The 63053-nt window shown below is 43.8% G+C and overlaps 1 protein-coding gene across 10 annotated transcripts; it reads left to right on the plus strand.

The window, feature by feature from the left end:
* Positions 1 to 3280: 3280 nt before the first annotated feature.
* Positions 3281 to 44281, plus strand: CCDC138 (coiled-coil domain containing 138). 10 transcript variants are annotated; one of them, XM_084844514.1, is made up of 15 exons: positions 3281 to 3454; positions 4489 to 4549; positions 14050 to 14188; positions 15739 to 15857; positions 18043 to 18221; positions 18324 to 18482; positions 19705 to 19824; positions 21296 to 21373; positions 21460 to 21570; positions 22375 to 22539; positions 26475 to 26591; positions 27352 to 27544; positions 30384 to 30560; positions 40317 to 40455; positions 41826 to 44281. In XM_084844514.1, the coding sequence occupies exons 1-15, from the start codon at positions 3389 to 3391 to the stop codon at positions 41995 to 41997; spliced, it is 1995 nt and encodes a 664-aa protein (XP_084700640.1). In that variant the 5' UTR covers positions 3281 to 3388; the 3' UTR covers positions 41998 to 44281. The 10 variants fall into 10 exon arrangements, with proteins under 10 accessions (XP_084700640.1, XP_084700644.1, XP_084700648.1 ...); XM_084844524.1 differs by having other exon boundaries at positions 3300 to 3454; positions 22375 to 22545; XM_084844515.1 differs by having other exon boundaries at positions 3333 to 3454; positions 15775 to 15857; positions 22375 to 22545.
* The last annotated feature ends 18772 nt before the right edge of the window (positions 44282 to 63053 follow it).

Genomic DNA, 63053 nt, shown 5'->3' on the forward strand with positions numbered 1-63053 from the left:
TTGTTTGAGGGGGAAACAACCCTCAACCCATGGCCTGGTATTGGGTTTTTTGAGGATTGTTTCCCCCTCAACTCATGCCCGCCTGGATTCGGACAACACCAGTTGAGCCAGGGTGGGTAATCAGGCAAGTGATGCTGATGGCTTGTTTACGCTGTGGTGATTGTGTGAATTGGGCCACTCTTGTTTCTTCTGGCCAGCTACATAATTCCTCTGTTGCAACCATGAGGCTGATGTGCATCTTTCAGTTGACTTTCCTAAATGTATAAACTATAAATACTGTGTGTTGACTTTAGGTAGTTAATGCTATAGCATTAACAAGTAATGAAGACTAGCTTTGCCCTCTTTTCATGAAGTGATTTTTTTCTAATTGAAGTTTTGTTGTAACAAATGCCATTAGAATTATGGGTGAGCTAGTATCATCTCACACATATCTGCTTCAGGTGTACTCTATTGTCACTATAAAGGTGGTACTTTCTGTAGAGAGGAAAGTAGCAAACTAGGGCAACTGAACAATGTTCAGAAAAAAGTAAATGTTTGCCATCTGTCTTAGAAAGCACCTTGTGCCGCAATGTTCCACTCAACGAGGTTGATAATTCTATGCTAGTGAGGAGTATAGTCTGATCTGACCAAAGGATAACCCTACGGAAGAGTTCTAGAACCTGTGGGTTGGGGGACTCTTGCTATGCAGAACTTTTGAGGGTAAAATAGTCACTGCCCCCCCCCCATATTATGCATCGAATTAGGCTAAAAGGCCACAGTCCTATGCTTGGGAGCAAGTCCCATTGTACTCAGTGGGATTTAATTGCAAGTAGGCATAAATGGGATTGTTCTATTAGTTGCTGGAGCATTAGGGTATGGTGCTATGGTCTTCCATGTGTGGTTTTATGGTACTGTAGGAGCTACTAGTACAGCTCAATCACATTCTGTGGGGTTTGCTTCTGTGGCTGACTTTCCTTTGATGTACTAAAAGCACAATCGGTGGGTTTGCACAATCATGGAGGGAGAATACGCCACTATGGCTTATTTGCCCTCTGTGATCAGGCAAAACCAGTCAGTGAGCCTCTTTGCTTGTGGTACCATTTCTCTGGGAGCGTAGGAGGCCTGCCAGTTCAGCCATTTGAGGCTCAAACACAACTCTAGAGATTGGTGGCGCTGCCTGCAGTCAGTTTGTATATCCAAGAGAACCAAATGGTCAAACTTGACGAACCTGAGCTGCACAAGTTCATGTTTAGGGTAGAAGTACTGCATGAGGGGAAACTAGCAAGCCAGGCCTCCTGCATGTATTATATCTGCATTGTTTGTGAAAGGGTGTGCACTTAAACATGCAACGTTCTCTCATTCTGCTACACACGCAGCCAGAGTTCAAGCATCATTCCCTGGAACTTACAACATGGCCTACCTTCTACACACACAACATGATCCCAAACCGTACATACAGTCTTATGATTTGTAGTTATAGACAGACGTGGCAATATGGTAGGATGTGTGTACATGAGGTAGTAGGTAGACTTCAGTGTTATGCAATCTACCTTGGGGGGGGGGGTTACTAGAACCCCAAGAACTCCAATCGGAGCCTGGTACAAAGAGAAGCTCAGGCAGTATTAATAAGAATTAAGGAATAGGGTGCTTTTGAGCACATGCTCAGCCCATAAATGTGTGATCCATACTAGAACCCAACTCACAAATACTTAACTTTCACACAAAAATCCACTCTGGATTCTCCCTCCCCCTCCAGTGTTCATTATCAGCAACCTCCCAGTGGGGTGGGGGAGCTTTTTAGGCTGGCTGAGGGATGCTGAGAGTTGTAGGACTTATGTCTAAACATGCATAGGATTGTGCCATTTTTTGCTGTTAAATGAGTCACAACCCCTTGCTGATCAACTGCAAATCACCCAGAGATCTACTAGTAGATCCGAATCCACATTCTTCCCACCCCTGGTGTACACTAGACATTTACTCATATTTTCAGCCTCTAAATCCTACCAGCAACACTGTCCTTGATGGTTTTGGTGCTGGCGCAGAGTGGTAGGCAGAGGTATTTCAACTGAAACTCTCCCCACGACTTGAGTTTGATCCCAGCGGAAGCTGGGTCTCGGGTAGCCGGCTCAAGTCGACTCAGCCCTCCATCCTTCCGAGGTCGGTAAAATAAGTACCCAGCTTGCTGGGGGAAAGGTAGTCACGACTGGGGAAGGCAATGGCAAACCACCCCGCCCATTGAAGTCAAAGGAACTTTTGAGCAGACATAGATAAGATTTCCACCATGAAAACACCAGCATAAGCGGCTTCCCTCTAGAGGTCAGTAATGACCCAGTGCTTCATTCATTCATTCCTGTTATTTCTATACCGCCCAATAGCCGAAGCTATTGCACAGGAGGAACCTTTCCTTTCCCTACCTGCTGTCCCTCCCTCCTGCCTATACTCAACGAATTATGCAGCTGGAAATGAGTGAGAGAACATGATGCACAGGGAAGCACAAATCTCTTGTTTCTCACACATTTCCTAGTTTAACTGCTCAAGCACATTCTGTTCTAGAGAAAGGCCTGAGCCAGCAACACTCTTCAGAATTTGCTTGTTCTACTCCAACGCTCCAGCGAATCTATAAGAGGCGGACAATAGGAACCCAGATACACGGGAGTAGGTTTCCATAAATATCCTCAAGTGTGATCTGCAATTTAGGCTGCAACCCTATACACACTTACCTGGAGGTAAGCCCATTGAAGTCAAAGGAACTTTTGAGCAGACATAGATAAGATTCCACCTTTAGCCTATCCCCACCCCATCCCATTATGGTAAAGGCCCCCATTCTCTCGTCCCCTCCCCATGCAGCCTGAAATGAGAATACAATCAAGGCGAAGCTTTGCCACTTGTGCTCAGAAAGCCAGCGTAGTGCAGTGGTTAAGAGTGCTGAGCTGAGACGGGCGATCTAAGTTCTAGTCCCCACTTGGCCAAGAAGCTCATTGGGTGACTTCGGGTCAGTCACTGACTCAGCCTAGCCTACCTCACAGGGTTGTTGTGAGGATACAATGGAGAGGAGGAGGACTATGTACGCCGCCCGGGGTTCCTTGCGAGAGGAAAAAGGGAGATAAGTGTGTAAAAGTAAATATACATAAAATAGAAATAAACTGCAACTTCAGACAGGTACTGGGATTCCCGCCCCTTCTAGCGGCGCCGCGGCCCCAAAGTGACTCCTCCCTCCTCCCCTGAAGAAAAGGGCGTCCCCGGAGAGGTTGGCCAGGCGGCCCGGACGCAACGCCCAAGACCGCGAATACTCAGCGCCCCGGGCGGGACAGCACCGCGCAGGCGCCGTCTGGCCTGCCCGGCTCGCTCCTCCCCTCGCCTTTCCAGCGGTTGCTGTGAATGGCGGAGCGGGCCGCGGGCAGCTCGGCGGATGGCGGCCTCAGCAGAATTGAGCCGCTCGGTGGAGCGCTGGAGGAGACGCTATCTGACTGGAGAGGTGGTGCCCGCGCGCGCGCGCGCATAGATACGTGTTGGTCCATTCTGACAAGATCCGGGATGGGGCTGAGTGTCATCACCACTCCCGTGTATAGTGCTTTAATGGCGGGTGGTCCTCTATGCGGAGGTGGCGGACCGCGAAACCTTGTACTCTCTCACCCGTTGCCACCCAGCCCGCTGTGGGCAGGGAAGAAGGGACTGCGGCAAGCAACCTGTACGTGCTCAGAGGCATACTTCGGTGACTGTTTTCTAGATGGTAATACACAGCCCTTATGTCGCAAATAGGTGTCGAAGCTCGGCCCAAGCAGACCTCGGCGGGCCCTTCCTGAGTGAGGAGGCCGTGGGCTCCTCGTGGTTCCACTCTAGGGCTGCTAGCAACATTTTTAGAAGCAAAAAAAAAAAAAAAATTCTTGCTCATTTGCCCACCGTACTGCTTCGTCGATGCTGCCATTTATTTGTTTCCCTAGGAGTTGTTTCCAAGGGGTGTTTCCAAGTTAGTCTGACTTAAGCCCCATTCATTTTAATGGGTCTACCCCAAGTAAGATAACACGGGATACAAGCCCAACCTCTTCTTTGCCTTTTAACAGCAGAAATTCAGCAGGTGTTGCTTTCCCCATCCTGGAAGTGTAATAGGAACAAGGTCAGCTGCCGAATTTCTGTCTGCTGTGCAAGTTATACTAGTCTCTCCCAAATGCCAGGGATTGTCTCTATCAGTGTCCTTCCAGAAGTAGAAGAGTTATCTGTCCCTCTGTATTGAGCTCAGTCTCTGAAATGTTTTATCTTTGATCTCTTCCACCACATCCCCCACCCCCAGGGTCTCTTGCTATATATTTCTAACATTGCTGGTATTATTAAGGGGTTCTTATTCTCAAACTTAATGTGAAATATTTTGATTATTTGTAAAGAGTTTCAATGGAAGATTCTTTCCTGTTATAACTAAAATATAACTTCAAAGCAATAATAAAAACACAAGTTCTGTGCATAATAAGCAGCCATGTATATGACATTAGTAACTATAGAACAATGTTCTTTTAGGATTATTCTTTGGATGTAGTGCAAGCCAAAAGTAAAAGTCGAAAGACCCTACTATCTGCAGGTAAGATGTTTAAAATATTAATTTGTTTAAAGAGTTCTTAAATTTAATTTGAAAAAGTTAGGATCATAGGAAGGGAGTATACTAGACTTCAATCATGCAACATTTTAGGACGCATCTTTTTGCTTTGGTCTTTCCTTTCACCTTCTTCCTATCCCTTTTATCTAACCTTCCCCTTTCTCGCTAATATGTCTGGTCTTTAATTAGCTCGCAAGGCTTCAGGCAAACGCTGACTTACTTTTTTAACCTTTGTACAGAACCTAGCCATTTTGAGTGCGTTATAAAATTAATATGCTGCCATGCTGGTTTCTTAATAGGCTCCAAGAGAACCTTTAAGGCAGAAATTCTCAAGTTCTCTTAGAGCAGAGAGCAACTGCTCTATTGTATCCAAATCATAACAAGTACATAACAAACAACATAAAGCCTGGGGCGGATCAGTGTTTCACAACCTTGCACATTGCCACATCTCTCTGTGATAAGAGCTTCTATCCTACCCATCGCAAAAACCCCTCTTCCCAATAATCTGTGAACTGCAGAGAGCTCTGGGTTGGGAAGGGTGGTTTTTCTCCCTCCTCCGGGCTTTTACAGAAACAGCAAGGTAGCATCTGCAAAAGCTCAGTGGGAAGGCAAAAACACACCCCTTTTCCCCCCAAATTCTATACGGTTCATAGAGAACGAGTAGTTCCTCTCCTTATCGCTGAGTTTTTTCCAGGGGGGAAAAAGGCGGCGGGGAGGAGGGGGAGAGTTGGCAGTGATTACAAATGATGGCTGGCTATTAAGCCAAGACAAAATGTGTGGATGCCTGATGTCAGAGGCCAAGCCTTCCTGGGATTCACCCCTTGACCCAGAGTTCCTGCTTCATGATTCATGGAGATTGGCTCTTCTGACTCGGTAATTAGGAAAGAAACCTGGGTACACATTCAATAGGCCGAATAGGTCTCCAGGCACTCATGTCAGGTGCATTAATATCCTGCTTCAGAGATGGCACAAAAAAGCATTTCCAGGTCTGACCCTCGGCCAAGTTTAGGCCATCCTACCCCCAGATATGGCAATGTGTTATCACTATTCAGACCAGAATCAAGTCCTGAGAATACTACTGTCAAGGCCCGAAGCTGTTGCCCCACATAGATGCTACTCTCTGTGGGGCTCAGTAATTAATTTACCCTTTGTAGATGTTGTTGGAAAATTCACTGATAGCATGGCGCTACCTTGGAACTCCAGCCTCTAAAAGGAGTTCAGCTGGATTCCCCACCTTAACATCCAGAAATAATCCCATTGCCTTTTTTTCCTGCTGAGCACAGTCATGTATAGCAGCAGTATAGGAGTGTGGGCCCAAAAGAGAGTATCCTGTATAGACCAACTCCCAAGGCTGTGTGCTGCTCATAGCATTTAGAGCAGGGGAGGCGAACGTTTGGCCCACCAGATGTTGGTGGGCAGCAAGTCCCATCAGCCCCGGGCAGCACAGCCAACGGTGAGGGATGCTGGGAGTTGCAGTCTGCCAACATCTAGAAGACCACATGTCCAGAGCTATATATATATATATATATATATATATATATATATATTTTGCAACCCAAAAGCCAGTAACAAATAATAATTGCCATTCTTTAGTGACGTTGGTATTAGTTGAACACTTCAGAAGTATCAAAGTATCAACAAGATTTGTAGGGACTTCAAAATGGGTCAGAATTTCACCTTTAGCATATGAATAACAAGTATCACAGTTTCACAAATGCAAATTCAGTTTCATGGAATCATAGAATAGTAGGGTTGGAAGGGGCCTATAAGACCATCGAGTCCAACCCCCTGCTCAATGCAGGAATACAAGTCAGAGCATCCCTGACAGATGGCTGTCCAGCCTCATCTTGAATGCCTCCAGCATGGGAGAGCCCACTACCTCCCTAGGGAATTGGTTCCATTGTCGTATTGCTTGAACGGTCAGGAAGTTTTTCCTGATGTTCAGCCAGAATCTGGCTTCCTGTCACTTGAGCCCATTATTCCGTGTCCTGCACTCCGGGATGATCGAGAAGAGATCCTGGCCTTCCTCTCTGTGACAACCTTTCAAGTACTTGAAGAGTGCTGTCATATCTCCCCTCAGTCTTCTCTTCTCAAGGCTAAACATGCCCAGTTCTTTCAGTCTCTCTTCATAGGGCTTTGTTTCCAGTCCCCTGATCATCTTTGTTGCCCTCCTCTGAACTCTCTCCAGCTTGTCTGCATCTTTCTTAAAGTGCAGTGCTCAGAAGTGGACACAGTACTCCAGATGAGGCCTAACCAGTACTGAGTAGAGGGGAACTAGTATTTCATGGGATTTGGAAGCTATGCTTCTATGAATGCAGCCCAAAAGAGCATTTGCCTTTTTTGCAGCTACATTACATTGTTGGCTCATATTCAGCTTGTGATCGACAACAATTCCAAGATCCTTCTCGCTTGTAGTGTTGTTGAGCCACGTATCCCCCATCTTGTAACTGTGCATTTGGCTTCTTTTTCCTAGGTGCAGAGCTTGGCATTTATCCCTATTAAATGTCATTCTGTTGTTTTCTGCCCAGCGCTCCAGCCTATCAAGATCACTTTGACTTTTGTTTCTGTCTTCCAAGGTATTAGCTATCCCTCCCAATTTGGTGTCATCTGCAAATCTGATCAGCATTCCCTGCACCTCCTCCTCCAAGTCATTAATAACAATGTTGGAGAGCACTGGGCCCAGGACTGAGCCCTGCGGGACCCCACTCCTTCCCTCTCCCTAGTTTGAGAAGATCCCATTGATAAGCACTCTTTGAATCTGATTCTGTAGCCAACTGTGGATCCACCGGATCGTTGTTTCACCTAGCCCACTTTGAGCTAATTTGCTCATTAGGATATCATGGAGCACTTTGTCGAAAGCTTTGCTGAAGTCGAGGTATATTATGTCCACAGCATTCGCACAGTCCACAAGGGAGGATACCTGATCAAAAAATGAGATCAGATTTGTCTGGCATGATTTGTTCTTGACAAATCCATGTTGGCTTCGAGTAATCACTGCATTGCTTTCAAGGTGCTTCCAGATGGATTGCTTTATCATCTGCTCCAGAATTTTCCCAGGGACTGATGTCAGACTGACTGGTCTGTAGTTCCCAGGTTTCTCCTTTTTACCCTTTTTGAAGATAGGGACAACATGAGCCCTCCTCCAGTCATCTGACACTTCACCCAACCTCCATGATTTCTCAAAGATAATAGACAGTGGTTCTGAGAGCTCTTCTGCCAGTTCCTTTATTACTCTAGGATGCAGTTGATCTGGCCCTGGAGATTTGAACTCATTCAAAGTAATTAGGTGTTCCTTGACATATGCCTATCAGTCTCGAGCTGCAATCTTGCCCCTTCAGCCTGTACTTTGCCTTTGCCAGGGGGCTCATAGACCCTCTTTTGGGAGAAGACTGAGCCAAGGTAGGAAATGAGCACTTCTGCCTTTTCTTTGACATCTCTTATCATTTTGCCATTGTTATTTAGTAGTTGAACCACCATTTCTTTCCTCTTGTCTTTTACTATGCACATATCTGAAGAAACCCTTTTTGTTGCTTTTAGCATCCCTTGCTAACCTCAGCTCGTTCTCAGCTTTAGCCTTCCTGACGCTATCCCTGCAATTCTGTGCTACTTGCCTGTACTCTTCCTTTGTTGCTTGTCCTTCCTTCCACTTCCTATATGTGTCCTTTTTTGTTTTCAGGTCATCTCTAAGCTTTTTGTGAAACCACATTGGCTTCTTCTGTTGTCTTCCACCTTTTTTTCTTGTTGGAATTGTTTGTAATTGTGCCGTTAGAATTTATTTTTAAAAAAACTCCCATCCATCTTGGACTCCTTTTCTCATTAGAGTCACTTGCCATGGAACCTTACTTATCATTGTTCTGAATTTATTAAAATCGGCTTTCCTAAAATCCAGGGTACATGTTTGGCTGCACTCGGCTTTCGCTTCCTTTAGAACCAAGGACTCAAGTATCTTGCTTTCCCCCAGAGTTCCTGTAAGTGCTAGTTTATCCGCTAAGTCATCTCTGTTGGTTAGGATCAAGTCAAGGATAGCCGATCCTCTAGTTCCTTCCTCTACTTTCTGTAGGAGGAAGTTATCCGCCACACAAGTCAGGAATTTCCTGGGGGAGCCATGTTTTGCAGAATTTGTTTCCCAACAAATATCTGTGAAATTGAAGTCCCCCATTACTACTACATCATGCTTCCTTAAAACATTGGCTATTTGCTTTTCAAAAGTTTCATCCTCATCTTCTCCTTGATTGGGTGGCCGGTAGTAGACTCTGACCACCATGTTCCTTTTATTCTTTGCTCCATTTACAGTCATGTGAAAAAGAAAGTACACCCTCTTTAAGTTCTATGGTTTTACGTATCAGAACTTAATAAAAATCATCTGGTCCTTAGCAGGTCTTAAAATTAGGTAAATACAACCTCAGATGAACAACAACACATGACATATTACACCGTGTCATTATTTATTTTACAGAAATAAAGCCAAAATGGAGAAGCCATGTGTGAAAAACTAAGTACACCCTTACTGCTTCCATAGGTAGAGGCTAAGTAGCAGCCAGGTGCTGCTAATCAAATGCCCTTGATTAATTGATCATCAGCAAGTGTGACCACCTCTATAAAAGCCAAAGTCTCAGGACTTTGCTGGTCTTGAGCATTCAGGTGTGTGTTAACACAATGCCAAAGAGTAAAGACATCAGCAATGATCTTAGAGAAGCAATTGTTGCTGCCCATCAATCTGGGAAGGGTTATAAGGCCATTTCCAAACAATTTAAAGTCCATCCTACAGTGAGGAAGATTATTTACAAGTGGAAAACATTCAAGACAGTTGCCAATCTTCCCAGGAGTGGTTGTTGTTGTTCAGTTGTTAAGTCATGTCCAACTCTTCGTGACCCCATGGACCATAACACGCCAGGCCTTCCTGTCTCCCAGGAGTGGACGTCCCAGTAAATTCACCCCAAGGGCAGACTGTGCAACGCTCAGAGAAATTGCAAAACATCCAAGAGTTACATCTCAGACTCTACGGGCCTCAGTTAGCATGTTAAATGTTAAAGTTCATGACAGTACAATTAGAAAAAGACTGAACAAGTATGGTAGGTTTGGAAGGGTTGCCAGGAGAAAGCCTTTTCTCTCTAAAAAGAACATGGCAGCATGGCTTAGGTTTGCAAAGTTGCATCTGAACAAATCACAAGACTTCTGGCACAATGTCCTTTGGACAGACGAGACCAAAGTGGAGATGTTTGGCCATAATGCACAGCACCGCGTTTGGCAAAAACCAAACAGAGCATATCAGCACAAACATCTCATACCAACTGTCAAGCACAGTGGTGGAGGGGTGATGATTTGGGCTTGTTTTGCAGCCACAGGACCTGGGCACCTTGCAGTCATTGAGTTGACCATGACCTCCTCTGTATACCAAAGTATTCTAGAGTCAAATGTGAGGCCATCTGTCCTACAGCTAAAGCTTGGCCGAAATTGGGTCATGCAACAGGACAATGATCCCAAGCACACCAGCAAATCTACAACAGAATGGCTGAAAAAGAAAAGAATCAAGATGTTGCAATGGCCCAGTCAAAGTCCAGACCTCAACCCAATTGAAATGCTGTGGCAGGACCTTAAGAGAGCTGTTCATAAACAAATGCCCGCAAACCTTAATGAACTGAAGCAATGTTGTAAAGAAGAGTGGGCCAAAATTCCTCAACAACGCTGTGAGAGACTGATAAAGTCATACAGAAAACGATTACTTCAAGTTATTGCTGCTAAAGGTGGTTCTACAAGCTATTGAATCATAAGGTATACTTAGTTTTTCACACATGGCTTCTCCATTTTGGCTTTATTTCTGTAAAATAAATAATGACACGGTGTAATATGTCACGTGTTGTTGTTCATCTGAGGTTGTATTTACCTAATTTTAAGACCTGCTAAGGACCAGATGATTTTTATTACATCCTGATACATAAAACCATAGAACTTAAAGAGGGTGCACTTTTTTTTCACATGACTGTATTTTAACCCAGAAGCTCTCGATGGGGCTACCAAGCTCATCCTCCTGTATTTCTGTGCAGAGATATGTATTTTTCACATATAATGCAACCCCACCTCCCTTTCTGTTCCTCCTGTTCTTTTTGAACAAGTTATATCCTTCAATTCCTGTATTCTAGTCATGACAGTCATCCTACCAAGTCTCAGTTACATCTATCAAGTCATAATTTCCCTCCTGTGTTAAGAGTTCATGTTCATTCTGTTTGTTTCCCATACTCTGGGCATTAGTATATAGACATCGAAGACCATGTGCTTCATGGTCTGGCTTTCTTCCTACATGTCTGTGAAGACTATTATTGAGCGCTATTACTGCTGCTCTCTCCGTTGCGGTGCATGAGCCTTCGTCCATTGTTACCCCCAACATTACATCTCCCTTCCCCGTAGCATTCAGTTTAAAGTCCTCCTGATGAAGTTCTTCATGCTGTGGCCAAACACATTCTTCCCAGCCTTCGTGAGGTGCAACCTGTCCCTTGCCAATAGTCCATCTTCCAGGAAGTATAGCCTGTGGTCCCAGAATCCAAATCTCTCATCGGCACGACCTTCGTAGCCAGTCATTCACCCAGAGTATTTTTCTTTCCCCTTCTATCCCTCTTCTAACTACTGGAAGGATGGATGAGAAAACTATCTGGGCCCCAAACGTGTTGAGTGTCCTTCCCAAAGCTTCAAAGTATGGCATGATTTCTTCGTAGCTCCGCTTGGCGGTATCATTTGTTCCCACGTGGATGAGAAGAAAGGTATACCTGTCAGTGAGCTTTATGAGTGCAGGCAACCCTTCAGTCATGTCTGTAATCCGTCCTCCCAAGAGACAGCATACCTGGCGAGTCCACAGGTCTTCGCAACATACTTGGATTTCGATCCCACGCAGCAAAGTGTCTCCCACTACTACTACTCTTCTCTTCTCATTGTTGTAGGCCTTGGTTTCATCGCCTCTGCTTGAGTGACCTTCAGCCTCTTGCTTGCTCTCATGCAGGTTCCCCTGTGATTCTTCCTCTGCAGGCTGTCCTCCAGTCTCATCCTCAGGTACCTGAAAATGGTTCCATAGTTCCAGTGCTTCCACTGATGCAAAGTGGCGTCTAGTTCTTCTTCTCCTAACTGTCACCCTTTCCCAAGGAGTATCCTCTACTGCATTTTTCCTCACCTCAGCATTTCCCTCTTCTGCCTCAGCTTGCTGTTGCTCTTCAAGCTTCTGCTCTCCACTTTGCTGCTGTAGTTCCACCGTTCTGTCCAAGAACTCTTTGTGTTCTCTTATTCCCTGGAGGGTCCACAGTCACTACCCCAGTCCTCTTACTTTTTCTTCCAGCAGCGTGATCAACTTCCACTTGTTGCAGGTGTAGGCCATGTTGTCTTCAGGCAAGAAAACAGACATGGCACACACCTTGCAGGTCACCACCACTGGAGAGTCTTGTCCTTCCATAGCCCCTTTTCCCTTTTTGTGTCTAGCTTTCTGATTGTTCTAGAGTAGCCTGTGCCTGGTCCTATACTCACTGGAGGTTAAAAACAGAGTCCCACTGGTATGGAAGTGAGTGTTACAAGAAAAAGAAAATTAAAAAAAAAAAATAATGTTAGGGGCCTCCCCCTTGACCTCCCCTTCCAAACTCCCCTGGCCAACTCCTGTCTGCTCTCCCTGTTCACTCGCTCTCTGGGAGCTTGTTTGCTTCTGTAGTCCCTAGACCAGCTGGAGCAGCTTGCTCTGCTCTGCTCTTCTCTGCTCTGCTCTGCTCTGCTCCGCTCAGCGGGAAACAGTTCAGTCAGGTTGTTCAGTTTTCAAGATACTATTCCATTCGAAGACGCTACTCCATCCTGACTCCATATAGTTCAGCAGTAGGACTACAACAACAACAAGGACTACAGCTACAATGCAACATTTAGTATCTTAAAACCAGCAGCAAACATTTAAGTTGTGACTAGGTTTGCTCAGTGAGGAATTAATCCCATGGAAATTAATGGAACTTGCTTCCAAATATATGTATTTTAAAATTTATTACATTTCTAATCCACCCAGTAGCAATTCTAAATATATATTTAATCTAAATATACTCTAAATGTACGTTTTAGCTTAGATCCCAAGATAAGGAAATGTACAGAAGGAAGGTTTCCTGTATACTCCTGCCTTCTGCAGCCTCCTCTCCGGAGGATCAGGGAGACCCTGCTGAATAATGCGGGATATGATATTGCGGGCGGGTTGCTTGGGAAGGAGAGACTTGCCCAATATCAGGCAGAGATCTGCCCAATTTGAGGTGATTCTTCCCTCCCTCAGCAGCCCCCTGTGCCCCATCCCTCATTGTTCAGGAGGGCCCTTGACCCTCCAGAGAGGGGTGGCAGGGGTAGAGGAAGAAGGCAGGGGTGATACGTCTTTTATTGTATCCAGCAGGCATCCCCCACACACACCTCCCCCCCCCCCGCCCAGACAGAACAGCATCTGTATGTGGGATGGATCCCCTTTCCCCCCGCAGCTCCCTGCATCCCCCCAAAATCTGCTGTGGAGGCTTGGGGGGCCTTCTGGGGCAGATGGCCAGGGCTGGGCAGCAGAGAGGAAGAGGAATTTCTATTGCACAAACAAGGAATTGCTTGTGCAATGTTGGATTTAACTCTTTCTTTCTGGGAACTTCTTTTGTATTTTTAAAATTCTGTTGGTATATTACATTATTTGCTTTCTTTATGTGCTTGCATTTCTACACTTAAGAGACCTGTATCATTTCATGGGGGGGGGGGGGGGACCCAGGAGAAAACATTTAAAAAACCCATAAAAATAGCTTTTTTTATTTTAAATTCAACCAATCCATTTTGAGGTACTGCTCTTTTTTATCAAGGTTGTTTTGCCTCACCTTTCATAAGAGACACATCTCATCCCTTGCCCTTTACTATAAGGTCAGAAATAGACAAACGAAGATAACCTATTTTGTAGGAAAGGTGTGGAAAAATACCCTTGATAAAAAGAAATGTCTCAAAAATCATTGGAGGATTTTTTTAAAAAAAATATTTTCCACAGCACCTTTTAGATGTTTCCCTTTGATTTTCTGTTTGTGCACTTCACAGACATTTCAATCCAGTTATGTATCTACCCATCACCTTGATCATTGTGGAGTTTTTCAGAATTTCTATTTAGGCAGTTCCCCTCCAGACTCCTAAATTTGTTTTTTGTTTTTAATTCTAACTTTAAAAAGATGTTTTGAGAGAGATTGGCTGCATGGAAACTTTCCTTTTATGCCTGGGTTATTTTTAAGCTATGTACTTTTTGTACCAAAGCCTCTAACTTCTTTTTAAATTTGGAACAGATTTGTGGTTATAGAGCTCCCCTTAAATGGACGGTTACTGATTAGTATGTTTGCACTTTGGGATTTGTGTTGTCCTGTAGTAGCGCATGGTTTTGTTCTCAAATTGTTCTCGTACAGTACAAAATAGATAATTGTTTGATCATTATCGCTGTTCCTTTAACCAGCATGATTAAATATGTTTCCTTATAGGTAAAATGGACAGCTCACTTGATGATACAATTGCATCTTTACTCATAACTACCTCACAGTCGAAACATAGCTATTGTGGAAAGAAGCACAATAAAAAACGTCTTTTTGACTCTTCAAAGAATTTTAAAAACTTGAGTCGGTAAGAAAGCCCCCTTACCCTTTGAACCAGTCTTATCGTTTCTTACTTTAAAGCCCACAAAAACTGAATTCAATCCTTTTGCTCTGGAGTAATGTTTTACGATCAGAAAGTAGGACTGGGCATCTTTCCCACTGTATATTTTATTTATTTAAAATATTTCTTGGCCACCTTTCAGGGCAGAAACTATCCCAAGGCAACGTACAACAATAAAATTCACATAATAAAAACCAATAGGGTAATAAAAACAGATCAACAATAAAACTCACATAATAAAAACAGTAAAGACAGCAACAGCAGCAAACATCCTAAAAACCAACAGACACCAGCATAAGAACAAAACTTGCCACACACAACTGCAGCTACAATCCAGTACAATAAAACATAATCAGGGGAAGGCCAAAGTAAAGTAATACGTTTTTTAACCCTTCCTGAAAGCCTGCAGTGGTGGGGCCTGGTGGACCCCTGATGGCAATTTATTCCAGAGGTGTGAGGCCACTGCAGAAAAGGCCCTCTCTTGTGTATTCACCCACCTACTGCCCTCAAAGGTGGGCAAGTGAGAAGGGCCTCTGTTGCTGATCTTAAAATGTGGGCAGGAACATATAGATGAAGGTCCCAAACCATTTAAGACTTTAAAGGTCAAAACCAGCACTTTAAATTGGGCTCAGAAATGCACCGGTAACCAGTGCAGCTGGCGCAGTATAGGTGTTATGTGATGGGATTACCTCACACCCACCAACACTTGGGCGGCCACATTCTGCACCAGCTGAAGTTTCTGGACTGTCTTCAAAGGCAGCCCCACATTCAGGACATTATAGTAGTCCAGTTTGGATGTCGCTAGTACATGGATAACCAAGGCAAGGTCCGTCCTCGCCACATTGGGCTGCAGCTGGCCTACCAGCCTAAGCTGGTAAAATGCACTCCTGGACACAGCAGCCACCTGGGTTTCCCCAGTTAGCGCAGAGTCCATGAAGACTCCAGACTGCGCACTTGGTTTTTTAGGGGGGAGCACAGCCCCACCTGAGACCTGTTGTAAACCTCCATCCGAAGTAGTTGGTTTCCCAGCCCACTATACCTCCGTCTTTGTTTAGCCTTGAGAAGAGAAGACTGAGGGGAGATATGATAGCGCTCTTCAAGTACTTGAAAGGTTGTCACAGAGAGGAAGGCCCGGATCTCTTCTCGATCATCCCAGAGTTCAGGACACGGAATAATGGGCTCAAGCTACAGGAAGCTAAATTCCGGCTGAACATTAGGAGAAACCTCCTGACTGTAAGAGCAATACGACAATGGAACCAGTTACCTAGGGAGGTAGTGGGCTCTCCCACACTGGAGGCATTCAAGACACAGCTGGACAGCCATCTGTCAGGGATGCTCTGACTTGTATTCCTGCATTGAGCAGGGGGTTGGACTCGATGGCCTTGTAGGCCCCTTCCAGTCTTACTATTCTATGATTTATCTTCATCACCATAAGGAAGGTGAAGGGGAAACTGCTGGTAATTCCAGCATTATTTTATATTCTGTGTGACCGAATGTAATCATTTTGTGTTTGTCAGGCCAGATGATGAGTTGGATTCTCTATATGTTTCAAGGCAGCTTGACATACAGTCAGAATTCACTGGAGATTTTCTTAGAAGTAACGAAATAGAAAGTGGAGGCACATATTCAGAAACAGGTAATCAAATGCTTGCTATTCCTAACACCACTCGAATGCAATCTCATTTAATAACATAGTCACAATTTAAAACTGCATAGAATTGATAACTCTTACTGGTTCAGCTGACCTGGTGCTTGATCTTTCCTAGCCCTTTTAAAGCAGATTGAGGCTAACATTCTGTGCAAGACAGTTGATGGAAAGTTGGCTAGTTCTGCCCTACTTGCATCCTAAGCCCCCCTCCTATACCCCCTCTCTTAATTCGTATTTTCACTGGCACAGCTTTGCGTTAGCACTGGCTGAAAGCACTGTGGGTCACTTACCCTTACACAGTATGTTGAGGTTCCCTGGATGGAACAGTGGCAACTGGTGCTGTGCCATTGGAGGGGGCAACATCTGTTCCCAGTTAAGGGGGGGGGGGTGAGTATCCACCTGCTCTGCTACTGGCAGCTTCTCACCTGAGCCTGTGTTCTGTTGCATATGTGCAGCAGCACCTAGCACTGGGTTTCTAGTTGCGTAACTGTTCTGTATATATAAACAGAACAATGTATTTTTAAGGGTGCAATCCTATGCATGTTTAGACAGAAAAAGCTCCTACAGCGTGCTGGCTGAGGAATGCTGGGAGTTGTAGGACTTTTTTTCTGCCTAAACATGCTTAGGGATGCGCCCTAGAAGACCTAAACTGGAAGCATTTTTAGCCACTGCATTTGTTAATGTCCAGAACTTTCAGCTTTAAGCATTGTTCTCAGATTAAAGAGAAGTGGTTTCTTAACTTGGAGGGTAAATTCAGGGAGTTGGTGCTGGGGGGCTACTGCTTGGTTCTGCAGGGTTCCATCTTGTCCCCCCATGCTTTTCGTCATCTGCATGAAGCCACTAAGCGATCATCTGGAGATCTGAAGTGTGGCGTCATCAATATGTTGAATGGAATCCAACTCTCTTTTCACTTTACATGTGATTCAAGTGAGGCACTGGAGGTGCCAAATCAGTGTCTGGGGTTAGTAATAGACTAGGTGAGGGCCAGTAAGCAGAAGCTCAATCCAGACAAGATGAGAGGTTTTGTTGGTGGGTGCTTAATCTGCCCAGGAGCTGATGGTCAACATGTTCTAGTTAGTGTTGCACTCCCCTCAAAGGAGCAAGTTCACGGTTTTGTGGATGCTCCTACATCCAGCTACCTCTAGGGCACTGAGCATTCTTCCACCAGCTAAAGCTATAGCCCCTCCTGGACAGGAACCGCCTGGCCACCATTGTCATACTCAGGGAGGTACCATGGGTCAGTGCCTTGCATGCAGAAGGTTCCAGGTTCACCACCTGCCATCTCCAGTTCAAAGGATCAGTTAGCAAGTGAAGCGAAAGACCTCTGCCGGAGAGCCATTGCCAGTCAGAGCGAACAGTACTGGGATAGATGCTCAGATACCAAACGCTCTGGCTCCCATTGGCTGTGCTGCTCTGTTGTCATAGAGCCTGGGATGCCATAGCGATCTATTGATGCCACAGCAGCTTTGGGGCAATGGGAAAAAACTTTGAATATAAGTTTGGAAGTCCGTGGGAAGATCTGCCAAGCTTTCTTTCTCTTTACACTTTTAAATGCACACTGAACACATTTTTTATTCAAGAAGGCCTTTTATGATTAATTTTTTACTTACTTGTATTAACTTGCTTTTATCACTTTTCTAAGCTCTGCTGTTTTTATTTGTATGCTATTGTTCTTTTATTGTTGATATTTTTCTCCAAACCACAATAAGCAACCAGCAATTGTGCATCCAGTTTATAAATGTATAATTTTTTTAAAAAGAGAAAAATGTACAAACATACTTTTTTTTCTAACATTGTAAGCCAGCTTGTGAGAAGATTTGCTAAAAGGCAGAATATAAATCCATAAAATAAATAAATGGGCAACCCTTTGTTTCACCTTCGTTCATGCCATAGACTTTCAAATTACACCTTGCTGGGGCAATTCAGTTGAGGAGTCTCTGAGATTGGACTTCCTTACCTGCTTATAAAGTCAGGTAATAATATTCCTAGTGCATGACAGTTTGACAGGATATCAGTCTGCATACCAACAATCTCAGTTGCTATGATAGTTAGTCACACAGGGCTATGGCAACATATAATCTTTGCAATAATACAGATCTCTCCCCCATAATTGGCCTTTTGAAAATTGGGGAATAATTTGCTGAGTGTGTCTGCTTCTGTTTTCATCTATTAGATATTACTCTGCCATCCAGTTTGACAGTGGCCACACGTTGTGATTATGGCAGAGGTGGTGATGCAGTAAGAGAGAGTGCTGGCATTGCTGAAACTCAAGAGGTGAATGGGGAAAACCTGATACCATCTCACTTCAGTCAAATTTATCATGAATTATCCATCATACATCAAAAGCTGCAGGTAAAAATTGAGTGATTCGAATATCAGTAGAATTATTATGATTAATTTTAGTTATTAGTAGATCAGTGCAGTATTTTGTTTATCCTGTCTTTTATGATGCAGCAAGAAAAACTAAATCAACAAGAATACGCCTTGAAACTTGAAAAACGAGAGCACTTCTTAGGTGAACGAGAAGCCCTGCTATGTCAACATGAAGCTGCTTTGACCAAGATAAGAGGTGTTGAGGAGGAAGTTCATACAAAACTTCAAATTATGAAGGAGGTATTGTTACTCCTCAGTTTCTTCTTTACGTTTAAATAATGTTTCTACCTAAAATACAGTTAACCTCATTAGTACTCATCTCTACGATTGGGATTATCCTCACTTACCTGTTAAGTTCCTTTACTCATGTGAATTTGTCTTCTGTGGGGGGAAAGTTCCCTAACGCATGAGCATTGTGTGTGTAGATGGGGATGGAATGTGGCTGAGAGATCAGTCCTTGCCGTAACGTATTAATTCTCCACTTGTTGGCTTCCTAAAACCAAACTTTATTCACGCTCCTGCATCACCTACGAGTGGCACTAATTATGAGAGGGCATAAGGGAGGCATTAGGAAAAACATAAAGAGCATTTTGATGGTCAAGGGTTACTGGAGAAGGATAGTCTGAGGAGGGCAAATGCTGCATTGGCAAAAGAGGGACTGGGTGGCAGAAGCTCAGACCCGTGGTAGTTGTGCGGTGAATACATTACACAGAGTATCAAGCAGGAGATAGCTAAGATGCTTCTCTGACCTGGTTCATATGTAACGAGAAGCCACCGGGTGAATTTCCCCGTGGGGGTTCTTGTGGTGGTGGTGGCTGCCTTCTTGAATATTCAGGGCGCACCGTAGCTTCTCATTACATGCGAACCCAGCGAGAATGGGTTGTTGGGATGGTTGACAAGCTACCCAGAACCCATTGGGCTGTTTTAGGGTTGCGGGTGGCTAGTCAACCACTCCAACAAACCACCCTCTCTGGGTTTGCACATAACAAGAAGCCAAACGCACCCCTGCCACACCCCAAATATTCATAATGGCGGCCGCTGTGCAATAAGAACCCCCACAGGGAAATTCACGCATGGTGGCTTCTTGTTACGTGCAAACCAGGACTCTGAGAGTTTAACCTCGTTGTTGGTTTACACCTCTACGATTGTAAATCTATTTCTTTCTGCTTCATTTGGCCCCCTATTAAGTCTGAGCCAGTTCAGGTGGCCGATACAAGTGAGCAGTGTATTCACCTGACAGATGAGCTTTCTCATGGAAGTTCCGGTTCTAACTTCCTTTAGACAAGAAAAGAAAAATTCACCTCACGCATCTTAAGGGTCTTGGATTATCACAATATAAAGATTGTCACAGGGTGACCCGTAACATACATCCAGGCATAGAAGCTGGCTTTAAAATGCTTTTTGAAAACAGCTTGTCCTGTTGTCAATCCTGTTTTTAAATATTCTTTGTTTCTTTTTGCAGCAACATGAAGCTGAAATTCAGCAGTTGTCTGAAGCCTTGAAAGAAAAAATAAAGGAAAACAAAAGGCTTAAGACATCATTTGAAACTTTAAAGGAACTAAATGACACCTTAAAAAAACAGGCAAGCACAATTTTAACATGAATCAGACGCTGTAAAGGCTATAAATAAGTCGTTTTTGGAAGATTCTGTAGCAATTATGTGGTGTAAGAAATATAGTTGCCAGAAGTTTTAAATTCAGTGATAACTCACACTTACCCTAACACATACAGGTAACCTTTAAAAATGTTGCCCTCTTCAAGAGGACTTGGAATTCCTTTAGAAACATCACTTTGGAGTGTCTTAATGGTTTTTGTTGTTTTGATTTTGATCCCAAGTACTTCTGTCCTAAGTACTTGTCTCAGGTGCCCTGCTTTCAGGTGATCACAGGCATCCCTATAGTTGTGCAAATTGGCCACATCTGTTCTGAAGTGTGTAAAGGGGTAGTGTGTGTCTGTAAACACACTCCTGTAGAGCCTTAGTGGCTCTTGAAAGCATTTACTGCATGTTTTCAGACAAGCAAGTTCCCTTCAACCTGGACGAAAGAAAAGATGTGGTCAACCTGAAGTGGGTAATGCATAAAAATGTGATGAGTGAAATGGCACCTAGTCTTTCAAGTCAGTGCTAAAGAAATCACTTGAAAATACGTTCCTTGTTTTTTCAGTAAAATTGCTACATAAACGCATTGAGAATTGTAGCTGTAATTCTTGATAATTTGTTCAGCTCTCTATGCTGATGATGATTCAAATGATGATTCTACATCTCTTCACTTTACAGCATTAGTCATACTAGGGTTAGAGAAACCAATAAATATTCAATTGTGGGGGGCAAAAGAATAATTATTTTTGAACAGATTTCCACATAATGCAAGGGTACAGAAGTGTTTTTGAGTGAGGGGCCGGATTGCTCCTCACCAGGCCCCTGCCGTGTAAGATGACATCGTGGCACTCCCCCCTGACATCACCCCCACCTTCTTCATGCTGGAAGGAGGCATGGAGAGAGGGGCTCAGACAGTGCCAGGAGGAGTAGCCGCTCCACCCAGCACCAGCGGAGTCCCTGGCTTCACATGGTTCCCAGCACCCCTGCACACTGGGTACCACACGAAGCTACTGGACCCGTGATGGAGAGAACAGCTGCCCCACATCCCCCTGAGATTGGAGGTAGCAGTGGGCATGAGAGGCACCTGGACACACCCATGCCAGGAAGAGTCCTACAGTTCTGTATCCCCTGTGTTATCTCTGATCTGAGTTCAGAGATAACAGTGGGGCTCTTATTGACAGCATGTGCCAGCAGGGGATTATGCTGCTGGTGCACGCCAGCTGGGGAATCCCCACCCAGACTGGTGGTAACAGTGAGGGATGCCCCCCAAAGGGATTCCTCCAGGGGGACAGGGCTTGGAACTGAAGGCCCACCCTCTGGAGCAATCCCAAATGGCTCCACAGGCCAGATTTGGGTTCCCCTTGGGCCAGATCAGCATGTAGGCTGGAGGTTCTACACCCCTGACATAATGGGAAAGTGTATAAGGTTTGGCTCAGCATGTTCTGCTTCTTTTTAGTTAAGTGACATAAGCGAGCAAAATAAGAAGTTAGAAGTCCAGTCTCGAAAAGTACAAGCTCGTTTAGAGAATTTGCAGGTAAGGTTTCATTTTATTTCTTCTCCTCTGTCACCTTTGCAAGAAAAAAGTTGACTGCAATTTCTTGTCATTCTATCCTGTTCCAGAGGAAGCATGAATTTCTGTCAGTACAGAAGTCTAAAGAAGCTTCCCACTCAGCCCAGGAACATAAACCTGTTAAGCCAGAAAAGGTGGTAGCGCCATCAAAAGCACACAAGGTAAGGCACAGGCTATGCAAGAGCTGTGATCCCAACCCAGGATTTCAAAAGGCATCAAAGCATTATGTTGTGCACGTGGCAGGTCAGTGGAAGAGCCAACTACTCGTGTAAAGGGAAAAGGGTGTCCTTGTACATTGGGAGCTCCATGTGCATGCTGGAGTGCTTGTATGTACAAGGAGAGGTATTGAATGTGCAAGGAGAGATCTGGCCCTATTATGTTTTATTGGGGTGGGGAGGCAGGTTGTAAAATAAACATGGGTAGTTTTAATATTCTCACCAAATACTTTTTTCCTATTTTAATTAGCTTGTGATACCTTTAGTGTATGATGTTAATGTCCATTGTATATGGATTGTCCATATATGCTGAAGGAATTGGAGAAACAGTCAAGCCCTAAAGAAACGTGGAATTAAAAACTTTGGGCTTGTCCAGAGAAGACACTGACTGTGTTGGCTGCAGTAGAAACAAAAGATTAAGTTTCTAAAAAGAGGGAATCTGTAACAAGGGTGGGGTAGAAATGAAAGTAGTGACAATTCTCAGCGGAGGACGGGTCAACTGTATTTCCAGTGACAGTTTTGCAGGACTTTTCGTCCATGTGCCAGGTTGGAGAAATGTTTCTCCCCCCTTCAAGCCAGCATAGCAACACCATCCACAGGCAGATTTCCATCTGGTATCAGTGCAACTGATGCAAGCCAGATGTGTGTTGCAGTGCAGACTGCACAAGTCAGTGCACGCTATAGATACCATCTTGTAGTTAAAAAACAGTCTTCAAACACACCCTGAGAGATTTGCTTTCATGTTTGCAGATACCTCTTAATTCACACGTCTATGACCTTTTAACGGTATTAATGGACTGGATCTCAGATCACCACCTCAGCAAATTGATACTAGAGGAAGAGAGAGAAGACATTCACAGGCTAACAGGCACACTTGCTTCCAACAGAAACGACACACAAGAGAAGTGTATCAGGGTAGAGGTCTTTTTCCTCTTGTTTTATCATGAGGCTGTTTGTATCATGTATCGGTTTGTGTATCCAACTAGTCAGCTGAGTAAATTGAATAATTTGATGCTGTAGGTCCTGGTTATTTTAATATTACTGGGCTACCTGTTATCCAAGCCCAGGCTACCCAGGTTCACTGGGTGTAATTGCTGGTATAGCCCCAGGTACGTTTAATGATATACAATTAGCATTTCCATTTATACCAACTTGGCTTATCCTGATTTGGATGTGTTCCAGGCCACTCAGAGAAATGAATTCATATTGTTGTGTAATATATGAATTTTTTAAAACTAGAGGGTGATCATTACTTAAGATAAAACATTACAAAAACTGAGCTTTCGTATGTGTCCCTAAGCTGCAACTCTAAACACGCTTACCTGGGAGTAAGCCCCACTGGACACAGCAGGATTACTTCTTTTTAAACTTGCATAGGATTTCACGGTTATTTCAGCACACATGCAGAGATGTGGCTCAGAAATGTGAGCTGTGCTCCTGCTCTCAGAATGCTCTATTTTTGTGATCTCGGTTCTCCCATGCGGTCCAGTAGAGTACAAAGGTAGTGGTGCAGGAATTGCTGCCAGTCAGGACATGATTATTTAAAACCCATTGGGGCAGCCCACTCGGTAGCCTGCCTACTTTTCTCTGCTGCCCAGCTGGGGACAGGAAACACATCATGGTTTCCTGCTGCTAACACTAGCGAGAAAATAGCCATTTGGATCAGTATTGTTTTAACTTCCCCACCTCCCTAGCAATCCCATCTCCTGATCTTGGAAGGCAGATTCGGGAGGCTTAAACTGAGGTGTGTGCGCACGCGCGAGCGCATACATATGTGTGCAGCCCTCAGGGCCAAAAGGTTGCTCACCCCTGATTTAAACCCAAGAAAGAAAAGAAAAACTCCTTGTACATAAAAGCTAGGTGTATTCAAAAAAATGTTTAAAAGGTATTAAAGCGAGCGCCGTATCAAGTATACATTCCAAGAGTTTGTCAGCATGTGAAATGTTGGCTTAACCCTTCCATTTCAGCTGGAAAATCCCAATTGCGATAAAGAGGTCATTAACAATCCTTTGCTGCTCTAAAGGGTTTACGTTATAAACATTCACATCCTGCTCCAGCCGTCTACTCCAGGCGTAGGACTTCCAATGCACAAATAGAGATTCCCCACCCAAGATAGCACCTCCACTCCTTACGTTGGTGTCATTGCGTCAGCAGCCTTCTGTGATCCCAGAATATCCCATCCGTGGGCCATTCACAAGTAATCCAGATGCGAGTGGCACTACTTATGGCAAAATAGTGATTAGACAGAAATCTAGCACACATGCACCCACAATACAGTATGTGCCCCCAGGATGCTGTCCGGTTTAGCTCTTTGTGAGCTTGCCGCTACTTGTTTCAGGTAGCCGCCTACAGAAGTAAGCAGGGCTGATATGCCAGCAACAGCTGTTGCTGGCATGTTACTCCTCATTCACACCTTGGTTGCAGAGAAGACACCTGGAGTCAACAGCACCCACTCTCTGGGACTGTGAGTGCCTCTCCTTCCCTAGTTGTGGTTTGAAGACGTCACCTAAGATAATACAGTCACAGGTGTCGCTTGTGCTGGTGATACATAAGAGCTGGCCATGAGCCCCTTGTTCAAAGGAACACTACCTTTTTGTGCTTCTGCTTAGATCCTGGGACGCATAGTAGCGTCTTTCATAAGTGTTCCATCGTTCCTCTGCTGCTTTTGCTGATTGTTGCTCCCTGCACACACGTGCACATGTACCCAGACGCTTTCTCTTAGTTTCATGAAGGGGGATGTTGTGTGTTTGTGTTACAATCTATATTGCAGTGATCTGTGTTTTCATTTGGCCTCCAGTAGAACAGAAAGTAGTGCTACAGGATCTGCTCCCAGTGGAATCCACCTGTTTTAAATTTGAGTTGGTGATGAATAGCCCTGTCCAACACATACATGTTGTCAGTTGACCACACTGTCTCCTTCAACCTGTGCAGCTTTTCCTTATATTGCTAACATGGTCAAAGCCATCAAAGATCATACAAATGATAGGTAGTTGGTACCTCTGTGGTTGCAGGCATGCAAGCGTCTATCTTCATACGCATGTGCTCTTCCTGGATCAGAGATGTGAAGACCTTGGGATAAGGCTCGTTTTATTTTCAGTGTGGAAAATGGGATGGACACACTCACACACACACAATATTCAATCTTCCAGAATTATGAATGAAATGCTTAATGTAATGTGATGTTATGTCTTACATAACATTATTCCAGCCACTTAAATTGCAAAGCTCCAAGACCTAAGATTTAATGGCAGTGCCGTCATTGGTGATGATAGCGTGGCTGTTGTGTTTATCTGGATTACTGAACAAACCACACTCTTGGGAGTACACAAACAACACTCTTGCTAGTGTGCCCAGCATATTGCTCCAGAAAGTGAAATAAACTGGTGAATCTTTGAAAATACACACACATGATCAAGGAACAAATTAACATGTAAAAGGATTGAAAAGCTTCTTTTAATTTATGCAAATTTTTTTCCAAATTTCATGGAAGTTCAAAGTGAAAGTATAGAAAGCGGAAACCCTGGATTTTTCAGACACTCATTAGAGAGACAACCTGGGTCAACAGGTTACTTCTGTTTTCGCATTACAGTGCTGAGATTTACAGACCATCTCTATAATAAAACTTTCTTTACTACAATGTTGATGGTTTTAACATTTAACTATCATATTATTTCTTTTTGTATTTTTCCAACTGGCAAAAATTAAGATACTTTTAAGCACCTTAGGATGCAGCAGTTTGATATTTCATTTCCATCTATATTAGTAATTATTCCTTGAATAAAACTAAAGCATTTATATTCCTAAATTTCATAAATATACCCAGTACTTTAGTTGCTAAGGGTGCAATCCTGTGCATCTTTAGACAGAAAAAAGTCTTACAGCCATGCTGACGGGGGCATGCTGGGAATTTAGGACATTTTTCTGTCTAAAGATGCATAGGATTGCACCCTAACCACGTTAGAGCACAATCCTAATCCCCAGATCTGCTGTCTGGAGCAGTTAGGATTGTATGGTGGTGACTCTCCACCAGCAATGGAAGGTGATCCACGCCGGAGGCTGCAGTTATGCCCACAGAAAGATCTGCAGGCATAAAACTACAGCCAGTGGTAGGCCCCAAAATGGTATCCTCAGGCTCCCATGGAAATGAAAGAATTTAAAATGAGCTGCTTGGAGAAAGACTGGCAGCCTGCACCCACCCACCTCTTCTCTCCCTCCCCCCCTCTTTCTCATATATATATATATATATATATATATACACACACACACACACACACACACACACACACACTCTCTCTCCTCACCCAAGCCACTTAGGTTCCAGTAGGACCCAGATGCTGAAGCGGCTCCATAGATGACACCCCCTTTGTGCCCCACTTAGGTTCGCTATGTTATCCATGGTACATTTCATGTTCTTAATGTAGTAAAGTTTGATACGGAAGCAAGTATTGCATATTTCATTTTCCCTCCAAACCTGTATGGGTTTTTTCTGTCTTCCTCAGCCCTCCTTCCAGGAATGCTACATCTCTGTTCTGGTGATATCTAACTGGCCACTGTTAGAAAGAGAATGCCAGCCTAGATGGCCTCTTGCTCTGATCCTGCAGGATTCAAATGAGAATGAGACATTACTAGTAGGATTTAAATTCATAAAAACAATTTAGGTCACATTTTATTATATTTTTTATTATAATTATTGTTTTGGTATTTATTATTCATGTTACTTATTTTTCATGTGAGAGTATGATCATAACGTGGTTGATATCCACAAGAACTAACTTGCATATTGAATCTATTGTTAGAACCCAAATCTTGAAGAAAAAAATTACAGTTGCAATGTTCTTGTGTTTTTACAGTTTTTGCCTCTAGTTGCTGAACAACTTCAATGGATGCCCTTTGTGAATCCTAACTTACACATGCACGTAGTTAAATTTATTTACTGGACTATAAGGCAGTTAGGTGGAGGGATGCAGGTGAGAAATATTCACACAAAGTAGATCATTTGCATTTTGATGAAACTGTTTCTTTATGGGAGGTTTTAGTATATGGTATAAGCTTGATCTGAATTTAACCTACAGGTTTTATTCATTTTCCTTTGCATATTGGGTAAAGCACTTCTAGTATTAATGCACTTACGTTCATAATACTTTCTGTTAGATAGAAGATTGTTATTCTGCAGTGAATAGCCAAGATCAAGATGGCTAGAATTGTAACTTCAGAGACATTGCTTTGAAGGAATGTCCGTTGGTTTTACTGTAACTTACGTGACACTGCCTCTTGTCACAAACCATCATTTAACCTATGTCACCTTTAACCTTTTATTTTTCTGCTTTGATGGAGGCTTGCTCAACTTGTAGACATCTTACAGTTGGTAAATACAAAACAAAACAGTTTGCGAATGTTCAGGGCAAATATGTTCAGGGCAGTAATCTGGCCTAAACATCTACCTGCAGCACTGGCATAACATCTTCAGGCTTGGCTCAGACTTACAGTTTGTAACGTGGTGCTGGCATATTGATTGGTATATTTCCTTAAGCCTATATCCATTGGGACTATAAGTCTTAAACTAGATAGTTTGTAATTAAATAGTTAAAACATGTGGTAATGTTGATGGTCTTTGTGTACAGTATACTAGATGACTTTTATATTTATTTGGAATAAATATATTCTATTAAAAATACATAACATAGAATACTTTGTTCACTTCATATGGCTTTGTCGCTTGTATAACAGCATGCAACAATGACTTCAACAATGAGAAGACTGGGTGAAGACCTATTTAAAGGTGTTGTACCAAAGGAAAGTCAATATCTTTCTTCTGAACATGCTCCTGATCCCAAACCAAAGTCAGCAACTTTCTTTAAAAGCTGCAGTTTACCTTTAAGAGTCGTATCAACTTTAATTGTAATCAAAACAGTGACGCAAGGTATGTTCCATGCATATATTTGAGGTCAGTACACCCTGTACGGTATCTCCAAATGTAATTAACAAGTTTATAAACAGTTATAAGGTCCTCATCTCCACTGAAGATAGCTGAAGTAAGGAAAAGGGGTATGGTATTCCAATATATATTTTAAACTAAAGGCTAGTTCCATTTGCAGAGCGTAATTTTCCGACTTTTGCACGTTTGGCAGTCCAAGAGGGCCACAAACTGAAATATCCACTATAAACATACAGTGGCGAGAAAAAGTTTGAAAACCCTCATGATAATTACGGAAATTCCATAGTTTTACCATGAAAGCCTTCGTGAATCAAGACCAGTCTTCTTCTAAATATCCAATAGGGTTCATATTAACCAATTCCATGTCTTGTGAAATAAAACAATGTATGAATTAGGCAAACAAGGAGTACTTAAGAGTCAGGGTATGTGCAAAAGTAAGTGAACCCCTGGTTGCACCCACTCAATTAAAGCGAATAATTAGCATCGGGTGTTTTAAGTAATTAGGTACTTCAGGGGTGAGTTTAGGAGGCCCCACCCTATAAAAGGATCAGACGCTTTGTGAGTCTGGTCTTCACTGTACAGTTGTGTGAAACACGTCACCAATCCACTGTCCGACCGATAGTCTACAAGTGGAGAAGGTTCAAGACCACAGTCACTCTACTCATGAACTCCCTACCACCTATTATTTTATGTATACATATAATGTAAGAAATGAACACGCAGTGTAAAAATACTAGCTCTGACTGATACATAGTTCAAGATGGTTTGTAAGAAATCTTTTGCTTTAAAGTCACAGTGCAGTAGGGGGCATTCTAACTAAGGTTTTGCAAGTATAATAATCCTGTAACAGCAATATTACATTATTTACCTAGCCTAGCAGATGAAATATGTCCAAAATAAGTATTACTCAGGTTAAGACGTCTATTTATTATTTTACCCCAAATCTCATTCATATATATATATATATATATATAGAATACAGTATTTGACTATACAAAAATAAGGAAGGAAACATTTTCCTAATCAAATAATTTGGAAATTAATTGTAAATAGAAATGTTATAAATATGCCATTTTAGGCTGCCATCCTAAACCACTTACTAGCTCCAGTGAACACAGTGATATTTATTTCTGAATAATCAGAAATAGGATTATGCTGCATGTGTTCTTTGTAGCTGAACAAAGTAACTGATTCCTATCAAAGATTTGTGATTAAAATTGATAACGTTAGCTAACTAGTAGGTGCACCTTATTTCACAGCCATCCAGCACAAAACAGTACTGTTCCTTGAACTATTTAAAGATGGGGCAAGAGACGCTTCACAGCAAGAGGGTATTCAGAGTAAATGAACATTAGCACCTAATTCAGAATGAAAAGCTACTTAAGTTAGCATTTAACCTTTAAATTCAGAAGAAACATTTCTTAGGCTGGTTTTACATTTCAAGCATAGTGAGAGGTTTTTAGTTTTTGTCTCAGCGAAAACGCCTGGCTAGTTCTAGGTCAGGGCCGCAGAACCTCTGCCCCACAGAACAGATATAACAGCAGTGATGCGGGTAGCTAGTGGCTGGCACTGGGAGGAGCAGCTGCTCCTCCCAGCACCGGCTGAGTCCTCTCACATGGTGCACACCACCCCTGTGGGGATGACATGCACTGTGTGAAGCCAGGGACTCAGCGGCTGCTCCTCCCAGCGCCGGCCAAGTCCCTTCCTCAGGGCTGAGAGAGGCACGACATTCCATGGCACTCTCAGCACAGAGAAAGGCAAAGTGGGTGGGGAGTTGTGGCGATGATGTCAGTAGGAATGGCCACACCCACTATCATCATCTGGCCTGCAGAGGGCCTGATGGGGGGTAGTTCAGCCGCCTACCCAAAAATGGTTTGGCACCCCCAGCCTAGGTGTTATGAACTTTGGCTTTTTATAAAATTTACTGCTTCTCTTATGTAATTCTGAATATGTATCTTGTGTTTCAAATGCATTTTGGCAAGAACTTAATTGCAAAATAACGCTCGAAACATCTTAATATATTGATCTCTTTCAAGCTGATCGTATATCCATTCCAGAGAAGTAGCCATGTCAGTCTATAGAAGAAAAAACAACAGAGTCCTGAGGCACATTTAAAGTCTAACGGATTTATTACAGTTTTATAGGCTGCAGTGTACATTGTTAGAGGCATGAGTGGGGTGAGGGGAAATTTTAGATACTGGAGTCAGAAGGCTACTACAGGACTGCCATGTCTTGTTCTTTTGACTCCACTGTCTACAGTTTTGTTCTGTATGTGTTGTGTTTCTGTTTGTGTGGATAAAAATGGATGGTTTTTGTGTGTGTTTAAATTGGATTCTTACAAATATTGCTTCTCTTTTAAAAATAGCCTGGATTAAATTTGAATACAAACATATTACAGCTACATATATAATCTCTTAAAACTAAAATAGTAGCCCTCTGTAAACAAATTGGGTTGAATTCAGACTTAGTCATATTTAGAGTAGACCCTAGTCCTAAAAGTTTTAAGGACAGCCTAGGGAACACAAGGGAGGGTTGTAAATGTGCACTGTTCATGTACTGTTTTGAGCTTATTTGATATAATGAAATAAAAAATGAGTTGTTTTGTGAGTGTGATTTGCTTCTATTCAGATATCCTGATACACTGCTGCCACACATAATAAGCAAATGTAACCATTAAATAAGCAGTGCACCATAAAGACTTTGTTGTTTTTATATCCATTATATCAGTGTTATGTAGGACTTACTTAATGTATAGTTGGTTTAATTAAGTGAGTAGAACTAGTAATGTACAGTTTTAATATTTAAATTCTAATGCATCTTCTAGCTGATTACCTAGCTCAAGCTTTTGATTCACTTTGCATTGATCTGAAGACAGATGAAGGAAAAGCCTTGTTTTTGGACTACCAAGCTGTGCCCATTATATTGAGTCATATAAGAATATCAAGTAAAGGCCTACTTTCCAATGCCATTGACAGTTTACTTCAGATGACAATGGAATCCAGTAAGTATGTTAAATTATAATCAACATTATTTTAATACTGTTTTGCTCCTCTGATGCAACTTACAGGTTTACGGCCACAAAAATATAGCTGGAAATTGCCCTTTGCTTGATCGCTTATTGCAAGTAAGAATTGCTTCTGGACAAACAGGGCAGGAAGCTTTACAAAAACGGTCTTCATTCATTAATATCTTGGACAGGGAACCTAGTAAAAAAATGTTTTACTGGACTTAATGTCCTTTAGCTTTGTACTTTTCACACTGAAAGGGAAAGCTTGGTAGCCCCATCGAGAGCATCTGGGTTGAAATAAATGGAGCAAAGAATAAAAGGAACCTGGTGGTCGGAGTCTACTACCGGCCACCCAATCAAGGAGAAGACAAGGATGAAACTTTTGAAAAGCAAATAGCCAATGTTTTAAGGAAGCATGATGTAGTAGTAATGGGGGACTTCAATTTCCCCGATATTTGTTGGGAGACAAATTCTGCAAAACATGGCCCCTCCAGGAAATTCCTGACTTGTGTGGCGGATAACTTCCTCCTACAGAAAGTAGAGGAAGGAACTAGAGGATGAGCTGTCCTTGACTTGATCCTAACCAACAGAGATGACTTAGTGGATAAAGTAGCAGTTACAGGAACTCTGGGGGAAAGCGACCATGTTGTACTTGAGTTCTTGGTTCTAATGGAAGCAAAAGCCGAGTGTAGTCAAACGCGTACCCTGGATTTTAGGAAAGCTGATTTTCATAAACTCAGAACAATGATCAGTAAGGTCCCGTGGCAAGCGATGCTAACGAGAAAAGGAGTCCAAGATGGGTGGGAGCTTTTAAAAAAGGAAATTCTCGAGGCACAATCACAAGCAATTCCAACAAGAAGAAAAGGTGGAAGACAACAGAAGAAGCCAATGTGGCTTCACAAAAAGCTTAGGGATGACCTGAAAACAAAAAAGGACACATATAGGAAGTAGAAAGAAGGCCAAGTAACAAAGGAAGAGTACAGGCAGATAGCACAGAATTGCAGGGATGGCGTCAGGAAGGCTAAAGCTGAGAATGAGCTGAGGTTAGCAAGGGATGTTAAAAACAACAAAAAGGCTTTCTTCAGCTACGTGCATAGTAAAAGGCAGAGGAAAGAAATGGTGGTTCAGCTATTAAATAAGGATGGAAAAATGATAACAGATGACAAAGAAAAGACAGAGGTGCTCAATTCCTACTTTGGCTCAGTCTTCTCCCAAAAGAGGGTCTATGACCCCCCTGGCAAAGGCGAAGTACAGGCTGAAGGGGCAGGATTGCAGCTTGAGATCGACAGGCATATGGTCAAGGAACACCTCATTACTTTGAATGAGTTCAAATCTCCAGGGCCAGATGAACTGCATCCTAGAGACATAAAGAAACTGGCAGAAGAACTCTCAGAACCGCTGTCTATTATCTTTGAGAAATCATGGAGAACGGGGGAAGTGCCAGATGACTGGAGGAGGGCTAACGTTGTCCCTATCTTCGAAAAGGGTAAAAAGGAGGAACCTGGGAACTACAGACCAGTCAGTCTGACATCAATCCCTGGGAAAATTCTGGAGCAGATCATAAAGCAATCCATCTGGAAGCACCTTGACAACAATGCCGTGATTACGCGAAGCCAACATGGATTTGTCAAAAACAAGTCCTGCCAGACAAATCTGATTTTTTGATCAAGTAACCTCCCTTGTACACCGTGGGAATGCTGTAGACATCATATACCTCAACTTCAGCAAAGCTTTCGACAAAGTGCCCCATGATATCCTGATGAGCAAACTAGCTCAAAGTGGGCTAGATGAAACAACGATCCGGTGGATCCACAGTTGGCTACAGAATCGGACTCAAAGAGTGCTTATCAATGGGACCTTCTCAAGCTGGGGAGAGGTAACGAGTGGGGTACCACAGGGCTCAGTCCTGGGCCCAGTGCTCTTCAACATTTTTATGAATGACTTGGAGGAGGAGGTGCAGGGAATGCTGATCAAATTTGCAGATGACACAAAATTGGGAGGGATAGCTAATACTTTGGAAGACAGAAACAAAATTCAAAGTGATCTGGATAGACTGGAGTGCTGGGCAGAAAACAACAGAATGGCATTTAATAGGGACAGATGCCAAGTTCTGCACCTAGGAAAAAGAAACCAAATGCACAGTTACAAGATGGGGGATACGTGGCTCAACCACACTACAAGCGAGAAGGATCTTGGAATTGTTGTCGATCACACGCTGAATATGAGCCAACAATGTGATGTGGCTGCAAAAAAGGCAAATGCTATTTTGGGCTGCATTCATAGAAGCATCGCTTCCAAATCCTGGGAAGTACTAGTTCCCCTCTACTCAGCACTGGTTAGGCCTCATCTGGAGTACTATGTCCAGTTCTGGGCAACACACTTTAAGAAGGATGCAGACAAACTGGAGAGGGTTCAGAGGAGGGCAACAAAGATGATCAGGGGACTGGAAACAAAGCCCTATGAAGATAGACTGAAAGAACTGGGCATGTTTAGCCTTGAGAAGAGAAGACTGAGGGGAGATATGATAGCACTCTTCAAGTACTTGAAAGGGTGTCACAGAGAAGAAGGCCAGGATCTCTTCTCGATTATCCCAGAGTGCAGGACACGGAATAATGGGCTCAAGTTACAGGAAGCCAGATTCCGGCTGAACATCAGGAAAAACTTCCTGACTGTAAGAGCAATACGACAATGGAACCAGTTACCTGGGGAGGTGGTGGGCTCTCCCACACTGGAGGCCTTCAAGACGAGGCTGGACAGCCATTTGTCAGGGATGCTCTGACTTGGATTCCTGCATTGAGCAGGGGGTTGGACTCGATGGCCTTGTAGGCCCCTTCCAACCCTACTATACTACTATTCTATGATTCTATGAAATTAAAGTTTGCGGAAGAAACAAGCATATAGACTCCTCTTTAAAGTATAATACTCTGATTTTTGCCTAGATTGTTGGTAAACATGACACAAGTAGGACAAGGACAGCGTACCACTGTCCAGAGTTCATGGTGACTCAGTGTAGGAAATCACCAAGAAGAATAACTGTGAGAGATTCACTCATGACTTCGGTGACTCTGATGTTCCTGGGTTGGGTGGAAGGGTACAACTTTATGTACTCTTAGACTGCAATCCTGTACACACTTAGTTAGGAGCAAGTCCCACTGAACTCAGTGGGTATTGCTTCTGAGTAAATATGTATAGGATTGCACTGTTCCTATTGAAAAATATGTGAACGGGGTGTGTGTGTGTGTGTGTGTGTGTGTGTCTAAAAGGAGAGTGTTTTGTTTACAAGATTGCTTTGTGTAACATGTCTCCCATACTTACATTGTTATCTGAAAGAATGGGCTATATTATCCTTCAGTTTAAGCAACACCTTACTGCTACATTTGGCTCCAGTCTATTAGAATGCAATAATTTTTGTCTCCGAGTTACTTACTTCTGGTTGTAGTCTTGTACAGAACTTAATAAGATCTCCAGATATGCCTGCAGCCAAATAGAATAATCATTCTGCATTAAAGAGTCACAGTTAGTTGAACTAAAAGACTGAGAACTCTGTGCATTCCTATGCAAACCCGCCTGCTTGATCTTCCACTGAGATAAATCACTGCTAAGGACTCATCCCACGCTTTCTGCCTAGGGTGATTATGCTGTTTTATCTTAACCAGGAAGTATTACTCCTTTTTATCTGTAGCCCTCAATACGCTAATATCAGGATAGCAGTTTGGTGCACTTTATATGTTGTTGGGAGTACTTTCGTTTTATGTCAATCGCACAAAATGTCCAGAAGACATGACAGTCAGGCTCTTTAGTGAAATGCAGCTCATAAACAAAATCTTCTCCCAGGTAACCACACATTACTAGCCTCCTTTGTCACACATTACCTGGTTTTGCTGCTGAGTGTGCTGAAGCCAACCTCTCTACTCTTTAACGAATGTACCCCCATGGTGCACGTTTAGATGCACATGTAAAAACCTTTTGGCCATTCACCTAAGCCATTAGAAACATGCATGAAATGATGTGTGCAATTCGTCCTATAGTTTGTAGTGAAGAACAAGTGTACGCATGCGTAGCAAAGTTTACTGGAGTATTTACTGTTTTCTGTGGCTGGAAAACAGCCCAGAATTGCATAAGAATAGAGTCATACAGGATGAACTTCAGAGGTTGAGAGTCAGTGGGACTGAATTGACCTGACAGGATCTGAGAAACAATAAGGTTAACCCTACCACCATAGCTTTCAGGGCAAGGAACATGGGAGGTGGAGATGAAAGGAGATGGTAATAGTAATAGAGTAATGATAATTTATGGTAAGTGGGGGGGGAGAGCCATGACCTTGGGCTCCAAAAAGCTAAAGATGGTGGATGTCTGTGATCTGTGTGAGAAAGTGGCAGATGGAGTGTCCAGGGGTGGGGAGACAGATGAGGATGAGATTGGGAGAAGTGGGAGCAGCGGAGAGAGGTGCCATAGTGCTAAAGACAACCAACAGGATGCTGAGGACACTACAAGGGTGACTTGGACTGAAATCCTCAGGGAAAAGCCTCTGACAAAGAGAGGGAATTTGATCTTTGCTTGGCGGCGGGAGGCCTAAGGTGCTATATAGCCATCGCTGCTGGCTTGCGGCCCCCTAGCAGAGTCAGCTCTGGTCAGAAAGAGATTCCTACCCCTGCTGTTAACCTTAAATTGTACCTTACCCATACAATTGAAACAGACTGTTTAGAAGAGGAGTATTCTACTTGTCTCAAAAGTTCTCCAAGCGGGCATGCACTTGTTTTTAAGTGACTCAAAACAGGAGGTGCCAACTGTGTGGCTTTTGTCTTTTAAGATCTGTGCCACGTATTGACTTTCCATTCTAAATTCTAGTAAAAACTGTTCTCAGTGAGGTGAAGCCTTGCAGGAAATTAGGTGGCAATGATCTGCCACAGGCTTTTAACGTACTGTCCCCTGCCTGAGGAAAGATCATGGCAGTGCCAGTCTAATGCATCACATTCTTTTAAAATACACACCGATTGAGGGCTTCCAGATGCCACGGCCACATGTGCAAATAAGTGAGCAGATTACAGGAATGTTGCCGCCACTTTTTGTTCAGGATGACTTTGCAGCAGCCACTTGTTAAGAAGTTTAAGAGGGCTGTGAGCTGTGTAATTGTCTAGAACTAGCTGCCTTGAGTGCCATTTTTGGTAGAAAGGCGGAGCACAGATCAAATGAATAAATAAACAAAAAGTCAGTTTCCCTGCTACTGCTTCATTGAGCACAACACGTTTGCTCATAAAGTTGTTCTTGAGTATTGAGCATCTGGGATTTATCCGTCTTAATCACTTCTGTGTAACTGGGAATGTGCATGTTCTTAATCAGATATTTCTTCAAAGACTTGGGTTTTGGTCTTGACTTTGCGAGGGTTTAGAGCAGCCTTCCTCAACCTGGTGGCATCTGACATGGTGGACTACATCTTCCGTCATCTCCATCCAGCATGCTTATTGGGCATGCTGGCTGGGTGTGATGGGAGTTGCCATCCAAACACATCTGGAGGGCGCCAGGTTGGGGATGGCTGTTTAGGGCATGGTTTCTACTTAGATCCACTTCTGCATAGTATTTACTTTGCAGCGGCAGTAAGGGCAGTGCCACAAAAGTTAATCCATCACATCCTTTATTCTTCTAAAGGAGTGTTGTGAAGCTATCTTGAAGAGAGGCATTTGAAGTTAAGAGAAGAAGAAATAATTTATAGCTTATGCAGGATAAGCCGTGAAATATCTCTTTAAAGGAAACCCAGCCCCTCCTTTCTCATCCTGTCTGCCTTTGTAGTGTTCTTTCCAATTACATAGGATTCTCTTTCTCTTCTAGCTTTAAAGGGTTAGGAGAAGGAGAAGCAGAGCTCAGTATACGACCAATACAGTGCTGCTCTGTGTAACACGAGGCAGGACTGAGCTGTCTGAACACATGCCTCGGCTTTTCATCCCTCTGGGAGCTTTCAAGGGCTATTATATTTGAATAAAGTCTCTGAATTTGGGCCCACATTCAATGATGACTGGATAAAGGTGAATAAACATAAGCTCAGTCCAAAAAAAGATGGTCGGTGGTAGTAGGCTGGTGGAGCTTGGTAGACTGGTTGGCTATGAATATGCCTTCTGGACAGGATCATACTCCCCTGTAATGATTAGGTTTCTAGTCTGGAAATAGTCGGGAGGGGGGGGGACATCTACATGGGGCTTTTACTTCAGTTCTACTCCACCCCGAAATGGATCATGTTAGATAACGCACACCACTCAAGCTAGCCCGGAGTTTCTTGCTCTAAATCCATTTTTTTTCCAAACTCATTTTGTGTCGGATTTTCCCATCACAGCGGCTTCACTGCAATGTGGGAGTCCGTGTGACCTCAGCTGGCTTTGGCACTGATTAGCTGAAGGGGAAGTTAAGTGGGGCGGGGGCGTGGGGAGAGCAGAGGGGTACGCATGTCTACCCGGAAGTAACTCATTGCCTGCAATTCCGTTGAGTAGGAGCAGCCCTGCTGCTTGGAAACTGCATTGTTGCAAATGTGGGCTCAGTCTCTGCCTCTCACTTTAGATATTATGTGTGGGAGTGGGGAAGGCAGCCAGCCCTGCTGCCTTGAAACTGTCCAGCTACGAAGGACCACAGCTCAGAAACAGTGGACTCCAGTTGATTCAAAGCTGTATAGCTAAGAACGGGTGGATGCCAGGGCGGATGATTGTCATGAACGTGCACTCAGAAGCACTTCATTGAGCCCGGGGGGGCGGCGGAAGCCTGTTAATTGGGCAGTTAGTCTACATCAAGGGCAACATGCTCGTCTCTCTCCCTCCTTGCCGGCTCCGCACTCTCTGCTCTCAGCAGCTCTTGCGCTCCCGCTCATTCTGCTCAGTCTCTGGGCGGTGGCGTCACCTGCATGCCTGCCTGCCTGCCTCATAAATGTGCCTGTGTGTATGTGGGGTTTGTCACGAACATCTACTCCTAAGCAAGTCCTCCATTGTGCTTGGTTGAACATGGGGCGGAGGGGAAGCAAAGCTGCACTCGTTGGCTGCCCCGCACCTACGCAATTGATGACGTTCAAACTGGGGAGAGGGAACAAGCGGGGTACCACAGGGCTCAGTCCTGGGCCCAGTGCTCTCCAACATTGTTATTAATGACTTGGAGGAGGAGGTGCAGGGAATGCTGATCACATTTGCAGATGACACAAAATTGGGCGGGATAGCTAATACTTTGGAAGACAGAAACAAAATTCAAAGTGATCTGGATAGACTGGAGCACCGGGCAGAAAACAACAGAATGACATTTAATAGGGATAAATGCCAAGTTCTGCACCTAGGAAAAAGAAACCAAATGCACGGTTACAAGATGGGGGATACGTGGCTTAACAACACCACAAGCGAGAAGGATCTCAGAATTGCTGTAGATCCCAAGCTGAATACGAGCAGCGATGTGATGTGGCTGCAAAAAAAGGCAAATGCTCTTTTGGGCTGCATTCATAGAAGCATAGCTTCCAAATCCCGGGAAGTACTAGTTCCCCTCTACTCAGCACTGGTTAGACCTCATCTGGAGTACTGTGTCCAGTTCTGGACACTGCACTGTAAGAAGGATGCAGACAAGCTGGAGAGAGTTCAGAGGAGGGCAACGAAGATGATCAGGGGACTGGAAACAAAGCCCTATGAAGAGAGACTGAAAGATCTGGGCATGTTTAGCCTTGAGAAATGAAGACCAAGGGGAGATAAGATAGCACTCTTCAAGTACTTAGAATCATAGAATAGTAAGGATGGAAGGGGCCTACAAGACCATCGAGTCCAACCCCCTGCTCAATGCAGGAATCCAAGTCAGAGCATCCCTGGCAGATGGCTGTCCAGCCTCATCTTGAATGCCTAACTTGAAAGGTTGTCACAGAGAGGAAGGCCAGGATCGCTTCTCGATCATCCCAGAATGCAGGACACAGAATAATGGGCTCAAGTGACAGGAAGCCAGATTCCAGCTGAACATCAGGAGAAACTTCGTGACTGTTAGAGCAATACGACAGTGAAACCAATTCCCTAGGGAGGTGGTGGGCTCTCCCACACTGGAGGCATTCAAGATGAGGCTGGACAGCCATCTGCCAGGGATGCTCTGACTTGGATTCCTGCACTGAGCAGCAGGTTGGACTCGATGGCCTTGTAGGCCCCTACCAACCCTACTGTTCTATGATTCTATGACTAATTTCTGCACCCCCACTCCAGCTACTGCAGCTTCAGTTCCCGTTTGCTCTGCAAAAGCAGAGGAATACAGCACTGCATGTGCCGTGGAGAAAGCTAATTAGTTTCTGTGAAAATGCAGATTTTTTGTGCAAATCACTACATAAAGCATTTTTGTTTAGGGTTGGCCCTGGATTCCCTGTTGGTAGCTGTGTCTCAGAGAACTTTGGTTATACCTGCTGCCGAAAGACTGAGACAGGCCTCTATCGTTTGAGCTTTGGTGACTTCCAGTTTGGACTATTGTAACGTGCTCTACGTGGGACTGTCTTTAGAAAGTTGTGAAACTGCAGAATTAACACTGCTTTCCACTTCAACTGATGTGCTTCAGGATTCTGTAGTCAAAATAAACATCCTAAAGATTTAGATCATTCTTATGTTTTTGTTTTCTGGCAGGGAGAGGCAGGCATTGGAATCGTTAAGGCAAACGACCACCCATTAACACAGCATTATGTTGAAAAATACAGCCACATCTTCCGCCATTAGGAAAACCAGGTTGTTGAAAGTGCACAAATTTGTATATAAAATTTACACACACACAAATCTGATTTGAGACCTGAGTGAAGTGCACCGAAGTTGCATTTGATACTGATGGAGTGAGATGTGTGCCTGGTGAGCACCTGCTCAAACCAGCCGATCCATAGTCTAACCCTTGCCCCAGCAGTATGAGGCACGCACATGGGAAGTCGTTTGTGGCTTCCTTGGCCTTTGCCGTTTGAGCATCCAATTCCAGATAGGCAAGTGGATGGTGGTGGAACATGCTCCAGCGGCAAGCGCCAAGGCAGATCATCCCTCTAATGAAGAAGAGGGCTTGATCCTGACACTAGTACAAACTATGGCCAAAGATATAACTGGTATTAAAACAGTTGTTGGCAGTCAAGATAACAATGGAACTGGTTCCTGCCGGGATTACTAAATAGGGTTTCTGTAGTAGGGGAGCCTGCCACAGCTTTCACATCTAGATTGTCAGTTCTGCAGGAGGAAAATAAAGACTTTGGGCCAGAATAGCTGGCACAAAAGTGGAGTCTTCCCTAAAGTAGGCACCTTGGCACATTTAGGAGACTGGCCAAGAGTGTTCATAATCCAGTTCTTACACTTCCGTAGTACGGATTTCCTTTGCTGGACTAGAAGGAAAATTTGCATAGGGACACGACCAGACTCGGATCATGTTTCCTGATTATGCCAAGCAAATAATCAGAGGTGTACCTTCAACAACCATATGACACTGGCCAGAAACCAGAATATTCCTTTCCACAGCTATTACCAAGCTGTCTTTGTGGCTAGGTATCAGGGAATCGTCTGAACCTTTGGAGAACCTCGTGAGGGAGCACATCCACCCCCTCCAATAGGTTAGCTTGTATTTCTGTGTTTTGTTTTATAGCTATAAGCACACATGGTTGCTGATGGAACATTTGTGCTAAAATCTGAATTTAGGGTGTTAGTTTGATAGTTTGTTGAACACCAAATTGGAAGTTGTTCTATTAACTTGCATAAAAGCATTTTGTTTTTGTTTTTTACTCATTCTTTTTATTGATCACAGGGGTTTTGCATCGATTTCTGGAAGCTTGTAGCAACGAGGCCTTTTTCCGTACTTGTTCAGTGCTGCTTCGAAACCCTAAATTAGATATTCAGATACTGGAAAAACTCAGCATTCTGCTGCAGAAGCTCTCAAAAATTAAGTAAGTACTTTATCATTTCAAAGAATTTTCTAGGATGATGAGGATGAGGATGATTCCCTGTTTATCTTCTTTTCCAGCCCATTGTCAGTGGGCAAGTTAGCATAGCTATGTTGGTAGCATAGGAGAATCAGAGGGAAAGCTAATAGGAAGCAGGCATGGAGGCTGCAAACGGACTAGGCATCAGCCCAGGTAAGACAGGGCAGAGCCAAGCGAAGACAGCACAGACCGATCTGAGGTACATTCAAGGATGCCAAATTGGAATTGTTGCCAGCCTACCAGCAAGTATCTTCCTGCTTTTATAAGGGATAGGAGGTCAAGAACTGTTCAAACTAAGGCAGGAATGGAAAACCCATGGTCCTCCAGAGGTTGTTGGACTGCAATGCCCATTATCCCTCACCACTGGCTCGAGTGGATGGGAATTGCAGTCCAACCATCTGGAGGGCCTCACATTCCCCCTCCCTGAACCAAGGCTTTCCAGGCCCCCTCCCCACTACAGCCCCATATCTTTCCCCTCAAAAATCCTCTCCTGAGGTCTAGGAACCCTCTGTAGCCATGTGCAGTACAACATGTTGGGGTGGGTGGAGGCAGTGTCACACTGCTTCACTTTCTTCTCACGCACAACGGTCTTTGGATACTGGCCAAAGAAAGCAGCAAAGCTCAGGCATCTCTAGGTGACCTTGTATTCCAAGGCTGAGTGTGGATGAGGATGTGATTTCTGACATCCACTCAGCAAATATTAGTTCCTTAATATCTTAACACTTATTTGTAACATTTATTTATTTATTACATTATATCCCACCTTTTTTTCCTCTTTGAGGAACCCAAGGTGGTGTACATAACCCTCCTATGTGTTAAGATCTGTCTTCTGTCAATTTCCTTAAACTAAAATGTTTTAAATATTTGTGGGGATATGTTCCTCAACTGAATTAAAGTTCAGTTTATCAAGTCTATCCACACTGTTTTGGGTGTTGGTGTAAACTTGAATGGCTCCCTAAATAATCTCACTTCTAGTCTATCAACACTTCCATTGCTCCCATTCATGAATATTATTTGCTACAAAATTTCCCTGACATCCTGTTAAAGCTTGGTTCAATAAATTGACAGCAAAAGATGTTCTCACTGGCCAAAAAGCACATCAGAACTTCTTATTTTCTCATATCAAGTTTATCTTCCAAAGCTGCAAAGCATACAAAAAGCACCATAAAATATTTGTTAACAACAATAAATATGGTGCATACTCTTGATGCATACAATTGTACGGGCTCATCAGAATTTGAGGATTTCAAATGTAATTGAAATGGTTAGACTCCTATAGAGTAATCAAACTGATGTTTTGTCGTTGTATAACATTCTTGGAAAATATTTTGCAGGAGTAATAAGAAGATGTTTGAGCTGTTTACTATTCACCTGATGATTCAAGAACTACAGAGGACAATGCATCCAGATCATGCGTTTTTATGCATTAACCTCAACTCAATTCTGTTTAATTTGGGTCTGACAAAAAGCAACTCACTAGCAAATGGTCTAAGTGCAAGCCAGTAACTGGTTGCATTTTATTAAGGTTTGTTTCTTGTAGCTTGTTCATGCTAGATGAATAAATAAGGTGGATGTGGGGGAGAATTATCACAATGGGTGTCCTCTCTTACACTGATAAACTTTACAAGATACAACAACTTTACAACATCTAGCCAATAGTCTGTTCAAGGAGAGTTTGTCATTTTTATTAAACCAGAATACTGGATCCCCCCCGCCACCCTTCTGTAAATATCTGATCAATTTTACAACAGTCTTCTACAGTGCAGCACCATCCCTCTCCCTTGCAGTATGATCAGCACTGCCAAAGCTCAATCCAGTAATGTGCAGTACTGTTTTGCATAAGCCGTTCCTCATCCAATCAGGGAAGGATGGCGAAATTCTTTAGCCTCGGGGACTAGATCCTCCCTGGCCATAATGTCACCTTCCCACCCTCCTAACAGACCCTGGACAGTTGGTCCCCACCACTGAAAAAACCTTAGTGCTACATGACAAGATGTCATGGATGTCAGTGGTAGTTGAGAGCCGTTGGTCATCCTCTCATTTAAAGCTGACAGGTGTGACTGACCGCTTAGCAGGAAAGCAGAGAATCAGGTGCACAGCAGCACCCTCCTCCCCGCAGCACAGTGTAATCACAGAGATAATCCCATCCTCGAGGTTGTACCAGTGAGTTCTTCTCTTACGCAAATAGAGTTACTTTTGTACAGGACTTTTCTAAATGTTAGTTTGCTAACCTCTGTATGTTGCGGGGTTCGGAGGAATCCCAAATGTTGAAGTCAAAGAACATGGCAGCAATTTACTCTCTGAATGGAGTCTTCTACACTCTGGCTACCTCATGGTTCAAGGATGTTGTTGCCATTTTCTCCTTTATATTTATTTATTGGCTATCACCACGCCCTAGTGATTCATGGTTATTCTGGATGTCTTATTTGTATACATTTTAATGTACTATTAAAAAGATCTAAAAAAAATCTTAATTATGTTGACAGCATAATACTTTGGTATAAGAAATTACTTTTCCATTTTATTTCACTTCAAAGGTATCTTCCTTGAGCTACTTTCCATTCCAAGAATGGAGGAGCTCCTTCTGTTCATAGAAAGGCATTGAGATCCAGCCAGGTCTCAAGTATAGGGGTTTGTTTCTGCTAGCAGCTATTTAGCGTGTGGGACTTAGAGGAGAATTGGCAGAACATACATTTGAAATCTGCTCTGTTCTATTACATACATTGAATATAGGACTGTCAACAAAAGAAGACTGTGGATGTAGATTACAAAAGGGTATTACCTTTTTGAATTCCATATGCTTTCTTGCCTGGAACTCTGCAAATTAAGCTTTGGAAGCCTGCCTGAATTGTCCCTGAAACCTCATAACAAGATTCCTACCAAAGAGATAAAATTTACCTCCCCCCTCTTTTTTTTCTTTCTTTCTTTACGATGGTCATGTTCCTGCCAAGCAGAAAGAAAGAAAGAAAGACCAGCATCTCCTTTCCTAAAAACAACTACAAGGAGGGAAAAAAACCTTTCCTGGGACAAAGAAGGGATTATAGGGGAAAAAACTTCCTTAGCTTGCTTAGCCTGCACTTGCCCACTCCCCAGTGATTCTGTATCCCAAAGCACTTGCCTTGTGTAACCTGGAGATGACACCAGAAGGATGGGCGGTGGATGGGTAAAAGCTTGACTTCCCCCGAATGGTAGCAAAAGCCTGCTACCTACCCTTGTATAGCCGACCAGCTGGTTTCACCCGTGATGGCAGCCCTGCTGGGTTACCTTTGGTGGCAAGCCACTGTGGGGACATAAGTCTGCTTTCAAGGCTTTTACAAAAAGACGGGAAGACTGACGCTGAAGCAACACTGGATCGCTGCCATCTTTCCATTGCAAACCGTTGCCATTTTCCATAAACTCAACAAATCAGTCCACCCTGTAGATGCCTAGAATTCACGTGCTTAAGGCAAGTGTACTTGAGAATGTCAATTTGCATTATAGGATTGTTACAGTATAAACCCGTAGGTGGAAAACTGGGGGGGGGGTGTGTGTGTGTTTATTTCAGTTGTTGAGTTTTCCATTTTATGAGCTTGTAGGTAACGTTTGGAACAATTGTGTGTGTACACAGCTACATCTTCCATAGTCTTAAATTTTATGAGAATGGTGGACTTAATTATGAATACCCACCCTCTGCAACAGAGGTGCACAGGCGTGATTTCTATATTACAAACATATAGCTTGGGACAAAGAACAACAGAACTCATAATACAGTGATTGGAACTTGAATGTTTGTAATAAAGTGCTTAGTTACAAAAGCTGTAGCAGAGGGCTTTTTATTTGAGACCTCATTTTAATGGCTTTACCAACTGTGTGTCTGTTATATGTAATTCTTATTTGCATGCACATCGGCGTAAGTTATAATTTAAAACAAGGGACTGAAATGTTAGCTTCTACAGAAAGAAGCACGTGTTATTTTGACAAGGGGGTGGTTGTGTAGAATAGGAGAGGGCCTCCCACCACCACCTTCTGCTCTCTGTTGCTCCAGCTCCTTTCCCCCCCCCCTCCACACACACACTCTTCATTGCTTCTGCTCTGCCACCTTCTTCCTGCCCAAATTGGACAGGACAGAAATTCCAGGCACTATTTTGGCCTTCTCCCCACTTATGCTTTCTTGGAGCATACCAAAGCCATCAGGGGCAGGGAGAAGGAGTTTTTAGGGCAGGCCAGCAGGCTTTGTGAACTGCATGAAAACACCACACCCAAACCCACCCACACTGGATTCAGTGAACTCCAAGCCCAACATGGAAAGAGAAAGGATGTTGCAGGGGGCAGCTCTGTGTTCCATCCTTGCAGGCCCAATTCATTCTCTACTCCTAAATAGGAACCAATGGAGTGCGATAGAAATTGAAAACTGGCAGTGTAGGATGACTAGCCAAGTGCCTGTGAAATTCATCACATGGGGTTGTGTCTCGGCTCCACTCCTTTGCCATGGACATCCCCTCACTTTGATAGGTGAAGGAAAGCTTTGCAGAGAGGTAAGGGATTCAGTCTTGTCCCCCGCCCCGCCACTTGGTTCTACTTGTTCAACCTTCTCCCATTGCTCCAGCCCCTTGAATCATTTCCACACTACCTTGCTCTGGTCAAGAGTCTTCCAGATGGAACTAGTTTCTAGAGCATCCAGATTGGTTTCCCTATGGCAGTGCCAGATTGACTAGACAGCAAAATGAACTTTACCTAATAGCCAGCATGGGATATGACAACGCTGCAGCCTTGTTAGAGAAACACCACAGCAGCATCACACCAATGCTGCACTAACAATGCAGGCAGGCAACAGCTGTTTAAGGTCAGGGCGGTGATTCTCTCTGTGCCTTAAGATTTGTTCTCCTGTTTTAGAATGGTATAGCAAATGCAAGCGGAGCAGACAGTATCTGCAGTAAGACGTAAAATTGGCTTTCATGTATTCCCATTTCCTGTTGTCTGGTGTGTGTTTCAATGCTTTAAATCACGTTGTAATCATTAATGGCACTGCTTCCAAGGGAGTATCACGGGCTCCTGAGCCATAGGGATTGAGAGGCTGTGATTTCAGAAGGAGCTGGTGTCCTGTTGGAACCAGTTTCTGTATCGTCAATTGTGGCTGTGTCCTGAACAGAAGGTTCTTTGATACCTACAGTCAGGGCCAGAAATATTGGAACAAGGATAACTATTTTGGCAGTTGGCCTCTGTAGACCACCACATTGAAGTTGAAAGGAAACACACCCAGATGGGAGTGAAGTCAGGACAGTCAGCTGTAATTCAAGGGGTTTGACAAAAGTGGGGCACTAACAATTCAGGAAGTACAGCCAGTGGCAGACACACACACCCATTGTTGGTGGCTCATAAGTAATGGAATGAATGGCTGACAAGCAGCTGCATGGCCAGGTGTGGCCTGTTTCCTGGGTGCCCCATGACCAATCAAGCAGACAAAAGGCCTGGAGGTGGTTCTGAGTGTTACATTTGCATTTGATAGCTGTTCACTGGAACCCCCAACATGAGGTCCACAGAGTTGTCCATGCGAGTGAAGGAAGCCATCATTAGGCTAAGGAAACAAAATAACCCCATCAGAGAGATAGCAAAAACATTGGGAGTGGCCAACACAACAGTTTGGAATATCCTGGAAAAGAAGGAATTAACTGGCAAGCTCAGCTACAGCAAAAGGCCTGGAAGACAATGGAAGACAACTAAAGTGGATGCCTGCAGAATTCTGCTCATGGTGAAGAGGAACCCTTTCACAACATCTAGCCAGGTCAAGAACGCTCTTGCGGAGGTAGGCATGTCATTGTCAACATCTACAGTCAAGAGACAGCTTTATGAATGTAAATACAGAGGCTTCACAACAAGGTGCAAACCACTGGTAATGCTCAAGAACAGACAGGCCAGATTAGTCTTTGCCAGCAAACACCTAAAAAAGCCTGCCCAGTTCTGGAATAAGATTCTTTGGACTGATGAAACCAAGATTACCTTGTACCAGAATGATGGGAAGAGAAAAGTATGGAGAAGGAAAGGAACAGCTCATGATCCAAAGCATACCACATCATCTGTCAAACATGGTGAAGGCAGTGTGATGGCATGGGTATGTAAGGCTGCCAATGGAGCTGGGTCACTGGTGTTTATTGATGACCTGACTGCTGATAAAAGCAGCAGGATGAATTCTGACATGTATAGGGCTATACTTTCTGCTCAGATTCAGCCGAATGCTGCCAAACTGATAGGTCGCCGCTTCATATTGCAGATGGATAATGACCCAAAACATACAGCAAAAGCTACCCAAGAGTTTCTCAAGGCAAAGAAGTGGGATGTTCTTCAATGGCCAGGTCAGTCACCTGATCTCAACCCAATAGAGCATGCTTTTCACTTAATGAAGACAAGACTGAAGGCAGAAAGACCCACAAACAAGCAGCAGCTGAAGGCAGCTGCAGGAAAGGCCTGACAAAGCATCTCGAGGGAGGAAACTCAGCATTTGGTCATGTCCATGGGTTCTAGACTTCAGGCAGTCATTGACTGCAAAGGATTTTCATCCAGGTATTAAAGGCGATCCTTAAGTTTGAGATGATGTTGGTTTGTTTCGTTACTTGTGAGCCACCAACGATGGGTGTGTGTGTATGGCACTGACTGTCCTTCCTGAATGGCTAGTGCCCCACTTTTGTCAAACCCCTTGAATTACAGCTGACAGTCCTGACTTCACTCCCATCTGGGTGTGTTTCCTTTCAACTTCAATGTGGTGGTGTACAGAGGCCAATTGCCAAAAAAGTTATCCTTGTTCCAATATTTCTGGCCCTGACTGTAAATGCCTAAGAAAGATACTTTTAAATATCTATAGCAATATTTCTAAATTTGTAGATCATCGCATAGCACATGGCTTCACCTCACACCAAAATATGGCGACTGAGTTATTACAAGTTAAATTTTACCTGCCTAAATTTGCCACTGATGGAACAAATGATCTTGATGTTGTGATGAATAGAATGTGCAGGTTTTAGAATGAAGGAGCCTGAACATTCTATTCAGGCTTTTTCATTCTAAAACTACTCGTGTGACCACATAATAATACAAAGATGAAGTGAAAGTCAGCACTGTATCCTTCAATTACCTTACATAGCTCATACGAAAAGGTAAGCTGATAAGTCTACAGGTAAAAGGCAGTGGTGGGGGGACACAATGGAAACAACAACTGGCTGCTTTTTTTCCTTTACATTAAAAAGCCCACAGGAGACCCTGCTTTTAGATTTCCCATGTCATGTGTAGGTTGGTCCTTAGTCATCAAAACTAAACGGATGGAGATGTTGCTCAGATGAATAGTTGCCAGGCATTCTAGCCAAAAGTCCAGATTTTGCAGACCAAACTTGAAAACTGCTGGTATGTATGCAATGGAAATAATCTGCCCTGGAATAGGAGAACCCTTGTTAGAGTAAGCGGCTTCCTGAGGCACCCCACTGCATAATTCTGCTCTGCATTATCCTGACAAGCCCTGTAAAAGCAAAGCTGAGGCTTTTATAGGCCATTATTCACTAAGTTAACGAACTGAGGTTTTGCATAAACCTATCAATTACATTCTATTTGAATTTCATCAAGGCCAGAAGCTAGGAACAGTGTGGTTCTTTGTTTTATGACTGTTGAAAAGCGTGCTCTTTTTTTGGTGATTTTTAGCACTTGTTGCAAATGTAGAGCTGTATCCAACACTGCCCATGTGCCTCTGCTGATTATGTGACAGCGGGACCCACCACTGGCACAACAGGAATCTGGCACTTCCTAAAGCAACCCCAGAAATGAGCCAAAATGCTCATGGACAGAACAGGGCAGTGGAGCTCCCTTCTGTGAGCCCTATGAGCCCTTAGGAAGCTTCCTGTTGCACCAGCAGTGGATCCCACTGATGTATGGGCAGCATTGGATACTGCTCACATTTGCATAGTTTCAATAGTGTTCTAGTGTTCAATACTGCTCTATCTTTTCCTTCTTTGACCCATAATCCTCAGCTACTTTTCCCACAGCTTACCTACCATTTAATCCTTATTGGCTGTAGCAACCCACATGAGTGTATTGATGGTATCATCCTCACAATGCTACATCTGACATGATGACATCACAGATGCTCGTAAACAACATCAGCACTGTATCCACGCTATGTCTGAAAGGGTACTGAGACTTTCTACATGAGACATTTACTGTGAACTTGTGATTCCTCACTCATGGTAGTTTGCAGTTTCTTTACACAACGTCGTCATCCTCCAGGGCCTCTCCCATTCTTTGCAACCATTATAGCATTTGGTGTGGGGGTTTTTCTAATGAGGAAAGTCTGGTATTTCTGTGAAAGATGGCATGAAACCCTGGGGCATTTTGAAATTCTGCTATACCACAGTGCCACCTAATGGTTGTGCAATGGAACATATAGAAAGGCAAAAAAAGAAAAAAGAATGGAACATATAGAAAGGCAAAAAAAGAAATTTGCAGTATTGAATGTGCCACTTTCACAGCAAATATGGAACACAGCACAGCCTTAGTTTTGCAAGGCCATGGTTCAGTAGGAGAGCACATTGTTTGCATACAGAAGGCCACAGGTCCAGTCTCCAATATTCTGGTTCTGGATCTCATGGGTGATAGCAGCAGAAAATAGTTCCCTTCCCTGCACAGGAATCACTAGGGGGGCAGAACTCTTTTCCCCAGCAATCCAGATCAGGATCATTGGTGGGGGGGATGTACGGAGGTGGTTTAATCTCCTCCTCCAGTGATCCTGAGCAAAGTAGCAGGGAAGTAGCTATCTTCCCTGCATTGGGATCACTGCGGGGTCGAGGATAAGTTAAAGACTCTTCCCTCCCGCCCCCAGTGATCCTGATTTAAAATATCTAGATTAAATTAGCATATCTAGATTAAAGGTTAATTTGGAATTGTTGCAGCACACAGAGATCCTGTGCTGATTGTGCTGTAGACCATGTTGATCATCTTATTTCGGCAACTATAGGAGTTAGTCTTACAGGCAAATCATTGTTTTGCTTCTCTTCCCAGTGTATTTACATTGCATTAAAAAAAATCTTGTCTCCAATATGTAGGTGAATTCTTAAAAAAAGAAAGAAAAAGTTGTTTACTAAAAGTTAAAATTTGCTCATATTACAGCCTTAAGAGACATATACTTGAAGACAAAAGGTTTTGTCATCTTGGAATTGAAAGAGTTTCTTCAAAGGCACAATTCATTCTTCAACCCGACCAGGAATATTCACCACCCATTCAAATGTGCCCTTTCCAAATTCATTGTTACTTAGCAATTCTACTTTTACATATGATTTAGTTGCCCTTTTAAAAAAATCATAGAATGCATTTCTATGAATTAATGAAACAAAAGTTTCAGCAGATGCATTTAACTGAAAGTTCAGAAATAAGCCCTTGGCAATAGCTGTTCTCCCCACCCCCACCCAGCTTTAAGAACATTCATTCACAATGCATGTCAGTGTTCTGTATGGTTTAATTTATCACATCAAATTAAAGAAGAGCTATGAGCAAAACTAGTAATTCATAGCTGTCACCGTGTCACCTTTATAAGTTGAGCTTGTGTTTTTTTCACCCTTAGGATTTGATTTGTTCAGGAAAGTGATGCAAATCCTTTCATCTTCTCTTCAGAGTTTGCCTGGACAGGCAGTGTCTAACGTTGTGAGGAGTTATGTGGACCAGCATGTTTTTTTTCCTTAAGTGTGGCAGTAAGATGAGAGAGAGCATTCTCAGCTAGAAGCAATGGCAAGTTGTTCAATTGGTGCTATAGCTCACACAGTTCCCTAAATTAAAGAAGCTTGGAACTACTGTATTTCCCCATTTCAAGGTCCTGAAGGGGGTTTCTTCTTCTTTTGTTTAAACTTACCTTGGATTTTGAGAATCTTCTGAGATTCGTCTTCGTTTCCCCTGGTCCTCAAAATTAGGCTTGCTATTAAACGATGTGAACCCTTCATAAATAATCCCACTAAGCCTTTGGACCTTACCTTTCTCAAATCTTTTGAATTCATACTCTTCCCACCACCATCATCCCACCCACCCAAAAAGCTTTCTCTGCCTTTTGTTATTGTTCAGTCGTTCAGTCGTGTACAAATCTTCGTGACTCCATAGCACGCCAGGCCTTCCTGTCCTGCGCTCTCTCCCAAAGTGTGCTCAAGTCCATATTCATTGCATCGGTGATGCTATCTAGCCATCTCATCCTCTGCTGTCCCCTTCTCCTTTTGCCTTCAATCTTTCCCAGCATCAGGGTCTTTTCCAGGGAGGTGTCTCTTCGCATTAGGTGGCCAAAATATTTGAGCTTCAGCTTCAATATCTGTCCTTCCAATGAGCACTCAGGGTTGATTTCCTTTAGGATGGACTGATTTGACCTCCTTGCAGTCCAGGGGACTCGTAAGAATCTTCCCCAGCACCACAGTTCGAAAGCATCGATTCTTCGGCGCTCAGCCTTCTTTATAGTCCAGCTCTCACAGCCATACGTTGCTACTGGGAAAATCATAGCTGTGATTATACAAACCTTTGTCAGCAAGGTGATGTCTCTGCTTCTTACTATGCTGTAATATGGTTTGCCATAGCTTTCCTCCCAAGGAGCAAGCGTCTTTTAATTTCATGGCTACAGTCACCGCCTGCAGTGATCTTGGAGCCCAAGAAAATAAAATCTGTCACTGCTTCCATTTCTTCCCCTTCTATATGCCAGGAAGTGATGGGGCCAGATGCCATGATCTGAGTTTTTTGAATGTTGAGTTTCAAACCAGCTTTTGCACTCTCCACTTTCACCCTCAACAAGAGGATCTTTAGATCCTCTTCACTTTCTGCCATTAGGGTGGTATCATCTGCGTATCTGAGGTTGTTGATAATTCTCTCAGCAATCTTAATTCTGACCTGTGATTCATCCAACCCAGCGTTTCTCATGATGCACTCTGCATATAAATTAAATAAGCAGGGCGACAATATACAGCCTTGTCGTACTCCTTTCCCAATTTTGAACCAATCGGTTGTTCCATGTCTAGTTCTTACTGTTGCTTCTTGACCTTCATACAGGTTTCTCAGGAGACAGGTAAGGTGGTCTGGTACTTCCATCACTTTAAGAATTTGCCACAGTTTGTTGTGATCCACACAATCAAAGGCTTTAGCATAGTCAATGAAGCAGAAATAGATTTTTTTCTGGAATTCTCTTGCTTTCTCCATGATCCAGCGAATGTTGGCGATTTGATCTCTAGTTCCTCTGCCTCTTCGAAACCCAGCTTGTACTTCCAGTAGTTCTTGGTTCACATACTGCTGAAGCCTCTGCCTTTTGGGTCCACCCAAACCAGCCACACCACAGAATGCCTACACCAAAGTGTAAGACTTTGGTAAAAAACTGTTGTGTTGAATGTTCAACATGACGGTTTCTTCTGTGTTTCTCTTCTGAAAACTTAAGTGATTGCTGTTTCAAAGCCATTTCATTCACACTGAGATGAGTGGTTTCAATTCATTGACTTTTTGGGAGAAATAGCCAAATGAATTAGAATGTCTTGCAAAAATCCAAAGATGCTTTATTTGAAAGCAGACCCAAAGGTTTCAAAGGAATCCCATGCCACATTTGGGAGAGGGGGGAGGAAGTGAGAAATCAGAGATTAACATTACAATCCTACGTGTTTTTAATCAGAACTAAGCCCCATCGAGTTCCATGAGACATAGGGCTTCATCACATGGAGCTTTTATCCTGCGATTGAGATTGCTCCTTCACGGATGTTTGCAGGCTGTTTACATGACGCCATGACCCTGCCATGACCCTCCTGCACTAAATGCCCTTTGTTCTGTTTTTAAATAGATCACAGATAATGAGCTATCAGATTACCCCATTGTGTTCCGCTTCAGTTTCCTCTGTGAAAAGACTTAAAGTGGCAAGAAGAGGAGCAAGATCAATGAACGATAATGGAAGACTCAGATACGGGGAGAAGGGGAGGCGGAAGGAAACACACATAAAGAGAGTCAGTGGTGATCCCGCATTTAAAACGGAAGCAGAAAGCCCTGTTGTAAATGCAGGCTTTTAGGCTGGTATAGAAATGCCCATACTCCCATGTGAACATGTCGGAGCATTAGCTAAAGGAATCAGAGAAACAAAGTTGGGGGGAGCCATTTCACAAAACTGTTTCTCGTCGAATTACTGGGTCCATTTCACAAATTTTCGATTAGATTGCTGTTTCTCAGCAGCTCTAATTGCCACACAATGACTCCAGTTATCATTTACTGTTCTCTCTTTCCCATTTTTTAAGCAAGAGTGATAAAAAAAAATATCCATTGCATTATAATTTGCTCTACATTTATTCTGCATAACCCACTCAGCACTGGTCAGTAACTTCCAGTAGGAATGAGGTGAGCATTAGCTCACAACATTTCTTGCTCAGACTTTGATGAATCTTGACAGGAACAAAGTTCCTAGTTCCTGAGTTGTCAAACAATCACCATGAACGCCTTTAGATGCTATTGCTCTTTTTAAAACTTGTTGCATTGATTGGTGCGGTTCGCACATAAGGAGAAGCCACCGTGGCGTGGGTGAATTTCCCTGCAGGACTTCTCATCGCAGTTGTGGCCGCCGTTTAGAATATGCAAGCCATGGCGGGGACTCGCCATAGCTTGTTATGTGCAAACCTGGAGAGGGTGGATTGTTGAGTTTTTTAACCACCCCAACAACCTATCCCCACTGGGTTTGCACGTAACAACAAGCTATGATTCAAATTGGCGGTAGCCACTGCAACAAGAAGCTCTGCAGGGAAATTCACCCACAGTGGCTTCTTGTTACATGTGAACCAGGTCATTGTGTTTTGAGCTCTCAGTTGAGCTTTGGATCATGTTGAAACACTAAGGAGAAAGCAGCCTCAAAGGGTAGTATCCAATGTTAGTCCTATGTAGAGTAGAACCCCTGAAACGAATGATACTTAAGTTACTCATGAGTAACTTAAATCCCATTCATTTCAATGGATCTACTCTACATAGGATTAACATTGGATACTGCCCCAAGGCTGCAATGCTGTGCAAGTTTGTCCAGAAGTAAGTCCCATTGAACTCAGTGGGATATACGTCTGAGTAGCCATGCATAGGATTGTGCTGTAAGTGTATAGGATTGAATCCATATTGGCTAGGATCCAAATGATGCCATAGGTCAGGCTTTCCCCAGCTTATTGCCCTCCAGAGGATCTGTGGCTCAATGGCAAAGCACCTGCTTTGCATGCAGAAGTTCCCCTGGTTCAATGCCCGACATCTCCAGGTAGGGCTGGAAAAATTCCTGTCTGAAACCCTGGAGAGCCGCTGCTGCCAGTCAGTGTTGACAGTGCTGGGCTAACTGGACCAATGGTTTGACTCGATATAAGTCAGCTTCCTATGTTCCTGTGACTACAACTTCCAGCATCTCCCAACCAGCCATGCTGGCTGGGGGATACTGGGTCTAGCAGCCCAATACAGGATGGGGAAAGGCTGCCATAGCTGATATAAACGCTTGGGTGAAGCAAGGCTGTCTCTGTTTCTCCCATAACTGCAGCTCCTTGTGTCATGTTGGAGGCTGCTCACAAAGTCCCCCAAGTTTTCGGAGCGCTTTGCAGGCGCTGCAGGGGAAGGGCGGTCAGTTTTGCGTTTGGAAGCAAGAATAGCAGCACAGCATTAGTGATATTTGTATTAAATATGGGTTGCTTAGCAATTCCACTTGTTCTGTGGTTGAGTCTGTATTTCACTGAGTCAAAACACAACTATGGTAAGATGGAAAGCTGTCGCCAACTTCCTGAGCTCCAGCTGCTGGGTCAGTGAGATTAATGGTCTTTGGGAAATTAGGTCTCCCTTCTTGGGACTTGAAGCTCCCTAGTTTTACACACACCAAAACATTCTTGTTCCTTGACAGTTAATGGTTCATTCAAGCTTTTGTTTTGTTCTGCACCTATTAGAAGTACCCTGTTTGAGTGTAAAAGATACATTCTAAAATCCATTATCCTTGCTCTTATTTATTTATTTATTTATTGCATTTATACCCCGCCTTTTTTCCTCTTGCAAGGAACCCAAGGCAGCTTACATTATCCTCCTCCTCTCCATTTTATCCTCACAACAACAACCCTGGGAGGTGGGTTGGGCTGAGAGTCTGTGACTGGCCAAAAGTCACCCAGTGAGCTTGCAGTTGCATGGCCGAGTGGGGACTGGAACCCAGATCTCCCAGCTCCTAGTCCAAAACTCTTGCCACTACATCACACTGGCTCTTATCAGGCTTTCCTCCTCAGCAAACATTATTCCAACTCTAATTCACTCTTATTCTGTTCTAGTTTTCTCCTTGACTACTCCTATTCCAATCCTGGCTTGGGTTTTTCTCTGTACCCTTTCATCAAGGCCATCCAGACAGAATATTTATTAACGTCCTGTTACTTACAACAGAAAAAAATTACTTATTCAAAGCCTCAAGAGTAACACCCCCTTATGTTAATGGTGGTGAGGGGAGTCTCCAGCAGGCTGTATGTATCCTACCTGGAATTTATTGTTCTACATGTCTTTAACTCTTTCATCTACTAGGAAATTAATGTTTCTCCCAGGCAACGTCCATGTGAAAATGATGTTGCGACTGACTTAAAGTAACCAAGACTAGAGGCAACCACCAGCTCAGCTATATTTTGCAGAGAAAGCATTTCCTAGGCTACTAGCTCTGCTGGTCTACCTGACTGAGCATTTGTGAACTTTGAAAATAGCAATTCCTGGCCATGCCTCTGGCAAAGTGGCAACGGTGCAAGATATACTCCCTGCTCTATAGGTCAATCCTTTATTTAGAAATATAATTGGCAGAAGGGGTGTTATAAGAATGGACTTGCCATATTCTGCACTGAAATCTTTTAAACAGAACCGAGTGCTGCTCTTGCAAGATTCTAGAATATGCACAATTGCCTCGACTTCTGTTGGACTTTAATTATTGTGGGTCATTCATTAATTCATTCCAAGGAGCAAGGTGGCATGTATGTTTCTTCTACCATCTTATTCTCACAACAACCCTGACAGAAAGTGACTGGTCCAAAGTCACCCAGTCAGCTTCCTAGCTGAGATTTAAACCTGGGTCTCCCGAGTCCTAGTCAACCCCTTAACCATAATAACACACCCGATACCACACTGAATTATGACTAAAGAAGGGTAAAGAAGTGACTTGGGTAATAGCCATGTGTTCATAACAGAATGCTTAGAACATCTGTCAGGCTTCAGTCCTAAACACACTGGTGAGCAAGCCCCATTGAACACAGTAATTCCAGAGCTTATCAGGGAATAAATGGATTTCCTGAGACTCCTTAAAGTCCGATCTTTTCCTTAAGTCAGGTTCTCCTCATTATAGTTGCTGTGTGCCCCAACCCCAGCACTGACCTCAGCTATGCTAGCCCTGCCCAGGGGTGTGCCTGTCACCTTGACCCCGGTCAAGGGGTTTTCCTGTGTGTTTCTTGTCCCTGCACAAACCAGTTACTGTCTTCTCGGAAGTAACTCCCCTTGTGGTCAATGAGGCTTGCCCTCTGAATGCCCACGTCAGAACTTACAGAGATCCCCCTCAATTGAAATGACACAGTTTAAAGCCCAATTCCCTAAGTGCAGTTAAGCCCAATCTCCGATTCTCCTTTGTTTGATTTAATAGAGATCCTGTGGGTTCAAATGTGGGCTGTTTTCTTTGTGTTTACTGCTCTCTTTCCCCAACAAACCCATTAGTGACTCCTCAGAAGTAACTCCCCTTGTGGTCAATGAGGCTTGCCCTCTGAATGCCCATATCAGAACTTACAGAGATCCCCCTCAATTGACATGGCACAGTTTAAAGCCTAATTCCCTAAGTGCGGTAAAGCGCACTCTAGAGGCTCCAATTCTCCTTTGTTTGGTTTATTGCCTTAGGAAGCAACTACTTCAACCCTTCGTTACAGAGATCCTGCGGGTTAAAATGCGGGCTGGTTTCCATTTCTGTGTTCTCCCCCACCTTCTTTCCTAAGCACAAGGATATGTGTGTCTGCTCAGAAGTAACTCCCATTGTGCTCAATGAGGCTTGCTCCTGAAAATGCGGGTGCATCTGGGCTTTCAGGGAAAAGGGGAAAGGCAGGGGAGCCTCTTTTATTGGTTGAGCAGCCCCTGCCAGTCAGATGATGTTCACGCCAACCCCCAACCACACCAGGAAGTATGTTCTGTGAAGCAATTTTTACTGGTGTGGAGAACCTGCTCGTGGAGCCCTGCATGGACCAAAGTGCAGCAAAGCTGATTGCTTTAAAAAAAAAATCCGGTACTCCTCCATTCACTTGTCATGGAAACATGGCCCTGCACTCTACTATGTATGCCAAAAATGTCATGTATACATTTAATTACTGTTATGTACTGTGGGTTATTGTTTTTGAACCTTGGCAGCTCCTGTAGAATTGGGAGCAGCAACAGTGGGTGGAGTTTTCTGCTATAAGTCCTCACTTCTGTGTGTGCTGAATAAAGAACCGCTGTGTTTGAGGCCTGCTGATTCTTGCAGTAATTTCTACTATCAATACAACATTTTTTGGCCACGAAGGTGGGACAGGCAGCAAGGACTGTGAATCCATTTACACAGCTAACTGGTAAGCAGTCAGCTAGACCCACTTAAGAACTTGAGGAAATCCTGTGTTTTAAAAAGAGAATTAAAATCAAAATGGCTGCTCTTGGACATATCGAAGAGTTTGATGTGAGTCAACCTGCTTCCTGGGATTCTTATGTAGAGCGGCTTTCATTCTATCTTGAAGCAAATAAGATAACCAATGTTGAACAAAAGGGAGCTGTGATCTTAACTGTTTGCGGGCCACAGACATTTGCCATAATAAGATCCCTCACTGCTCCTGCCTCACCCAAAACTAAAACGTATGATGAACTTTTAGGATTACTGAAGATACATTTCTCACCAAATCCTCCAGTTATTGTGCAGAGATTTAAATTTCACAAACGAATGCAGCAACCTGGAGAGGGCATTGCCACTTATAATGCAGAACTGTGTCATCTTTCTCAACACTGCAACTTTGGGGATTTTCTAGAGGCTATGTTGAGAGATCACCTCGTCTGTGGGGTTTATGATGAAGCACTGCAACAACGCCTCCTGTCTGAGCCAAACTTGACATTTGCAATGGCTCAAGAAAAGGCATTAGCCAGTGAGACTGCATCACTGTACATCACCGAACTCAAGAGAGATGCAGATGATGGAAATGCCATCCGGAGCAAGCAGGCTGAGAATTCTGGGCAGCCAGGTCAACAGAACACAAGAAATGCACCCTCCATAAAATCTGCAGATAGGCCCTGGCTTACCTATTCCTGCTCAGGCAGTGGAATAGGGATGGGGGACAAATGCGCCGCGGACCCCAATGGGGCCGAATTCCAAGATTCCGGCCCCATTGGGGCCCGTGGTGGAACGGAGCACTCACCTCCGATCCGTCGCTGCCTTGATCCTGCGGAGCCAGCCGTGTCCCTGGTGAATGTCGATACAGCCGGCAGCCATTGCCGTGCCATATCGCTGTAAGTCAAGCTCCAGACGCAAATGGCGTAGTGGGCGCCATTTGCGGCTGTAAAGCTGGTAGATTAGCCTAAATGCAGCCGTAATGGCAATGGCTGCCGGCCGTATCACCATTCGCCAGCGAAGCGGAGCTGGTGAATGACTCCGCAGGATCAAGGTGGAGCAGAGCTGGCCTGGACGGATTCTGGGGGGGAGAAACGGATCACCTCCCCCCCCTGCGGACCCCACCACCCGGAACGGGGTAAGCGATCTGCCCACCCCTACAGCAGAGGACCACATCAGCACTCTCTGTGCAGATTCAAGGATGCTGAATGCAGGTTTTGCAAGAAGAAGGGTCACCTTGAGCGTGTCTGCCATTCAAAATGTGTCAGCACAAGGCCAAGGAACTATAACAAAGAGTCACTCCACCTAGCGTTTCATGGGGTTGATTATCCACAGGGTGATGAAACTCAACAGCTTTATCACACTCAGAAGGCCTCTGGCAAGGAACCTCATGATTCTGTGTTGTATGCAACAGTATTAATGGCTGGAAGTGCAAAATGGAAGTGGATTTGGGCTCTGGGGTATCCATTATTAACAGAGACACCTTTAAGCACATATTTTCCTGGACCCTTGCTCCAACCTTGTCAAGTCCATCATGCATGCTGCGTGATTACAATGCAAAGAAGGTTGATATCGTTGGATGCTGCACTGTAGATGTACGGTATGGCTCCTTCCAAGGGAAGCTTCCACTTCTAATTGTGGAGGGGCAGAGGAAAAACCTCTTGGGGAGAAACTGGTTCTCATCAATAGGGATTAGTGTTCAAGGAATTCACACCCTTACTACAGGTCAGCTTGCAGCAGTTGTTAATAATTTCCAAGGGTATTTTCTGAAGAACTGGGAGAATACAAAGGAAAGCCAGTGTCACTCCATCTGGATCCATCTATTGTACCAATTTGCATGAAAGCTAGGAATGTGCCTTTTGCATTGCAGGAAAAAACTGAAGAGCTTGAGCATAGGGGTGTATGAAATACCCTGTTCCGGTTCAGATGTCTGCAGGGTGGGGGGAGGCGATCCATCCCTCCCCCTGGAATCCTCTCTGGCCGGCTCCTCTCCGTGGCAAGTCCATAGAGCTGCTGGCCGGGCCCATCCGCAGCCGTACTTCCGTCTGCTGCCGGGCTGCGGATGCAAATGGCGTCCGGCGTAGCCGACGGCATTTGGGTCCCTGCTCTTTGCCATGATAGGCTACATAAATATTTACGTAACCTATCACCGAAAAGAGCAGGGACACAAATGGTGTTGGCTACGCCGGACGCCATTTGCGTCCGCAGTCCAGGGCAGTGGATGGATGGCAGCGGACGGACCCGGACTGGCTGGCAGCAGGTATGGTCCGTCCAGGGAGAATTTTGGGGGGTGGCGGGGGGGAGTAGTCCATTCCGCTACGGACTCCGGGGGGACGGATTCTAAAGAATCCAGCCTCATTGGGGTCTGTGGCGGATTTCTCCATCATCCCTTCTTGAGCATCTCATCAAGCAAGTTACACTGACCCAGTGGGCTACGTCCACTGTGCCAGTATTAAAACCTAATGGGAAGGTGAGACTGTGTGGGGATTACAAGTGCACTGTGAATAAGGCACTTAAGCAGCATCCATACCTGGTGCCTGCTGTCAATCAACTCCTCGCTGTTCTTGGTGAAGGGAAGGTCTTTGCAAAACTTGACCTGGCCCAAGCATATCAACAGTTGGTCATCGATTCTACAGCAGATGCCCAGACAATAATCACTCATCAAAGAGCATTTGGACTAAAGTGTCTGCAATTTAGAATTTCTGTGGCCTCTGGACTGTTCCAAAAATTCATGGAAACACTACTTTCTGAAATTCCAGGTGTTGAACTATATTTTGATGATGTCCTGCTCATAGGATCAACAGAGGAAGAGTTTGCTGAATGACTTCAAGAAGTCCTACATTGTTTTGACACATCCAGCATTCATGTAAAAAAGGATAGATGTTAAATTGGAACCTCCAGCATAACATTTTTCGGCTTTCACATTGATGCTTCTGGCATTCGCCCCACTGATGAAAAAATATGTGCGATTCATGATGTACCTGCTTCAAAAACAAAGCAGGAACATCAGCCCTTCTTGGGACGTCTCAATTTCTGCCAGGTGTTTCTTCCACAAAAGTTTACCATTGCTGAGCCACTGTATTGCTCGCTGGGTAAAGGAGTTCCATGGAAATGGACTCGGCATTAGTCCATTCTCAGCATGAGAATGCTTTCCAGAAAGTCAAACACTTGTTGAGTTCATATTCTGTGCTTGTACATCATGATGACCCCCCCCCTCCCGCCCCGATCCTTCCAACTGATGCTTCTTCTTATGGGGTTGATGCTGTGCTAAGCCACAAATTTCCAGATGGTACAGAGGCAGCAATTGCTTATTATTCAAGGACTATGTCATCCACTGAGAGGAACTTTGCACAAATTGACAGAGAAGCCTTGGCTGTTATTGCAGGAGTCCAAAAGTTCCACAACTATCTCTATGGCCATGCTCTTGAAATATGCATGGACCACAAGCCTCTTCTAGGAATCTTCTCTCCTGGCATGCAGCGTTGGAGCATTCAGCTTCGTGCTTACGATTATATACTTGTTTACAAACCAGGAAAGGCAAAAGCTAATGCTGATGGATTGAGTCAGGTACCACTTCAAATTCCAGATTTTGTTGTACCTCCTCCACTGGAAGTCTTGATGCTAGAAGCCCTTCCTGACCCCCCTCTTCAGGCTAATCAAATTGCTAGGCTGACTGTTCGAGATCCTGTACTGGCTCGTGTTTTAAACTGGGTATGGAGGGGATGGCCAGATGAGGAACTGCCAGAGGAATTTAAGCCATCCAAATGCCGTCAGCCTGCTATGGGGAAACTGTTGTTATTCCAGATAAGGGTCATCAAACCATCTTGACCATGCTGCATGCAGCTTATCCAGGGATCGCTTGCATGAAAGCATTGGCCAGGGGCTATGTCTGGTGGCCCGGTATTGACTCAGATAGTGAAGAAACTGGAAATGAGTGCAGTACTTGTCAAGCCACTAGGCACAATCCACCAAGGGCACCTGTCTTTCCATGAAAAGTGACCAAGAAGCCTTGGTCAAGCATCCGTATGGATTTTGCAGAACCATTTCAAGGAAAACACGTCTTGGTTGTGGTAGATTCTTACTTGAAGTGGCTTGAAGTAGTCTTAGTACCATCACAAACAGCTGCTGCAACAATCACAGCACCACACCACTTATTTGCAACTCATGGGTTGCCTGATACTATAGTCTCAGACAATGGTACTGCATTTACATCTGCTGAATTTAAAACATTTGCAGACAAGAACCTTATTCGGGCTGTCACCATTGCACCTCGTCATCCCCGAGCAGGTGGCTGAGCTGAACGGGTGGTGCAGACAACAAAAGATGCCCTGAAGCACATTGCGGGAGGAGACTGGCCAACATGCCTTTCTCATTGCTCAACATGTTACTCCTCTGCAACAACAGGAGTCAGTCCGGCAGAGTTACTTATGGGGCGGCAACTAAAAACTTTTCTTCACCGTCTCTACCTGGACTTAGCTGACGACTTAAAAAGCAAATGGGAGCAATCTCTGGATGCTGCTTTCTCAGCTCCTACACTCCGTTCATTTGCCCCACAAGATCAGGTGTTTGCTAGGAACTATGGTGCTGGACCAAGATGGGTTCCTTCCTCTATTACTGAGATCACTGGACCTGTGTCATACAAGGTCCAGTGTGCAGATGGGTCAGAGTGGCATTGCCATGTTCTGACCAGAAGGTGTTCTGGCCAGAGTGGGTTGTCACCAGCAGAGATAGCTGCTGAAGATCTGTCTGGAACTGACGAGTTTCTCTCATCGCCTGTTGAAGTGCCAGAACTACTAAGCAATGGGAGCAATACTCCTTCCTTACCTACAGCAGTTACTGAAAGGAGGTCATCTGAGCAATCTACACCTACTAGTCAAGTGCAGAGACCGTGCCCTGAAAGGGTTCCTCCTCGTTGGTTGAAAGACCTTGATAGCTAAGGGGGAAGGAATGTTATGTATTCTAGGGGAATACATAACTAACTGTGGGTTAGTTATTGTTTTTGAAACTTGGCAGCTCCTGTAGAATTGGGAGCAGCAACAGTGGGTGGAGCCCTCACTTCTGTGTGCGCTGAATAAAGAACAGTCGGAGGCCTGCTGATTCCTGCAGTCATTCCTACTGCCAATACAACAATTACAAAGTCTGATCATACGTATCTCACATGGGATCCAAACATACAGTGCTTACTGTGCTTGAAAATGAATGGCCATTATAACCCCTGCAAGAGATCCAGCAATACTTAAGGGCTAGTAGACAATATGCTCAATAAGCAATCCCCAAAATTGCAGACACATATTGTTGGGCTAGAAAGTACTGAATTCAAATTCAAGGGATGAAAAAACTAATTGCACACATATGTTGTTGTAATAGAAAGTACTGAATTCAAGTTCTTGTACACATATTAAAGTAGAAGGCACTGAATTCTATGGGCCCCGTTTCATAAAACATATGTTTTAATTGTATATATTGTAATGTTTGTAAGCCGCCTTGTGTCCCAGTACTGGGAAAAAGGCGGGGTATAAATAAATATCATCATCATATTCAGGTACTGCCAATAAATAACTAAAGTTCTTTCTTCATATGCACCATTCTTTCAGCTCTTGCAAGAAAAGAACCCTCAGCTGCCAATAAGCCAATGACTTCTTAGGATGCCTTATCATATGTTATTTGGTTCTCTACAGTGATTCTTTGAGCCTGAGATACCTTACACAAATTTACTGGCTTCTATCCAACTTTGGCAGGTGAATAACAATTGGTCGTTTCTAGAGTTTATAATTTTGGACGTGTATTAAATTCTTCAGAGATCCAGGACAGGTATGTCTGGTTAATACAAGATTCAGATCAAAGGTCAGTAGATTGATCTTGTGAGGAAAACATTAACTTGTAAGTTTGAAGTTATGGTAGTAGAAGGTGCACGTTTCTTTAGGTGAGGACAGGAAGTGTTTCCAAGAGGAATCAAGAACATCTCTCAGGAGTGAATCATGTT

The sequence above is a fragment of the Heloderma suspectum genome, chromosome 3, assembly GCF_057233095.1.
Source record: "Heloderma suspectum isolate Gila_16-S chromosome 3, 16-S_ref, whole genome shotgun sequence".
NCBI lineage: Eukaryota > Metazoa > Chordata > Lepidosauria > Squamata > Helodermatidae > Heloderma > Heloderma suspectum.

Excerpts from the sequence above, each read along its gene's own strand:
- CCDC138 (XM_084844524.1), top strand. The coding sequence starts at position 3,389 with ATGGCGGCCTCAGCAGAATTGAGCCGCTCGGTGGAGCGCTGGAGGAGA. Across the intron at positions 26,592-27,351 it reads AGTTAGGTGGAGGGATGCAG|CATGCAACAATGACTTCAAC; the intron begins GTGAGAAATATT and ends CTTGTATAACAG. Across the intron at positions 27,545-30,383 it reads AATCAAAACAGTGACGCAAG|CTGATTACCTAGCTCAAGCT; the intron begins GTATGTTCCATG and ends TGCATCTTCTAG.